At 43.9% G+C, this 72,089-nt stretch overlaps 2 protein-coding genes across 4 annotated transcripts; one reads left to right on the top strand and one right to left on the bottom strand.

Moving 5' to 3' along the window:
- The first annotated feature begins 22,867 nt into the window (after positions 1 to 22,867).
- LOC121586760 (protein NDRG1-like) lies at positions 22,868 to 41,584 on the top strand. 2 transcript variants are annotated; one of them, XM_041903723.1, is made up of 16 exons: positions 22,868 to 23,012; positions 28,868 to 28,943; positions 29,603 to 29,638; positions 32,586 to 32,691; positions 33,007 to 33,127; positions 33,993 to 34,055; positions 34,373 to 34,433; positions 34,859 to 34,945; positions 35,196 to 35,240; positions 35,426 to 35,529; positions 36,820 to 36,882; positions 37,090 to 37,141; positions 37,493 to 37,540; positions 38,930 to 38,965; positions 39,267 to 39,318; positions 40,015 to 41,584. In XM_041903723.1, exons 2-16 carry the CDS (start codon positions 28,887 to 28,889, stop codon positions 40,227 to 40,229), a joined length of 1,146 nt encoding a protein of 381 aa, XP_041759657.1. In that variant the 5' UTR covers positions 22,868 to 23,012; positions 28,868 to 28,886; the 3' UTR covers positions 40,230 to 41,584. The 2 variants fall into 2 exon arrangements, with proteins under 2 accessions (XP_041759657.1, XP_041759658.1); XM_041903724.2 differs by lacking the exons at positions 22,868 to 23,012; positions 28,868 to 28,943; positions 29,603 to 29,638 and adding an exon at positions 31,861 to 32,047.
- Positions 41,585 to 42,436: 852 nt separating this feature from the next.
- LOC121586759 (CCN family member 4-like) lies at positions 42,437 to 68,744 on the bottom strand. Of its 2 annotated transcripts, XM_045226423.1 has the most exons (6): positions 68,556 to 68,744; positions 67,337 to 67,514; positions 45,019 to 45,307; positions 44,365 to 44,619; positions 43,156 to 43,349; positions 42,437 to 42,846 (listed from the first exon to the last, which is right to left on the bottom strand). In XM_045226423.1, the coding sequence occupies exons 1-6, from the start codon at positions 68,657 to 68,659 to the stop codon at positions 42,541 to 42,543; spliced, it is 1,326 nt and encodes a 441-aa protein (XP_045082358.1). In that variant the 5' UTR covers positions 68,660 to 68,744; the 3' UTR covers positions 42,437 to 42,540. The 2 variants fall into 2 exon arrangements, with proteins under 2 accessions (XP_045082358.1, XP_041759656.1); XM_041903722.2 differs by lacking the exons at positions 67,337 to 67,514; positions 68,556 to 68,744 and adding an exon at positions 48,902 to 49,446.
- Positions 68,745 to 72,089: the final 3,345 nt, after the last annotated feature.

Raw genomic sequence — 72,089 nt, 5'->3', positions numbered from 1 at the left:
CGATAGCTAAACAGACTGGTAGCAGACTAGTGGAACGATAGCTAAACAGACTGGTACCAGACTAGTGGAACGATAGCTAAACAGACTGGTAGCAGACTAGCAACTTGCTGGAATATTAGGGCAACCTAATTTCTGAACATTTTACTTTATGAATGTTCTCTTTTGGCTCCAGTTATCAATACTGTTGAAGGATGATATAATTCAAAGTTGACTGACCACCTGACCACCATCAAGGTTAGCAAATATGGAGTGAGTGAAATCTGTGTTTGCGGATCTAGAATTGTCTGTGCAGTGTGTACTCTACATGGTCTGCAACTTGTCGCACTGCACCCGACTGACCTCATATGGACTGTAGGCCAGATGAGTTTGGAGAGGGTAGAAGGGCATTGTGTTTGTGTGTGAGTGTGCCTTCGTGCCTGTGTGTGTGTGTGTGCTTTTATGCCTGCAGTCTGTTTGGCTACTTTTGTGGCCCACTCAACTCACCAAGATGGCCGACCTGATATGCAAACCCTTCCTTAATGGCACCAAACTCTGCTGGGTCAATGCAAGAGTTAATTCAGCCAGAAGATGCAAAGGTCAAAGGTCAATAACTAAAATGTATGACCAAAACAGCCCTAAATCAATCAATCAATCAAATGTATTTATAAAGCCCTTTTTACATCAGCAGATGTCACAAAGTGCTTATACAGAAAGCACTTTGGCTCTCTCCACTAGAGTGTGTGCCAATATGGCATGTAGGCCTACAGTTACTGTATTTGTTGTTCTGACACCCACTGTTCAGATAATACAGTGCTACAGTAGACCTACTCATCCACTGTTCAGATAATAGTGCTACAGTAGACCTACTCATCCACTGTTCAGATAATAGTGCTACAGTAGACCTACTCATCCACTGTTCAGATAATAGTGCTACAGTAGACCTACTCATCCAGAAAAGTAGTTGAGGGTCATCCGCATAGCAATGATAGGAGAAGAGCAGTCCCGGTTGAGAGACCTGTCTTGAAGCCTGACTGGTTAGGGTGAATAAGATCGTTCTGAGAAAGATAGTGAGAGATTTGGTCAGAGACAGCACTCTCAAGTGTTTTGGAAAGAAAAGAAAGAAGGGATACCGGTCTGTAGTTTTTGACATCAGAGGAGTCAAGTGTTGATTTCTTGAGGAGGGGAGCGACTCGGGCCATTTTGAAGTCAGAGTGGACACAGCCAGTGGTCAGGGATGAGTTGATGAGGGAAGTGAGAAATGGGAGGTCTCCAAAGATGGTCTGGAGAAGGGAGGAGGGGATGGGGTTGAGCGGGCAGGTTGTCGGGTGGCCAGACCTCACTAGTCGCAGGATGTCATCTGGAGAGGGAGGGGAGAAAGAGGTCAAGGCGTAGGGTAGTTCTGTGTGAGTGAGACCAGTGGACTCAATAGGCTGAGTGAATGAGGATGTCGTCAACCTTCTTTTTAAAGCGGTTGATAAAGTCGTCCACATAGAGGGAGGAGGGAGGGGAAGGAGGATTAAGGAGGGAGGAGAAGGTGTAAAAGAGTTTCCTAGGGTTAGAGGCAGAAGCTTGACATTTAGAGTGATAGAAAGTGGCTTTAGCAGCGGATACAGAGGAAGAGAAGGTAGAGAGGAGGGAGTGATAGGATGATAGGTCCTCCTGAAGTTTAGTTTTCCTACATTTTTGCTCAGCTGCCCGCAGCCTTGTTCTGTAAACTCGCAATGAGTCACTCAGCCACGGAGCAGGAGGGGAGGGCCGAGCCGTCCGGGAGGAAAGGAGACAGTGTGAGTCATATGATGTGTAAACGGAGGAGAGTAGGGTTTAGCAGAAGGGAGAGATGATAGGATAGAAGAGGAGAGAGTAGTGGGAAAGAGAGAGCTAAGATTGTGACGGCACATGACCATCTGGGTAGGGGTTGAGTGGTTAGGGTCGGAGGAAAGGGAGACAGAAAAGGAAACAAAGTAGTGATCAGCAGGGGTTGTAACCAAAAATATTTTCCAATTGTTTTGTTCTGAACAGAACCACTATACTTTTCATTCTGTTGCACTGTTCCGACCAGCAAAATAAAGTTCTGAACCGGTTTATATCATTCCTTTCTGTTCCTTTTTTAACCCGTGAAATCAACAGTTTTTTTTTAATTTAGCTAATTACTTCACCAATCAGTGCGGATAGAGCAGGCAAACTAGTTGTTTACATTCGTGATGGACAGCCTATGGCACAAGATGTGACTGAAATTTTACGGGCGGGGGGAGAGTGAGAGAGGGTTGAGGAGCAGGCTTGAAGCGCTAGGCATCGTGTTATGACATGCATTATCTGAATTAGGTCCACATGATTATACCTAGGAGGAGCGGCTTCTATGAAGGAACTTTGAATGCCGTTTGAGCTAGCTAGCTAACAAGCTTGTGTGTGCAGAGCGGCACCATCTTACCTTTTTGTAGTTAATAAATCCAACGTGAAATGATATACCTAGGTCTATAGTATCCTTAATTAGCATTGAAAAAGTTAATCCATTCTTCTCTAGATAATAAAACATATCTTTCCCTATCTTCTCACGCTTCTAACGTCAGTACAGTAGCCTATTCCTCCGAGGGGGGAGGGGCAGGTAGCTTAAACACGCACACACACTGGCAAAGATGTTCTTCTTGCAGGCAGATGCTGGAATATACGTTTCTGAGTGAGGGCTTTGCATAGGCGGTTTGTAGCATTTTTTTGTGGGACTAGAAGAAAAAAAATGCTACAACGTAGAATAACGTTATTAACCAGTTTCCATGCTTTTAAAATAACGTTTATTTTCCGGAACAGTATGGATCATTTTCGTTCCTGGTTCAGTTCCTGTTCCTTTAAATATATATGTTCCCTGAACCGGTTCCAACCCCTGGTGATCACAGACCTGGAGGGGGGTTGCAGTGAGATTAGTAGGCGAACAGACTCTAGTAAAGATGAGGTCAGCGTATTGCCTGCCTTGTGAGTGGGAGGGGACTGGGAAAGGGTGAGGTCAAAAGAGGCAAGGAGGGTTGGAAAGAAATGAAGACTACCCACATATCAGTCCCTATAATGAACTGAGATCTGTGGGCATAACATTAGACTATTGATAGTCTTAGCTGCTTCATGTGAATGTGTGACTGTGGAGGGAGCTAGTCACGGGACTGCAGTCTGGAGAGAAAGAGAGGAGGATGGTGCGGTCAGTCAGCACTCTGTGCCCACGGCATACTTCAATTCTATGGGATTACTGATGGCCGACCTTGATTGTGACACCACCAACCTCTTCATCCCCCCCACCCTCTCTCTCTCTCCTAACTGATCAACAGAGATAAACACCCCCCCTCCTCTTGTCACAACACTTTTATTGGGACTGTATTTGTATTACTATATATCCCCTATCTATTCTAAAGCCTGGTTAAAACCATTTGTGCTCCCACCTTGTAATGCGTCCAAGTTGTGTGCTGGCACCCTATTCCCTATAAAGTGCACTACTTTTGACCCAGGGCCCATGGTCTTGCTGATGTGATACTGGACACTGTACCGTATTAATGAGATTTGTTTACGTGTTTCTCTCCAGATAGGGTCTTGCCCTCTGAGCTCTTTGTTTTAGCTAAACAAACATCCAATCCAGATTAATTCAATTGGAAAATAGCCATGGTTATTCCAACAGATTAACTGTAATTGAACAATCACAGTTAATGGAAGCAATTCCCCCTATTGTTCCTTCAGGGATGATCTGTTTCCCTGGCCTGCACTTTATACTGAGCAGTTAATGCCAGCCTCTGAACTGAACTGAGAGAGTGACAGAGAGGTTGAGAGAGTGAGAGATAGACAGATTTACAGAGAGAGGACTGAGAGAGCGAGAGAGAGAGAGAGAGAGAGAGGGAGAGAGGGATGGATGGCTGGCTCTGTGTTGTGTTCCGTTCCTGACGCCTGGGCCTATGGTGATCTGTTATATGACTGGTCAGTTGATTTCCTGGTTGTGACTGGCCAGACCCATGGCTTTAGCTTGTGTCTCTCTGACCCATGTGTGTGTTCCACTCAGGCTTATCTGAAGACAGTGTCACGGAATCAGCCGAGGCTGCTCCTCCTCCTTGCTCGGGCAGGCTTCGGCGTTCGTCGTCCCCGGAGTACTAGCTGCTTCCGATCTATGTTTCTGTGTTTGACTTGTTTTGTCTTGATTGTGTACACCTGTTTCCTATTATGTTGTATTGTATTCCCTATATAACCCTCTGTCGTTCATTGTGTGTTGTGTGTGATTGTTCTCGTCATTTTCGGCAGTTGCTATTGTGCGGGTATTCTCCTCCCTGTTTGGAGGTTGTTTTGTACTCTGGTTACTTTGTTAGTAAAAGTACGTTTCCAGTAGCTCGGTGTCCTGCGTTTGACTTCGCCTACCGCATTCACGTCGCACTCTGACAGAATCACACACCACTCATGGAGTCAGCAGGAGCGGCGGTGCCAGCTGGATCTATGGAGGCACGCGTCGAACACCAAGCAGCCATGATCCAGGCTCTCGGCACCGCCATGGAACGGGTGGTGAACACCATTGAGCGATGGGAAAGAGGGGGTCTACCTATACCCCCTCCAACAATACCACCACCATCGGCGATGCCCATCGCTTCACCTCCGGGGTCCAGTAGGATTTGGCTCTCGCTCCCGAGGGCTTATGATGGCACAGCGGCTGGGTGCCAGGGTTTCCTACTCCAGGTTGAACTCTACCTAGCAACAATTCACCCGGCGCCCTCGGGATACGAGAGCGTGTCCGCCCTCATCTCCTGTCTGTCCGGCAAGGCGCTGGAGTGGGCCAACGCCGCTACGGTCAACTATGCAGAGTTCACCCGCCGCTTCCGGGCAGTATTCGATCATCCACCAGAGGGTAAAGCGGCGGGTGAGCGTCTATTCCACCTTAGACAGGGGAGGAGGAGCGCGCAGGAGTTCACAACATTTTTACGCTGGCTGCCAACGCGGGATGGAATGAGAGCGCCCTCATCGACCACTATAGATGTAGCCTGAGGGAGGACGTGCGTCGGGAATTGGCCTGCAGGGACACCAACCTCAGCTTTGATCAACTGGTGGACATGTCTATTCGCCTGGATACCCTGTTGGCTACCCGCGGACGTCCGGATTCGGGGCCGTCCATTCCATCCCCCAGCACTTCCGAGCCGACCCCTATGGAGCTCGGGGGTGCTGGTGCTAGGGAGACCAGGAGGGAGACCAGGAGGGAGGCCGTCCCCTGCACCAACTGTGGCCGCAGAGGACACACTGCTGGTCGGTGCTGGGGAGGGTCTCCTAGGAATCGAGGCAGTGGGCGACGCACTGATGAGTCATTCCAGGTGAGTAGGCACCCAACTCAGCCAGAGCTCTCTGTTGCTCATATGTGTATTAAAGTGGTGTTTCCCGAGGTTTCTCCTCACTCCCAGCATAAGGCGCTAGTAGATTCAGGCACAGCTGGGAATTTTATCGATTGCCAGTTCACTTATAAGTTAGGGATTCCTATCGTACCTGTTGATGTGCCCTTCCCTATCCATGCCCTAGATAGCCGCCCTTTGGGGTCAGGATTGATTAGGGAGGTCACGGCGCCTCTCCGGATGAAAACGCAGGAGGGCCATGAGGAGATATTACGTTTGTATTTGATTGATTCTCCTGCGTTTCCCTTGGTGTTGGGGCTTCCCTGGTTAACATCTCATGACCCCAACATTTCATGGCAACAGAGAGCTCTCAAGGGATGGTCTGATCAGTGTACTGGGCGGTGTGTAGGCATTTCCGTAGGGGCAACGACGGTGGAAAGCCCGAACCAAGTTCCCACCTTGCACATTCCACCTGAGTATGCCGATTTGGCACTCGCCTTCAGTAAAAAGAAGGCGACTCAATTACCACCTCATCTACAGGGGGATTGTACGATAGACCTCCAAGTAGGCGCTGCGCTTCCACGTAGTCACGTGTATCCTCTGTCTCAGGAGGAGACGGCAGCTATGGAGACCTACGTCACCGAATCTCTGAGACAGGGTTACATACGGCCGTCCACTTCCCCTGCGTCCTCGAGTTTCTTTTTTGTGAAGAAGAAGGATGGTGGATTACGCCCGTGTATTGATTACCGTGGTATCAATCAGATCACAGTCAAATACAGCTATCCTCTCCCTCTGATTGCTAGTATGACGGAGTCATTACACGGGGCGCGATTCTTCACAAAATTGGATCTCAGGAGCGCGTACAACCTGGTGCGCATTAGGGAGGGAGATGAGTGGAAGACAGCATTCAGTACCACCTCGGGTCACTATGAGTACCTCGTCATGCCATATGGTTTAATGAATGCTCCTTCAGTCTTCCAATCATTTGTGGACGAGACTTTCCGGGACTTGCATGGACAGGATGTAGTGGTATATATTGATGACATTCTAATATACTCCGCTACACGAGCCGAGCATGTGTCCCTGGTGCGTCGAGTGCTTGGTAGACTATTGGAGCATGACCTGTATGCGAAGGCGGAGAAATGTCTGTTCTTCCAGGAGTCCATCTCCTTCCTGGGACATCGGTTGTCCACGTCAGGGGTAGAGATGGAGATTGACTACGTTTCTGCCTTGCGTAATTGGCCGACTCCCACCACGGTAAAGGAGGTGCAGCGCTTCTTGGGTTTTGCCACTTACTACCGTAGGTTTATCCGGGGCTTTGGACAGGTAGCAGCTCCCATTACATCTCTGCTAAAGGGGGGTCCGGTGCGCCTGCAGTGGTCGGCTGAGGCGGACAGGGCGTTTAAACGTCTGAAGGACCTGTTTACCTCGGCTCCGGTGCTGGCGCATCCGGATCCCTCTTTGGCATTCCAGGTGGAGGTGGACGCTTCCGAGGCTGGGATCGGCGCTGTGCTGTCTCAGCGCTCGGGTACGCCACCTAAACTCCGCCCCTGTGCTTTCTATTCTAAGAAGCTCAGTCCGGCGGAGCACAATTATGACGTGGGGGACAGGGAGCTGCTAGCTGTGGTTCAAGCCCTGAAGGTGTGGAGACATTGGCTTGAGGGGGCTAAACACCCTTTTCTCATTCTGACTGACCATCGTAACCTGAAGTACATTCGGGCAGCGAGGAGGCTGAACCCTCGCCAGGCAAGGTGGGCTATGTTTTTCTCCCGCTTTGTATTTAAGCTCACTTATAGACCAGGGTCCCAGAATGCTAAGGCAGACGCCCTGTCCCGACTATATGACACAGAGGAGAGGTCCATTGAGCCCACTCCCATACTCCCGGAGTCTTGTCTGGTGGCACCGGTGGTGTGGGAGGTTGATGCGGAAATCGAGCGGGCGTTACGTTCCGATCCTACTCCTCCACAGTGTCCAGAGGGTCGGAAGTACGTGCCGCTCGAGGTTCGCGATCGTTTGATATACTGGGCTCACACGTCACCCTCCTCTGGTCATCCGGGTATTGGTCGGACAGTGCACTGCCTTAGTGAAAAGTACTGGTGGCCTACTTTAGCGAAGGACGTGAGGGTTTATGTTTCCTCCTGCTTGGTGTGCGCCCAGTGTAAGGCGCCTAGACACCTGCCCAGGGGGAAGTTACAACCCCTACCCGTTCCACAACGGCCGTGGTCTCACCTATCGGTGGATTTTGTCACGGACCTTCCCCCCTCCCAGGGGAACACTACGATCTTGGTCGTTGTGGATCGGTTTTCCAAAGCCTGCCGTCTCATTCCCCTGCCAGGTCTCCCTAATGCCCTACAAACTGCTGAGGCCCTGTTTACACATGTCTTCCGGCACTATGGGGTGCCTGAGGATATAGTGTCTGATCGGGGTCCCCAGTTCACCTCTAGAGTCTGGAGGGCATTTATGGAACGTCTGGGGGTCTCGATTAGCCTTACCTCAGGTTTTCACCCCGAGAGTAATGGGCAGGTGGAGAGAGTGAACCAGGATGTGGGTAGGTTTCTGAGGTCGTATTGCCAGGACCGGCAAGAGGAGTGGTCGGGATATATTCCCTGGGCAGAGATAGCCCAAAACTCACTCCGCCATTCGTCCACTAACCTTACGCCTTTCCAGTGTGTGCTAGGTTATCAGCCGGTCCTGGCACCTTGGCATCAGAGCCAGACCGAAGCCCCTGCGGTGGACGAGTGGTTTCGGCGCTCGGAAGAAACTGTCCATCTGCAGCGGGCTATCAGGCGGCAGAAGGCGAGCGCCGATCGCCACCGCAGTGAGGCTCTGGTGTATGCACCGGGAGATCGAGTCTGGCTCTCGACCCGAAACCTGCCCCTTCGCCTGCCCTGCCGGAAGCTGGGTTGGCGGTTTGTGGGGCCATTTAAAGTCCTGAGGAGACTGAACGAGGTATGCTATAGGTTACAACTGCCCATTAATTACCGCATTAACCCCTCGTTCCATGTGTCTCTCCTCAGGCCGGTGGTGGCTGGTCCACTCCAGGAGAGTGAGGTACGAGAGGCTCCTCCGCCCCGTTGGACATCGAGGGGCTCCGGCGTACTCAGTCCGTTCCATCTTGGATTCGAGGCGTCGGACGGGGGGCCTGCAGTATCTCGTGGAGTGGGAGGGGTACGGTCCGGAGGAACGGTGCTGGGTCCCCAGGAGGGACATCCTAGATCCCTCCATGTTGAGGGACTTCCACCGGAGTCATCCGACTCGCCCTGCTCCGCGTCCTCCTGGCCGTCCCCGAGACCGGGGTCGGCGCACGGCTGGAGCCACGCGTCAAGGGGGGGGTACTGTCACGGAATCAGCCGAGGCTGCTCCTCCTCCTTGCTCGGGCAGGCTTCGGCGTTCGTTGTCCCCGGAGTACTAGCTGCTACCGATCTATGTTTCTGTGTTTGACTTGTTTTGTCTTGATTGTGTACACCTGTTTTCTATTATGTTGTATTGTATTCCCTATATAACCCTCTGTCGTTCATTGTGTGTTGTGTGTGATTGTTCTCGTCATTTTCGGCAGTTGCTATTGTGCAGGTATTCTCCTCCCTGTTTGGAGGTTGTTTTGTACTCTGGTTACTTTGTTAGTAAAAGTACGTTTCCAGTAGCTCGGTGTCCTGCGTTTGACTTCGCCTACCGCATTCACGTCGCACTCTGACAGACAGCTGTTGTTGTTCAGTTTGTTAACATCAAGTGGAGAGGCTGCTGTTGTGTAGTAGGGTCTAGTATACTTCTCATTTTGGAAGTAAACCTTTAGTGTTTATTTCAATTTTCACTGCATTTTTTGCTCATGTCCTTTTAGGGAACTGTGGGAAAACTGGGTCAAATTAAGCAACACATAGGCTACAGAAGTAGGCTATGGTAAAATACTGCTGCTTGTTATAACACTGGATGGCCCTGGATTAGGTTTATTACCATACTGGGTAGCCTATAACATTTTCAGATTTTAATTATAAGATTATTGAGATCAATCAATCAAAGGTATTTTATGTAAAAAGGGCTTTATCAAATAAATGTGATTGATTAATTGAACACAATAATCTTATAATTAAACTCTTAAAAGCATGATCATTTTATCATGATGTGATAACACAATAGTTCTCAAGTTCCTGTGAAAGATGTCTGCATAGTATGATCAATTGGCTGCTAAAGGCATGTTCTTAATGGTTGCATTTGATCCACTTCTTATGAATGTTGGAATTACATCTGATACAACACATTACACATAGTAACCAAAAACATTACCTGTGCAAGTACTATTCGATTGCCTCGAGTTGCGCCACGTGGTTGCACACACAGAAGGATTATAAACACCAAACACTCGCTTGCTTTGCGCCCCGCCCAATAATAGTTTTACACAGAAGGCAGTCACGTTGCGCACGTCTTTCACGTCAGGACAACACTTAATTCTGATTCACTCGCAGTTGCTGCCCAGTGAAATAAGAGAGCAAATTACAATATTTGATGTCACGTAACTGTTCCAAGTTCAATTAAAGGTTGTCCCACTGCCGTGCGCATTTGCACGCACCATAAAAGGAAACCCCGTAAAAGGGCTGAAGAGAGTCCAAAAGTGATGATTACAATCTTAGAATTACTGCGCTCTGTCTTCCTTTTAGGCTACCTATACTGTATGTTATAATAAACCAAATGTAGGCCTATGTGTTGCTCACACTTGTCAATGCTCAATACTGCTTAGAGAAGTAGTAATATGCAGGGCTGGAAGATGATGAGACATTGAATGTTGCAGAATTGCAATTCTGTTGATTTGAATTGGCTTTGTGTTTAGGTTTTGGCACAAATTGCTTTCAACAACAGGAACTAGATAACACGGTGTTGCTTTCAACAACAGGAACTAGATAACACGGTGTTGCTTTCAACAACAGGAACTAGATAACACGGTGTTGCTTTCAACAACAGGAACTAGATAACACGGTGTTGCTTTCAACAACAGGAACTAGATAACACGGTGTTGCTTTCAACAACAGGAACTAGATAACACGGTGTTGCTTTCAACAACAGGAACTAGATAACACGGTGTTGCTTTCAACAACAGGAACTAGATAACACGGTGTTGCTTTCAACAACAGGAACTAGATAACACAGTGTTGCTTTCAACAACAGGAACTAGATAACACGGTGTTGCTTTCAACAACAGGAACTAGATAACACAGTGTTGCTTTCAACAACAGGAACTAGATAACACGGTGTTGCTTTCAACAACAGGAACTAGATAACACGGTGTTGCTTTCAACAACAGGAACTAGATAACACGGTGTTGCTTTCAACAACAGGAACTAGATAACACGGTGTTGCTTTCAACAACAGGAACTAGATAACACGGTGTTGCTTTCAACAACAGGAACTAGATAACACAGTGTTGCTTTCAACAACAGGAACTAGATAACACGGTGTTGCTTTCAACAACAGGAACTAGATAACACGGTGTTGCTTTCAACAACAGGAACTAGATAACACGGTGTTGCTTTCAACAACAGGAACTAGATAACACGGTGTTGCTTTCAACAACAGGAACTAGATAACACGGTGTTGCTTTCAACAACAGGAACTAGATAACACAGTGTTGCTTTCAACAACAGGAACTAGATAACACGGTGTTGCTTTCAACAACAGGAACTAGATAACACGGTGTTGCTTTCAACAGCAGGAACTAGATAACACGGTGTTGCTTTCAACAACAGGAACTAGATAACACGGTGTTGCTTTCAACAACAGGAACTAGATAACACGGTGTTGCTTTCAACAACAGGAACTAGATAACACGGTGTTGCTTTCAACAACAGGAACTAGATAACACGGTGTTGCTTTCAACAACAGGAACTAGATAACACGGTGTTGCTTTCAACAACAGGAACTAGATAACACGGTGTTGCTTTCAACAACAGGAAGTAGATAACACGGTGTTGCTTTCAACAACAGGAACTAGATAACACGGTGTTGCTTTCAACAACAGGAACTAGATAACACGGTGTTGCTTTCAACAACAGGAACTAGATAACACAGTGTTGCTTTCAACAACAGGAACTAGATAACACGGTGTTGCTTTCAACAACAGGAAGTAGATAACACGGTGTTGTGTCTGCTGGTCTATAAGAGGTCGCTGGTCACATGTTGAGATGAGAAGCCATTGATAGTCTTGCTTCTATCAATAGTATCTACATGTACAACTTCATTCATTACATTTAATAACCTATTTATAATGCTTTATGAATGGTGATAGAAAATACAGCAACCTTTGGTTTATAACACAGTGATGAATGTGACCTTGTTGTGTGTGTGTGTGTGTGTGTGTGTGTGCAGAGGAGTGGAAAAACACCTCAAAGCATCTCATGACTGCAAGGTTAGGATAGGTTAGGTTAATAAAATCATTAACAGGTCTCTTCTGATATCCAGGCCGAATACCCAAGTGTCCACCGACTCCACCCCAAACTATAATCATTAACACCGTCACAAACAAGTTAGGGCTGTCTGTATCCATATCTACTGAAAAACATGGAGTGTATCAAATATGAAAAAAACGTAGTTCTTTTCAAGGATTCAAGGGCTGCAGTGAAAACCAATAGAGTCTCTTCTCCACGAGGGCTGCAGTAGTGAATCTCCCAGATTAAAATAGGCTACCATTATTTTATGTAAAGTAATGTTATACTGCTCAGTATCAGAATTGACGGCTGTTAATGAGTTGTTATCTCATTCACCTGATTCGACCTTTGACTCTCAGGTTACAACTTCAGTTTACCAAAACATCCTACTGTACTCTCGACCCCCCATGCCTTCATTATAGATGGTATGCATTTTGTCTGACCCTCTCCTCCTTTAGGATCCCCCCTTTTGAGGGAGTTGTGTTCTTTTTTGTTTTTTTGGGGGGCTTGTGTTAAGTCCTCTTGTGACCCCTCTCTCCCTGTCCCTGTTTTGTCACCCCCCCGCTGACCACCAAGGAGCACTCTGCCCAGTTGTGGCCAGTGTTTATATATAAAGTTGTTTTCCCAGAACATATCAACTCATTTTCCAGTTTGAGTGATGAGAAGAAAACAGAATCCCACCCCGTGGCTCAACAGGGACTATTTTCTTAGTGTATCCTCTGTGAGTCACATGGGTCCTGTCCCTTTAATTGGGGATGGCCCTAAACACAGCATAGCATAGCTCTGCCAATCCTAGACTAGCACAGTCCATCACAGCACAGCTCTGCCCAGCCCATCCTAGACTAGCACAGTCCAGCATTGCTCTGTATCTATATTGACACACTATCTTTTTCATAATACTGGAAAAGTGCCAATTTCAGTTGGCATAATATGAACCCCCTCCCTAACCACAAATCCACACCTGCCACTCATTTCTCAGTGTTTTTCAGGGTTCACTCCTTCACAGCTCTGTTCTCTTCCCTGAAGCACATGCCGATTTGGAACCAGGCTAGGTCTGTGAGAGGTTTTGCTGAGAAAGCGACTTCCCACTATCCTGTGGTAACATCCTGTTTAAGCCTCCTACCAGTAATAATAAAGTTGAAAAAAATGAATATATTTGTATTTTTCATACTATTTATCGAATATCGATAACTACAGGGTGATATCGATGTTTTTGTAAAACGTCAATATCATCCAATAATATCGGTGAACCTATATATTGGTCGGCCTCTACTTTAGAGACACCCTCTTATGGCCAGTTTCCCGGACACAGATTAGTCCTGAAAAAAAAAGAAGCTATTTCAGTGGAGATTCTGGTCTGGGAAACCAGTCATAAGAATTCAGGATTTTATTAGATTTTAGGTTAATTCCTTTTTTGACCATGTGTTCTAACTCTCTGTTTCATAACAACATATTGATCTGATTCTGTCGGGTGAAAGGGTAACGAAAGGGCTTGTGTTGTCATCAGTCCTACTTGCTTCAGAATGTCACCAGACTGGCATTTCTAATCTAGAAATGTGATCATGCATCCCAAATGCCACCCTATTGCCTATTCAGTGCACTACTTTTGACAAGGGCCCATTTCAAATCAAATCAAATCAAATTGTATTTGTCACATGCGCCTGAATACAACAGGTGTAGTAGACCTTATAGTGAAAAGCTTACTTACAAGCCCTTAACCAACAATGCAGTTTTAAGGAAAAATAAGTGTTAAAAAAAATTGGGGCGGTATGCAAATTAGAGTGTGGTCTAGGGTTTCTGGGATAATGGTGTTGATGTGAGACAGCCTTTCAAAGCACTTCATGACTACAGACGTGAGTGCTACGGGTCGGTAGTCATTTAGGCAGGTTACCTTAGAGTTCTTGGGCACAGGGACTATGGTGGTCTGTTTGAAGCATGTTGGTATTACAGACTCAATCAGGGACAGGTTGAAAATGTCAGTGAAGATACTTGCCAGTTGGTCAGCGCATGCTCGGAGTACACGTCCTGGTAATCAGTCTGGCCCTGCGGCCTTGTGAATGTTAACCTGTTTAAAGGTCTTACTCACATCGGCTATGGAGAGCGTGATCACACGGTCGTCCGGAACAGCTGATGCTCTCATGCTTGCTTCAGTGTTGCTTGCCTCGATGCGAGCATAGAAGTAATTTAGCTCATCTGGTAGGCTCGTGTCACTGGGCAGCTCGCGGCTGTGCTTCCCTTTGTAGTCTGTAATAGTTTGCAAGCCCTGCCACATCCGACGAGCGTCGGAGCCGGTGTAGTACGATTCAATCTTAGTCCTGTATTGACGCTTTGCCTGTTTGATGGTTTGTCAGAGGGCATAGCGGGATTTCTTATAAGCGTCCGGGTTAGAGTCGCGCTCCTTGAAAGCGGCATCTCTACCCTTTAGCTTAGTGCGGATGTTGCCTGTAATCCATGGCTTCTGGTTGGTGTATGTATGTACGGTCACTGTGGGGACGACGTCATCGATGCACTTATTGATGAAGCCAGTGATTGATGTGGTGTACTCCTCAATGCCATCTGAAAAATCCAGGAACATATTCCAGTCTGTGCTAGCAAAACAGTCCTGTAATTTAGCATTTGCGTCATCTGATCACTTCCTTATTGATGAGTCACTGGTGCTTCCTGCTTTAGTTTTTGCTTGTAAGCAGGAATCAGGAGGATATAGTTATGGTCAGATTTGCCAAATGGAGGGCGAGGGAGAGCTTTGTACGCGTCTCTGTGTGTGGAGTAAAGATGGTCTAGAGTTTTTTTTCCTCTGGTTGCACATTTAACATGCTGGTAGAAATGAGGTAAAATGGATATAAGTTTCCCTGCATTAAAGTCCCCGGCCACTAGGAGCGCCGCCACTGGGTGAGCGTTTTCCTGTTTGCTTATGGCCTTATACAGGTCATTGAGTGCGGTCTTAGTGCCAGCATCGGTTTGTGGTGGTAAATAGACAGCTACGAGAAATATAGATGAAAACTCTCTTGTTAAATAGTGTGGTCTACAGCTTATCATGAGATACTCTACCTCAGGCGAGCAAAACCTAGAGACTTCCTTAATATTAGATTTCGTGCACCAGCTGTTGTTTACAAATATACACAGACCACCACCCCTTGTCTTACTGGAGGCAGCTGTTCTATCCTGCCGATGCAGCGTATATCCCGCCAGCTGTATGTTATCCATGTCGTCGTTCAGCCACGACTCGGTGAAACATAAGATACAGTTGGTAGGATATCGGTGATCGTATATAGGGAATAATAGGTTGCTATTTGGTAAAAGGTTGCAAATTGGGATGCAGCCGATCTCATTGATGAGTGAAAATCAAACCAAATCTCAAATGCGATGTCATCACTCAGACCTCTGCATGTTAACCACAAGAGGTGGCAATACTCAGATAAACAAGACATACATTTCAGCAGGCAGTGTGTGTGTGTGTGTGTGTGTGTTTTAATTTGATATTTGACACACGATACCCCTATCTAGATAAACATTGTCTTTAAAGTTCTATACTGTATACAGTCGTAAATGATTGAAAATAACAAGCAAGGTTAGCCATTCAGTAACACGAGCATAAATCTAAAAGAAAAGAGGGAAGTAGCTTCTAGCCTAGCTAGCGTCATCATTGTAATTTTAGCTAGAGCTTTATTCAAGGAATCAATGTCAAATTCAGGTCAGTCTGGGTCACAGGAAGTTGGTGGCACCTTAATTGGGGAGGATGGACTCATAGTAATGGCTGGAATGATATAAATATAATGGTATCAAACTCATCAAATACATGGTTTTCATGTGTTTGGTACCATTCCATGAACTCCATTCCAGCCATTATTATGAGCTGTCCTCCCCTCACCAGCCTCCTGTGCTCTAGGTATGCGTGTAATAGCCATCTAGACCACCGCTGACAACCGGTGCGCCAGGACGTTGGAGTTCCTGCGTAGGAGGTTCTGGTGGCCATCCTGCGAAGGGGGATATGCGCACCTTCGTGGCTGCTTGCCCGGTGTGCACGCGCACGAAGAGCTCACGTCATCCTGCGGCAGGGCTGCTCCAACCCCTGCCTTTCCCCAAGCGCCCCTGGTCCCACATCTCGCTGGATTTCATTTCCGCCCTACCCCCTTCTGATGGATACACAGTCATCCTGGTCATTGTGGACCGGTTTTCAAAGGCTGCCCACTTCATTCCCCCTCAAACTCCCTTCGGCCCGGGAGACGGCTAAGTTGGTGGTGCAGCACGTATTCCGGGTCCACGGCCTTCCCCAAGATGTGGTGTTGGATCGGGGCCCTCAGTTTGCCTCCAGGTTCTGGAAGGCGTTCGCCACTTGTGTCGGCGCCTCCGTCAGCTTGTCTTCCGGCTTCCATCCCCAGTCGAACGGGCAGACGGATTGTGTCAACCAGGATCTGGAGGGGGTGCTGAGGTGCTACGCCTCCAGCAACCCAGCTACGTGGATTCAGCGACTGGTGTGGGCGGAGTACTATTACAACACCCTTCTCTGCTCGTCCACCGGCCTGTCCCCCTTCCAGTGCCAAAACGGGTACCAACCCCCCCTATTCCCCGAACAAGAGGAGGAGACGGCAGTCCCATCGGTCCAGGCCCACATCAGTCGCTGTTGCCGCACCTGGAGGCAGGTACGGGCGGCACTTAAGCGGGCCTCGTCAGGTCACAAACATCAGGCCAACCGCTGGCGTCGCCCGGCACCGGTTTTTCGCCCGGGACAGGGGGTGTGTCTCTCCACGTGGGATCTTCCCCTCCATGTGGAGTCCAGGAAGCTGTCCCCCCGGTTCGTCGGGCCATTCAGAGTGGTCCGGCGAGTCAACCCAGTGGCCTACCGCCTGCAACTTCCCTCCACCATGCGGGTGTATCCCACGTTCCATGTGTCCCTCCTCAATCCCGTCGCCACCTGTCCCCTGGCTCCCACTCCTCGTCCTGTTCCCCCGCTGCGCCTCATTGGAGGGCAGCCGACTTTTACTGTGGACCGGATCCTGGACTGTCGGCGGGTGGGGAGGGGTCTCCAATTTCTGGTGGACTGGGAGGATTATGGGCCAGAGGAGCGTCCCTGTGTGCCCAGGAGGGACATTCTGGACCCAGGGCTGATAACAACATTCCGTCGCCTCCACCCGGAGGCCCAAGGTGAACGGCTGGTGTCACCTGTGTCTACCTGTTCACCTGTGTATTTATGCCCTCACTTCCCTGTATTCCCTTGCTCAGTTTTCTCTGCTTCTCTATGCTCAGCAGTACTAATCAGTGTCTGATCGGAGAAGTATGTACAGGTACTCGAGAAGTGTTCTCCCTGTTTCTTTATTATTTCAGTCGTAGTTACTATTTCGTATTTTGTCTGTCAGCCTGTTTTTGGAGACTTATTTGCTCCACCTTTCTTTTAACTTGTTAAGTTCGTTGTTATGTATCCTGGCTTCGGGATCACCAGTATAGATCCTTGTTTCACCATCTCTGCCTACTGCCTACTGTCTATCCTGCACCGCACCTGGGTCACACCTCACACCAACCCTTACACTGAGTCACAAGCCCTCGTCATTGTAACACCCCAGTTGCATTACTCTACCTCTGAATGCTGATAGCTGGTTTGATCCAGTCAAAACTGACATCCTGATGACATTGCCACAGGCTTATGCAATAAAAAAAACATCTGCTAAAAGTCTATTATTAATTAATATCCTTCCTTTCTCTGAAGAGCACACTCTTAGAAAAAAGGGTTCCAAAAGGGTACTTCGGCTGTCCTACAGGAAAACCCTTTTTGGTTCCAGCTAAAACCCTTTTTGGTTCCAGGTAAAACCCTTTTTGGTTCCAGGTAAAACCCTTTTTGGTTCCAGGTAAAACTATTTTGGGTTTCATGTAGAACCCCCTGTGGAAAGGGTTCTACATGGAACTCAACAGGGTTCTACCTGGAACCAAAAAGGGTTATTCAAAGGGTTCTCCTATGGAAAACCCAGAAGAACCCTTTTAGGTTCTAGATAGAGTGTACTATAGACTAAAGACCTACATGTTCTCTCTATTCTAACCTGTTTCCCTATCTCCCAGGAGCCTGGGGTGAGGGGAGAAAGGTTCACTCTTACACATCCAATAGATATTTAATCTCACTACAAAGAGAGGTGAGGTGAGGTGGGACAAAAAGGACATGTTATGCATTTGTAGTGAAGGTCAAGGCAGTAGAGGAATGAATGAACAAAGTGTGCTCACAGATCCAACAGACTGACACTCTATGAACCTCAAAGGAGAAAAGGACACAAATTTGCGAGGGGAAGAAAACATATTTGGAAAAATTCCAACAGATCATGATAATATTGTAGCGATTCTCGCTATATGAGTTAATCCTTTTGGCGCAATGCGTAGGGTGTTTGCCTTTCACGCCAGCGACCAGGGTTCGCTTCCCCCCGTACACTACAATATGATGATGAATACAATAATTAATAAATACATAAAATAAATGACCGTTCAGCAAGTTATACACACCACCCCACATAACCCAATGTCCCAGACTCTTGTTAACATAGCACACTGACATTAAACTGTCGGCACATGTCAGACACCGGATAGTTTATGTATGTAGTTCTGTCCTTGAGCTGTTCTTGTCTACTAATGTTCTGTATTATGTCATGTTTCATGTTTTGTGTGGACCCCAGGAAGAGTAGCTTCTGGTTTTGCAACAGCTAATGGGGATCCTAACAAACTACCAAATACCAATACCAACGTGGGTTTCGAGGGCATGTCCATGGCCCTCTTTCAGCTGCATATGCATACATGCAACACACACACACACACACACATACACACACACACATACACACACAGGTGTTTCTGAATGCTCTCACAAATACTGTAATCAGACAGGTAAAAGTCCACCATTCTTATCAAGTGTTGAGACACTTTGACCCAAATACAGAGTCCTTAAACTTCTATTAGCTACTCACTATATCAAACATGAAATATATTGTGAATCATCCTCATTCAACACTGAAGTTATATTTGTAGTATATAATCTATACTTTTGTAAGTATGCAAAATGCAGAAAATCATAACTTCCTGTAGTGAAACTTGATTTGCTGAATTGCAAGAATGTTTTCTGTGTAGTATGACTTGAATGTGCCTGGGGAAACTACAATGTTGTAATGGATCTATCGTCATTTGCTCTTATTCAGTTTGTTGGTCTAGTACTTAGTGATTTAGTGATTAGCATAATGGTTATATTTTCTATCCAATGCTTCCATTGTATTTCACGTGTTCCTATTGAGGGCCTCACATTACAAAACCACAGTGAGGCATTGTATTGCCCCTGAGACTTTACACACAGACACACAGTCATTCCAATTCAACAGTTTATTGACGGAACCACATTTGTGTTATTTGTCAAATAAGTGTGAATGATTGTATACACAGTATCTATCAGGACAAAGAAACTACAAATGTTATCAACCACATACAGTATGAATCAGTCAAGTACAGTACAAATATACAAGTGCACCTCTCACTAGATCATTTTGCATCCCAATCAGCACCCTATTCCCTATGTAGTGGACTACTTTTGACCAGAGCTCAAACTGGGGTTAGTATTGATTCTAGTATTGATTGAACAACACAGAGATAGAATACACTATCTGCAGAGGATCCCCAATATCACATCCAGCAATGCTGATGGAAAGGGAACGGCTACCCTTTGTACAGACTTCTCTCTGGGTAGCTCTGGTCCAGGGCGTGAGTGTGTGATCCTTAGTAAAGGAACGTGCACCATTGACCTGGACCAGAGCTACTCTCCGGAGAATACAAAAACCCAAGGTTGCAGGCATTCTCCTTCTCCTCCGCCTCCTCCTCCTCCAATGCTTAAAAGTTGCAATTTGCAGGTTGACAAAGTCATACAGAGGGAGTGAGAAATACCATGGTCTCATATAAATACGATATGGTTGCCAAGATTCCACTACACACCCAGCCACTGTCTAGTGAAAGTGTACCCTAGTAATATCCCAGTAATTATCACCTAACCACAAAACATGGACTGTTGACAAATTAACAAACATCCCCGAAATAAACCCACATCAAAAAGAGCCCTCTCTGATTCTAAACGCGTTGCAAAATTAGTAAATGCAATAATTGCAATATATAAATGCACAAATGTCCGGAGATATACATGTAGTTAAGAGGCGATAAGTGAATGTACTAATACTTCACTACAAATGTACAATTGACACACTTTAATAAGCAGTCTCTGTCTCATCCCACCGCTGTAAACAGTGTAGCTGTATTACCAAATGCGGTGACATTGCCGAATAGCAAGTGTGTCACACCCTGGCCTTAGTTATCTTTGTTTTCACTAATATTTTAGTTAGGTCAGGGTGTGACATGGTGAAGTATGTGTTTTGGGTTTGTCTAGGGGTTTGTAGGTTTATGGGGTAATGTCTTGTCTAGGTGTTTGTATGTTGATGGCTGCCTGGATTGGTTCTCAATTGGAGACAGCTGTGGTTTATTGTCTCTAATTGGGAGCCATATTTAAGGCAGCCATGGGCATCATGTGTTTGTGGGTAATTGTCTATGTTGAACGTTTGTTGCTTGTCGGTGCACTTACGTTATTTAGCTTCACGGTCGTTTGTTGTTTTGTTAGTTTTGGATAGTGTTCGGTTTCGTGTTTTCTCTCTTCTAAAATAAAGAGATGTATTTTGCACACGCTGCGCCTTGGTCCTCCTCTATGCTTGACGATCGTGACAGAATTACCCACCAATCTAGGACCAAGCGGCGTGTCAAGCGGCAACAGGACCCACCTACACAGGAGTCATGGACATGGGAGGAGATACTGGATGGAAAGGGTCCTTGGGCACAACCGGGAGAAGTTCGCCTCCCTCGTGAAGAGCTGGAGGCAGCTAAAGCCGAGAGGAGGCGATATGAGGAGGCAGCACGGAGGCAAGGCTGGAAGCCCGTGAGCACTACCCAATAAATTTTTAGGGGGCACAGGGCATGGACGACGGGGCTGACGGAGGCAGAGAAGGGGGCGAATTCAAAAGGCCACCAGGTTACGGGGGCCACTGGTCAAAGTAGGGAGAGGAGATGTAGAGGCACGGCGAGTGGTACTGGGGTGTATTACCAGTCCGGTCCGGCCCGTTCCAGTTCCCGGGGTAGAGCCAGTGGTGTGTGTCCCCAGTACGGTCCGGCCTGTTACGACCCCTCGCACCAAATGGACGGTGCGCGTCGCCAGCCCAGCCCGGCCTGTTCCTGCTCCACGCACTAAGTTAATGGTGCGCGTCGCCAGCCCAGCCCGGCCTGTCCCTGCTCTACGCACTAAGCCTACGGGGTGCGTCGCCAGCCCAGCCAGGCCTGTTCCTGCTCCACGCACTATGTTAACGGTGCGCGTCGCCAGCCCGACCCGGCCTGTTCCTGCCACTCGCACCAAACCTACGGTGCGCTGTCGCCAGCCCGGTCCGGCCTGTTCCTGCCACCCGCACCAAGGTTACGGTGCGCGTCGCCAGCCCGACCCGGCCTGTTCCTGCCACTCGCACCAAACCTACGGTGCGCGTCGCCAGCCCGGTCCGGCCTGTTCCTGCTCCCCGCACTAGCCCTGAGATGCGTGTCCTCAGCCCGGGACCACCAGTTCCGGCACCACGCACTAGGCCTTATGTGCGTCCCCAGGGTCCAGCATGCCCTGTTCCTTCTCCCCGCACTAGACCTGAGATGCGTGTCCTCAGCCCGGTACCTCCAGTTCCGGCACCACGCACTAGGCCTTATGTGCGTCTCGGCCGGCCAGAGTCTGCCGTCTGCCTAACGGCGCCTGGACTGCCCGTCTGCCCAACGCCGTCTGAACTGTCCGTCTGCCAAGCGCTGCATGAACTGCCCGTCTGTACTGAGCCTGCTAAGCCGCCCGTCTGCCATGAGCCTTCAGAGCCGTCCGCCAGACAGGAGCCGCTAGAGCCTTCCGCCAGACAGGATCAGCCAGAGCCTTCCGCCAGACAGGATCAGCCAAAGCCTTCCGCCAGACAGGAGCCGCTAGAGCCTTCCGCCAGACAGGATCAGCCAGAGCCTTCCGCCAGACAGGATCAGCCAGAGCCTTCCGCCAGACAGGATCAGCCAGAGCCTTCCGCCAGCCATGAGCAGCCAGATCCGTCAGCCAGCCATGAGCAGCCAGATCCGTCAGCCAATCATGAGCAGCCAGATCCGTCAGCCAGCCATGAGCCGTCCAGCCAGGATCCGCCAGAGCCGTCCAGCCAGGATCCGCCAGAGCCGTCCAGCCGGGATCCGCCAGAGCCGTCCAGCCAGGATCCGCCAGCCAGCCAGGATCCGCCAGAGCCAGCCAGCCAGGATCCGCCATTCAGTCCGGTGCTGCCCCTTAGTCCGGTGCTGCCCCTTAGCCCGGTGCTGCCCCTTATCCTGGTGCTGCCCCTTATCCTGGTGCTGCCCCTTATCCTGGTGCTGCCCCTTATCCTGGTGCTGCCCCTTAGTCCGGTGCTGCCCCTTAGTCCGGTGCTGCCTCTTAGTCCGGTGCTGCCCCTTAATCCAGTGGGGTTAAGTTGGAGGGTGGTCATTTGGAGGAGGCTACGAAAGCGGGTAGTGACTATGGTGGGGTGGGGACCACGACCAGTGCCAGAGCCGCCACCGTGGACAGACGCCCACCCAGACCCTCCCCTAGACTTTAGGCAGGTGCGCCCGGAGTTCGCACCTTAAGGGGGGGGTTATGTCACACCCTGGCCTTAGTTATCTTTGTTTTCACTAATATTTTAGTTAGGTCAGGGTGTGACATGGTGAAGTATGTGTTTTGGGTTTGTCTAGGGGTTTGTAGGTTTATGGGGTAATGTCTTGTCTAGGTGTTTGTATGTTGATGGCTGCCTGGATTGGTTCTCAATTGGAGACAGCTGTGGTTTATTGTCTCTAATTGGGAGCCATATTTAAGGCAGCCATGGGCATCATGTGTTTGTGGGTAATTGTCTATGTTGAACGTTTGTTGCTTGTCGGTGCACTTACGTTATTTAGCTTCACGGTCGTTTGTTGTTTTGTTAGTTTTGGATAGTGTTCGGTTTCGTGTTTTTCTCTCTTCTAAAATAAAGACATGTATTTTGCACACGCTGCGCCTTGGTCCTCCTCTATGCTTGACGATCGTGACAAAGTGGAGATAGGAAAAGGGGCTGGTCCGAGGTCTTTATAAACCTCAGGATACATCCGCCCTTCAGCTGCACGTAGTAAATAACAAAGTCTTTGTTGAAGAAATATTACTGAGGCGAGTTGCAAACAATTTAAAGAGTGTTTAAGGACTTGTTGTGGGTGATCACCAGTGGACAATCAAACTTTACAGGTAAGTGCTTTTGCATACAATATAACTATTAATATTGTTATCATAATTATTATGACGTTGTCATTTCTAGAGTACTTTACACTTTCTTTCTGGTTTGTATAAAATCGTACTTTCATTGACTACAGGGATATCGACATTTTTCACATCTGTATTTCTTTTTATAGTGTTCATTTTGATGGAATAATTTCCACGCCGTCCGATATTTGAAAATCGAAATGTACTTTTTTGTTGTTGTTGATATTGGTGGATCTCAGGATATTACAACGCATTCCACATGAAATGCACGTCCTAAATATACAGGTCCTTTTGAAACGTTCCAGATGTTCGTGCCAGTGTTGCTGCTATTGCGTCTAAACATAATACATGCTGATGTGCACGTGCCACGAGCGCCACTAAGCCACACAGGAAGATTGTTTGTTTACATTTTCAACAATGGAGTGGCTGCGTGACCGGATTCTGTGGACGCCTTTTCCTGATAGCTAAACAACCGTATACCTTCTGCTTTTGTTTGTGTAATAGTGGGTGCACAAGCTTGCGTTTGTGTGTTGTATTAATATGTATAGTCAAAATACCAAGGGGCGGTAGCCTACAGTCAAGCAATTGTGGATGTGACAGCATGGGCAGCAGATGTAGAAGTGGGAAATTAACATGGCATGACAATTATTTTCAGGAGAAAAGTGACAAAATATTATACAGAAGTGAAATATTTGTCAGTTTCATTAGGAAGTAATGTCACAGTGTTCTGACTATTTCAATATATATTTTCCAGTTTCTTATTCATGTGTTTTTTTAAGAGATATAACATGGACAGGGTCTTTCAGGATTGAGAGGATCTTTTTTCAATTATGACACATTATTTTTGTTTTCACAAGTATGCTTGGCAGCTATCCCTAATGAAGGCAGTTGCGTCCAAAGTAAGATGGCCTACACCGTGACCATCTAGTAGTGAAATGCCCATCCTTCAGTTACTGTAGCATCACAAGAGATCCCCTCTCATTTCAATTGGTTCAACCTTTTGCCTTATTAGCTTGTGTTTTTGTGGTACCCACAGACCACCTATATCATGATTTAATGTCACATGCACTTGTACAGTGAAATGCCATTCTTGTTAACTCTAACCCCAACAATGCAGTAATCAATAACAATGTAATACTAAAAATAACAAGGTAGAACAAAAACACACAAGATATAAAATAAGAAGAAAAAGATAAAGTAACTAAGCATACTATATACAGGGTCAGTTCCAACACCATATTTACAATGTGCAGGGATACTGGATCGATAGAGGTAGATATGTATAGGGGTAAGGTGACTAGGCAACAGGATATAGGATTAACAGAGTAGCAGCAGTGTATATGATGATTGTGTGTGCAGTCAGTATAAATGTGTGAGCAAATGGAGTGAGTGTTTATGTGTGTGTGTTGGAGTGTCTGTGTAGGGCCCTGTGACTGTGCATAAAGACACAAATGATAATAAAATACAAGGGTCAACTCAGATGGGTATTAGTCTGTGGATCATCCCCCTACTATGAGCCATGTCTGATAGTGCACATATATTTTGATATCTTTTACCATCTCAAAATGTATGTCTGTAAGAGTTTAGCTAGCAGCAGCCTGCCCTGCTGCTAACATTTCAGAATGAGGGGATTTGACAGATTAAATGAGCGATGAAAGATTAGGGAAGCAATCATTGTTTCTACAGATGCAGCTGGATTTGTTTCTGGATTTAACCTATATAAAGGGAAAGGCAGGGTGGCAGTGGCCTTAATTCTAGCTATCTAAATAAATGGGAGACTTTGCTTCCCAATTCCAATCTGTAGGCCACAAATGGGTTTGGTCAACAAAGTAGTGGAGATTTTGTGTTTTGTAACATATCATTGACGTTATCTGGTTTTAAGCAGTCGATCTCTCAACATTAAGGTATTCTCAGTCAGAAAGTGTTGAGTATTTGTCACACAGACACTTTATCCTTACAATATTTCCTGTTTTGGATGATTGCATAAGGCACTTCTGCAGGCCAATATTATTTTAGTGAATTGTCTGTTGTTGTCCGTGTCTACGCACAAGTTGTAGAAAAACAGAAGTGTGGAAGGAGAACTCAGGAAGCTTAGGATCTGACACATAGTAAACCAGTACACAGCTGTATCTGTGGCAATACTGTCATTGTCATATTCCTACACAATTGGAGAGTAACTAACAAAACACATCCATCGCTTACCACCACTGACTCTGCTGACAAGTCATTTATGTGAGTGATGAATCCATCTTTGTTAATGTTAAAGTTCACAAATTTTTGCTTTCCCCTGAATTTAACAAGAAATGTCACTGAAATATTAGTGTTAGAATACGGTATGTGCAGTATTTCAATTTAGGCCGTTTAGCCTACCTTAGGGTTGTGACGCCAGTCTGTGGCAGAACGTTTTGCATGTGTGAATCATGCTCATGACCATTAGGAGGGTACACATGTTTATTCTAGTTGTTGTGGACGTACTTAATGCGCTCAGAGAGAAAGACAGACAGAGAGAGGGGGAGGAACAGAGAGGGAGAGAGATGAGGTAAGGAGTGTGTGTGTGTGCGTACATTTCCTCAGTGAAAACAATGTACTGAGCAAATGTCAAATTGGCTTTTTGCCAAATGACCGTACGACAGACCACGTATTCACCCTGCACACCCTAATTGACAAACAAACAAAACAAAGGCAAATGCTTTGTTGATTTCAAAAAAGCTTTTGACTCAATTTGGCATGAGGGTCTGCTATACAAATTGATGGAAAGCGGTGTTGGGGGAAAAACATACGACATTATAATATCCATGTACACAACAAACAACAAGTGTGTGGTTAAAATGGAAATAAAACACACACATTTCTTTCCACAGGGCCGTGGGGTGAGACAGGGATGCAGTTTGAGCTCTTCAACATATATATGAATAAATTGGCGAGGGCACTAGAACAGTCTGCAGCACCCGGCCTCACCCTACTAGAATCTGAAGTCAAATGTCTACTGTTTTCTGATGATCTCGTGCTTCTGTCCCCAACCACTGACTGACCGTAGGCAGACCTGGCTCTCAAGAGAAGACCGGCTATGTGCACACTGCCCACAAAATGAGGTAGAAATTGAGCTGCACTTCCTAACCTCCTGCCAAATGTATGACCATATTAGAGACACATATTTTCCTCAGATTACACAGACCCACAAAGAATTCGAAAACAAACCCAATTTTGATAAACTCCCATATCTATTGGGTGAAATACCACAGTGTGCCATCACAGCAGAAATATTTGTGACCTGTTGCCACAAGAAAAGGGATCTCAGTGAGACATTACTGATGTCCTGAGAGGTGTTTGATACCGCCAGGTAAAAGATGAGTTTAGGGGGGTCAGAAGGGATTCCTATCTTGTAAATAGAGGTTGGCCTAGTTGCCTCAAACTGCCTGCTCAGCACCTAGCCTATTTACAGGTCTGGAAACTGGTTTGGGTTTAATGTTACTTGCCAATGTTAATGCTAGTAGGATTAACAGTGTTGCTATAAATACAAATAACTGTTTATTTTCTGACTATTATCAGAATTTCCAGATTATTTATGGTTACGTAACTTCCCTCACATGGTTTCAGTTGAATTGAATGTTGGAATGTCAGTGGGAGCTGGCGGACAGTTTCTTCAACAAAGGATTTGCAGTGGAAGGCGTCCATGTTTTTCTTAAAAACAACAGAATAAATATTTACTCGTTTTTGTAAACTCTTCCTCTCTGTGCTATTGTGAGGCCTGGCTGAAGCCTCTGTTCTAGGGTGCATCCCAAATGACTCCCTATGTAGAGCACTACTGTTGACCAGCACTACATAGGGAATAGGGTGTTATTTGGGACAAAGCCCTAGTCAGGAGGACGTTTTGTTGGAAAGCTGGCCAGATGCCCAAACATTGATCACTTCCTGTAGCCCTTTCATGCAGTCAATGACCAAAAGCGCCCTCTTTGGCCTCATGAGTGGCATGTAGCATGTAGCCTCCTGTAGCTCAGTTGGTAGAGCATGCCGCTTGCAACACCAGGGTTGTGGGTTCGATTCCCATGGGGGGCCCGTATGAAAAATGTATGCACTCACTAACTGTAAGTCGCTCTGGATAAGAGCGTCTGCTAAATGACAAAAATGTAATGTTATTAATAATTTCATAATTAATAAATATTATTGCATTTAAAAAAATCAACACATACAGTATGTCACAGTTTTGTTATATTTCAGTCTTCTGTGATGTATATAAAGTGTAATATTGGGATGCAAATTCAAAATTGAATACGTTTCAACTTTATATCTGACATGGTACAGGTCACTTCTTTTTTTTAAGCCAATAACCATGTGTGTGAGGTGAATACTTTTTGTTTCAAAGTAGATTTTTTAAAGACTACCAATAATTTTTTGCCCACTGATTTTAGCCCCCTGCAGTAAAAGGTTAAAGATTACACTGGAGAGACACATCTGAAACATGTAGAGACACATCTCAAACCTGTAGGTAGATCAGATACAAAATATATTGTTATAGCTGAGAGCAGGAGAGACAGAGAGGGGGAGAGAGACAGCGAAAGAGTGAGGCAGGAAGAGGGAGAGATATTTACTGAGAGGTTATGAGAGAGGATTAGTCACAGAGAGTGTGTATGTGTGTGTGTGTGTGTGTGTGAAGGGAGCTATGGAAGCTGTGCCTTGTCAGTAGCTTCCTGTGTGCCAGCCAAGCCCAGTTAGCACAACACAGCACAGAGGAAGAGCCTGACTCCTGGCCTATACAAGCCTGGCCTGCCTGTCTGTCCTGCCTCGGCCTGACGGACACAAAGCCCCCGTCTGTTTACCATCTGATTTGATTAGCATGCACAGCAGAGCTCCCACTCTCCTAACAAAATGGCATCACGGTCCACAGCAGCATGATCTGCAGACAGCAGCTTGATTTCATTTTCATTTCTCCCTCGCTCTGTCGAAAACGCAAGCAGCCGGAGCGACTCTCATAAGAGTTCATTTGAGTTCATTTGGGTTTAGAATGCATTGGACACTAGCTATAGCTATAGGGCCTGGTGTTCTGCTATACAGTTCCATTTCCTATATCTACATATAACGCAGTGAAAGGCGACTTTGGCTTTCTAACGGCTTTTTAGTAATAACGTGTAATAAACTTGTTTAAAAAAAAAAGGGTAATAAACTTGTTATTAACTTGTATTGGTTGCTACAGGCTACAATACTTGTTGTCTAGAACCTTCAGGACAAATTATATTTGTAAAGTCTGATGTTGGTTGGCTGGTCTGTTGGGGTGTGTACAGATTTAGGATCTTAATTTGATCACTCTTTTGTTGTTGAGTATTTTCCTGCACAGCAGGAAACGCAAACTTATTTTTACAAAAAAGGCTTCTAAAGTTTTCTCTTTTGTTGTTGAGTATTTTCCTGCGTAGCAGGAAATGCAAATGTGTAGTGTATTCAAGGTTTAAAAAGGCTTCTAAAGTTTGTAATTTCCACTTTAAAATGTCAGACTTGATTTGCCCGAATGAAAAATGTCCATTCATTACAATCCACATAATAATTCACATTTCCTGTTGCTGTAGGACTATTTTCCTGCTGTAGAAAACTGGCTCAGATTTAAAATCCTACATCTGTACATATAAAATCCACATTGGAACCTGTTGAACAAAGTGTATCAGTGTTGTTTTCTCAGTGGTAAGTTATTATCCTAAAAACATGATATCAACAAAACATCTACAGGATCAGAAAGGCATGTGTGTAATATGAAACGCTCCACCACTGGTTGAACCAGTCAGCGTGGGTCTAAATAACAGTCTCTCTGTCTCCTTCTCTCTCTCTCTCCCGCCCTCCCTCTCTCCCTCCAGGCTTCCTCAATTGAAAGACATGGATGATATCCCGGTTGCGTCAAAAGCACCCCTGCTTGTTGACAGGGAATTGCCAGTAAGTAGACACATGATTTGATTTGCATGTATAGCCTGCGGTTTATTTGTCTGTGAAAAATGGACTTGTACGTTTTAGTCATTAGCAGACGCTGTTATCCAGAGAGACTTACAGTTAGTGCATTCATCTTAAGGTAGCTAGGCGACATATCACAGTCGTAAGTACACGTTTCCTCAGTAAAGAAATTATCAGTAAAGTCAGAGCTAGTAGGAAAAGACAAGTGCAAGTATTTATTTTGATACCATGTCAACAACAACCCACTGGCCCCTGGCCTTTTCACCCACTGAACTGGCATCCCAGAGCCCCTCCCTACCTGGCACTTGCTGTGGTTGGCACTAACACCACAGCACCTTACACTGTACAGTACACTACAGTCCAGGATACTACATACAGGATGCAGCCACAGAGCTGCTGCAGAAAGGGACATCTGCACTAATCTTAGAGGCTCGACCTGTCGCTTTACCCTATCACCAGGAGTCTCATGTCATTTCAACTTTGTTATTATATGACAGCTGAACTCCATAGATGAATTATGTCTGTTTAGCATGTCAGGAACGGTCTGAAATGTGTACACTGTACAATGAAACTGGTCCTTATGGATACAGAAATTAGTTTTTTACTTTAACTTTATGTAACCGTTCTGTTTCTGTCATTTCTAGGGATTGAGAGAAGCTGTAGCACAACTCGTGATAAAGGTATGTCCCTATGGTCCACACTTAGATATCCATAAAAATCTACACATGTTCACATGATCCACGTGTTTCAGTGTAGCATTTACTCTCAGATTAACGTCCACATGGATTAGGTTATGGTATTTCAGAACTATTTAGCCCCATCTGGTGGGCAATGATTTATAAATCATCTTGCAGTACTTGCTGCCCCTTAGGTGTTTGTGGTGGAAGTTTTGCTCACATTTTGGGCTCTTTGATGCTAAGAGATGACGACACCCTTTCTTTGTGTAATCTGAAGTGGAAAAAGTATGACCTGTCATGTTGTAGTATTAGTTTGTGTGTATGTTGACTTGACGTACAGCACACCAACTACGTACATTCAGGACCTTGGATAGCACCACACGGAAACCACTACCTAACCTAATGCTTTCATGCTTAACTTGTTGAAGTGCCTTATAAATAGCCTATCCACATCCCAATATATCTGATTATACTTTGACCTGAGAGTCAAACAGCTTTTCCTTCTAGAGTGTTATCAATGGTGCCAGTAGAGGGATTCTCCCTCCAGCTAACCATCTCGTGCTAACTGACCCTCACGACGGCTAGGATTAGTCAACTCAGGTTTCCAGGGCGACTTTGTGTCTTGGAGCCTTAGTGACGTAGGTAGAGGAGGGACACCTCATCCATCTGGCCTGTTCATCCATCTGGCCTGTTCATCCATCTGGCCTGTTCCGAGGCTGCCTTCAGACACACTAGGTCCACACGTATCCCTCCTCCTCCTTCCTCCTCTCCCCCGGCCTCGTCTGGGATTAGCTCAGGATGTGTCTGCATCAAACGGCCGCTATTTTAACCCTGGCTACCTAGGTGGCACTGCCGTCAGATGTTTACCTCCAGTCATGTAAACAAGTTATGTGAGTGTTCTTACTAGAGGGAAGCCTTGGTTGAACTGGATTCAGCTATGTAATGAACTGTTATTGCAACCCAAATGGCACCCTATTCCTTATGTATGGGCTCCCGAGTGGCGCAGTGGTCTAAGGCACTGCATCTCAGTGCTTGAGGCGTCACTACAGACCTCCTGGTTCGATTCCAGGCTGTATCACAACCTGCCGTGATTGTGAGTCCCATAGGGCAGCGCACAATTGGCCCAGCGTCGTCTGGGTTTGGCCGGTGTAGGCCGTCATTGTAAATAAGAATTTGTTCTTAACTGACTTGCCTGGTAAAATAAATGTAGTGTATTACTTTTGACCAGGGCCCATAGGAATCTGTTCAAAGTGGTGCCATTTGGGATGCAGTTAGGGTCTTGACTTTGCCCCTGACCTTCTAGACTACACCTAACCTCCCTTCTCAGGGTCTCAAACTGGATCTAACTACCTTTCTTGGAAGAGTTGTTTTGGTCAGTGTATGGGATTTATGACATCAAGTCATTTATCCAGAGCGACTTTCAGGAGCAATTAGGGTTAAGTTCCTTACTCGAGGGCACAGATCTTTCACCTAGTTGGCTCAGGGATTCAAACCAGAGACCTTTCGGTTACTGGCCTAACGTTCTTAACAACTAGGATACCGGTCACCTATGAAGTTGAACGTTTACACAATGCTGCAAACAAAATTCCCCCTAGGGGCCAATAGTCTTTATCTTATCTTTGGAGTAGTAGTATAAAGATAATTATCTCCCACACTGATAATGGGTTGATTGTTATCCAACCCACTATCACAGATTAGTGTGAAATAGACCAATAAGACAAGATATTATGTACTTGTACAGTATCTCATAAGACAAGATATTATGTACTTGTACAGTATCTCATAACGATCATGAGTTAGTCATTTTCAATCTATTGAAACATTACCACATAGACAGACCTAACATACTATGAGTTAATACACTATAAAGGGTTCAGACATGCTTATGAAAAGTAATCATTCATTATATTGCTAGTGTTGCCAGTGCTATTCCAATAAAATATGCTTTGTTATTTTTCTTTCTTGACAGCCTGATATGTTGACAAATTAGGATATTTTGACAAAAGGGGTTAAAGGTTACGTAGGTAGATCTGATGGCTTGTGTACTTTTCACTTTGCACTACTCTTCACTAAATATCCCATGCTGCCCCACTGTCTGACATCGTGCTGATCCAATTTAAGGATCTCTTCAGCTAGAATTAGCTTGTTTTGACCACCGTGCAAAGCACCACGGGAGGCCAGGTCTTATGCAGAGTAGTAAGTACCAGGGGTATAAAACACAACCCTCAGGCAAGTCTCCTCATAAGCACCTTTACAGAAGCTTACCACCAATTCGATCTATAGCTCAGAGCACTACCTCCGTTCACAGTTCACTACTCCCTACTCCCTACGAGTGACCAAAAGGCACTAGGAAACATGGTTCTTGAGGGGGATTCGGACATGGACTGTGTTGTGGCTGAGATTGAAACCTCTGTGAGTACTGTTGGATCTCTCTGTCTATAGTCTTGGCCTTGTTTACCTTCTTTAGCTTTTCGTCTGTTTATACCTTTGTGGGATTGAAATGAAGAGAATCTCAGACTGAGAAATATTGTGGATTAATGGTCCCTTGGAAGTAATATGCATCACAATCAGAAATCATGATGTGGGATTAGAACGATTTAAAGTCAGTGGATGTAATCTGATTACAACGTGTTGAGTATTGGAGAGAAAATGCATGGAGCTCAAAGTAAAAATAAATAAAAAATCTCTACACTCTACACTGCCATCTTCAGGGCTCACCACATGAGCTATAGTCTGTATTGGTGCGCTTGAACGGTGTTCTGGAATACCATTCTCTGCTAAGCATGGATACCTTGGTGCAGTTCAACTCTGTTTCGCTTAGGGTTTACCTTGTCCAGGTCGGGTAGAGTTCTTCAATAATGTTTATTTTTGCTATGGATAATATTTTCTTAGAAAGTTGATGGAGTTCTGTGGTACCCTATTTGCTAACTGTGGTTTATTCCATCTTTAGGAGCACGATGTAGAGACTCCCCATGGAAGAATCCACTGCACCATGAAGGGGGTGCCCAAAGGAGACCGGCCCGTCATCCTCACCTTCCATGACATTGGACTGAACCGTAAGCCCCATACGCTTCATTCATCCCATCATATTTAATGGATTTGATGTCACCCCCTAATGTGAGACTAAAGTCCCCATGCACTTTGGTAATACTGCCTTCAGCGTGAATGAGAACGTCTGTTTGTTGATTGTAACGGCTGGTCAACGACAGTTAATTTACTTAGCTTTATTGGCTAAATAAAGGTAAATGGAATAGATAAAAAATGATAATGAATAGATAACTCTAACGTTGAGAAGAAACACATAATGGTCACCGTGTTAGACATCTGACCTCATCACTAATATCTTGTACCTGCCCTCCATGTTGTTTCAGACAAGACGTGCTTTGACTCCATGTTCCAGCATGAGGACATGCAGGAGATCATGCAGCACTTTGCTGTGTGCCACGTCGATGCCCCTGGGCAGCACGAGGGGGCCAACACCTTCTCTACCGGGTGAGTACAGTCGCCTAGCCTCATCTCGCGTATTTTTTGTTTATTGGATAGTACTGAGGTAGAGAGGAAATACAGAGAGAATGGACCGGAATCGAAGCACACCTTGCCTCAGCACCAAATGTAGGTCAGCCTGCCTGTCTGTCAGCTTGTCCGTCTGCCACCCTTTGACCTCTGACCTTTAGAATCTGCTTCCTTTTGAAGGCCCTCGGATCAATTATATATATATATTTTTTTTTGAGTCGGGATCTCAATTTACTGTTGTGAGTTAGAATAGTAGAATAATCAAGGTAAATTTCTAAATTTGGTTGTACGTCAGCAGTTTTGCTCTTGTTGTGGGCTGGGTGGTAGCCTAGTGGTTAAGAGGTTGGGCCAGTAACTGAAAGGTTGCTGGTTTGAATCTCCGAGGTGACTAGGCGATGTCTGTCGATGTGCTCTTGAGCAAGGCACTTAACCCTAGTCGCTCTGGATAAGAGTGTCTGCTAAATGTTATGTCAGTCAATTAGCCCGTCAGCACATTTTTTTTTTAGATTGCTAAGTTAGTTTAGCGGCCAGCTATCTAAACTTGTTATCATGGTCAAATTTCCGGCCGGGGGGCCCCCGTTTCATCACTTGATAAATCGCTTGGTAGGCGAATATGGTTTGTTTTTACCTGAATGCTTTGACACTTCACTTGCTTCATTTTTATGGCTGTCTTGAGTCCATGCCACCATTGACCTGAATAGGAGAGATATTCAAAGTGAAAAACGGATAGTAGAATCCAGTAGAAGGCTGATGGAATGGAGATATGGAGGGCAGTGATAAGAAGCATTGTAAAGTGTTGATAATTGAAGTACTTTAACCCTGACGGTTGTTGTGTTCTCTCCAGGTACGAGTACCCCTCCATGGATCTGCTGTCTGAGTCCCTCCCCTTGGTCCTCAAGCATTTTGGGTAAGTCCAAAGAAGGGCTTTATACGATTTTCAAATTGATCAGATAATCTCATGATTAAATGTATTTCTCCTCATATGTTTGAACCCAGTCCATAGGGTTTATGCTGCTGAACCGTTCAGGATTCATATTCATAAAGCGTCTCAGATTAGGACTCCTGTTTCGCCTTTTAGATCAAAACGAATAAGACTGATCCTAGATCCACGCTCCTACTCTGAGATGCGTTATGAATACAGACCATGATGTCTTAGACCTGCATCCATTTTGGATCAGAAAAGAGATGATGATGATATTCTCTTTGTTTGTTTGTTAACCGCAGTCTGAAGAGCGTCATTGGAATGGCCGTCGGCGCTGGAGCCTACATCCTCGCAAGATTCGCTGTGAGTTTGACTTCCTCCTCCCTCCTTCCTTCTTTCCCCTTTCTATCGTGCTTAAGTTTGCTTCATTATGAAGAGTTTTAATCAAACCGGGATTAGAACTGAGACCAATGTTTCCAGTGATGCTATGCTGATTTTGGCAGTTCACTCCTGCTTATTGCTTTAGCCTGCTGCTGAGAGTCAGTGGAATGTTCTAGACCGGCTTCGCACCAAAACACCCAGCTCTGTGGGGACTCAGTCTCAATCTGCTGATACCCAGCTGATGGAGGAACACAAAGGATGTTTTAACTCATAACTGACCCATGTCTGACCTCTCTCTGTTATGAATCGTTGAGGTTTCAATGAGTATAGTGAATTAAATGGACCCCTTTGAGGTTTCAATGAGCACTTTAAAAAATATTTGACTGAATGTTTGTTTCTGTTTTTAGCTGGACTACCCCGCGTTGGTGGAAGGCCTGGTTCTGATTAATATCAACCCCTGTGCTGAGGGATGGATGGACTGGGCTGCAAACAAGGTACAATACAGGACCATCTCCTGAAGTCCACACAACCACAGATCCACAACAATCAATCAACTTTGATTTATAAAGCCCTTTTTACACTGTCAACAATTGTCACTAACAGTCACAAAACCACAAAAGTCCCAATCAGCTAGGCACATTCTCTACCCATTTCAACAGAGCATAACATGTATGTGTGTACAGCATATGATTGATCGTTGCTGTGACCCATGGAAAATATATCTGCTTTTGAATCTCTTTTCAGGTCACTCCTTTGCCTGAAATGCTCATCGGCCATCTCTTCGGAAAGGTGAGCAGTGAGCACCCAGATGGAGACAGTGATTGAAACTGCAAATCATGTCAACATAATCCCATTGAATCTAATTCTAATTGTTGGCTACGTAGATATAGAACAATTCACAGCAGGCTTACATGCTGCAGTACTGTGTCACTAGGCCACAGAGTCTGAGTGGGTGTTTATTTCTGTCTCTGTAGGAGGAAATCTCCAACAACCACGACCTTATCGCCACCTTCCGCCATCACATCATGAACGACATGAACCAGTACAACCTCCAACTCTTTGTCAAAGCTTACAACAGGTCAATAACATAGAATACCAGGAGCGTACGTAGAATACCAGGAGCGTACGTAGAATACCAGGAGCGTACGTTGACTGCTCAGCAGCATATATCTAATATACACTGAACTAAAAATATAAACGCAATGTGCAACGATTTCAAAGATTTTACTGAGTTACAGTTCATATAAGGAAATCAGTCAATTGAAATAAATGTAATAGGCCCTAATCTTTGGATTTCACAAAGGGAATATAGATATGTTGGTCACAGATACCTTTAAAAAAAAAAAAGTAGGGGTGTGGATCAGAAAACCAGTCAGTATCTGGTGTGACCACCATTTGCCTCATGCAGCGCGACACATCTCCTTTGCATAGAGTTGATCAGGCTGTTGATTGTGGCCTGTGGAATGTTGTCCCACTCTTCTTCAATGGCTGTGCGAAGTTGCTGGATATTGGCGGGAACTGGAACACGCTGTCTTACACGTCGAACCAGAGCATCCCAAACATGCTCAATGGGTGACATGTCTGGTGGGTATGCAGGCCATGGAAGAACTGGGACGTTTTCATCTCCAAGAATTGTGTGCAGTTTGACAGTTTGTTCAGAAATTATTCGGTTGTGCAAACCCACAGTTTGATCAGCTGTCCGGGTGGCTGGTTTCAGACGATCCCGCAGGTGAAGAAGCCGGATGTGGTGGTCCTGGGGTGGAGGTCCTGGGCGTTTGTGAGGAAGGTTGGACGTACTGCCAAATTCTCTAAAATGACATTGGAAGCGGCTTATGGTAGAGAAATGTATATTAAATTCTCTGGCAACAGCTCTGGTGGACATTCCCAAAACAAAGTGCACCTGTGTAATGATCATGCTGTTTAATCAGTTTCTTGATATGCCACACCTGTCAGGTGGATGGATTATCTTGACAAAGAAATGCTTACTAACAGGGATGTAAACACATGTGTGCACAAAATTTGAGCTAAATAAGCTTTTTGTGCGTATGGAAAATTTCTGGGCTCTTTTATTTCAGCTCGTGAAACATGGGACCAACACTTAACATGTTACGTTTATATTTTTGTTCAGTATATATTTTATATACATACTCAAGTCTTCAAAGTCCTCCAGAGTACACTGAAAACTGCCTATGAACATATATCTTATCTACGTATTTCTAATATATTCAATATATCTGATGTGTTATATATATATATATATATATATATATATATATATATTACATGTTATATATTACATGTTATATATGAAATAGTATATTTATGTTAATTTTGTGCCTCACTGATATCCCACCATTTCCCATCCCAGCCGGCGGGACCTGGAGATTGAGAGGCCCATTCCTGGTGGAAAAGTCACCGTCAGAACCCTGAAGTGAGTTCCAAACCCTCTTGACTTTAACCATACTTCAATCACCTCACATGGCATATTGCTAGAGCCCTGAGTTTTCCCTGACCTGGAAACTCTGGGCCCTAGTTATAGCCTGGTCAGGAGGTCACATGGTCGAGGAAAAACTCTTGGCCCTGTAATCGTCTAATCCAACAGGTTGAAATGTGTTCCAATTCCTGTTATTGTCCTCAGGTGTCCTTCTCTGTTGGTGGTAGGAGACAGCTCTCCGGCCGTTGACGCCGTGGTAAGTTCAAGTACACACTCTGTAATCCTAACTGTCATAAACAAATCATTAACAATAATGCCTCTGGTCCTCATTCCCGGTCCCTAGGTCCCTAGGAACATATGTTTATACGTTGAACATTCACCTAAATTAAAAGGAGATTTTTAAAGATTAACAAGGGAAGGTTAAAAATGTAGTTTATGATTCAAACATGGGACAAAATAGGGAAAGAAATCAAACACAACTAAAATAATTCTAGTAATTAAATATTACTCCCCCAATTCCTTTCATATTATTACCTAATTATTTCTCTACTATGGTAAATTAATGATATTTAGTCACTAAATTAGACTCTGTACTTTGCATCCACAGGTGGAGTGCAATACTAAGCTGGACCCGACAAGGACCACACTGCTGAAGGTGAGTGTTCTCGAACAATCTCCCTCGTGCTGCTCATAATAGATCTGATCATGGAAAGGCGGTCACTGATAAGCTTCCAGGAGCTCAGTAACTACCTGGTGACTGATTTACTAGCCTTGCCTGGGACCCCTCAGACCGTAGGCTGAGGCTACTGCTGCTCTACCCAGCCTCCAGGGTCCTGTTCATTAGGCACGTGATACTGTATAAAACATTTCTCAACAGAAAACGAAAATGTGCATTTCTTATTGCACCAATTCAATCTAGAGTCCTCCCTGTTTGAGGTTGTTTACCTCTGTTTGGTTCCTGATGAACACGACCCATACCACAATCCTTCCTGCCTGACCTACTTAGGCCTACCTGTGATGTGCACGCCTCTGGCTGTGACCAAATGGGCTGTCCAGAGGCTAATGGTAATGGTCACTTGTTGTTAATGTTAAGGGTCACTTATTGTTAATGGTCACTTGTTGTTAATGGACAGGCACCATAGTCCAGCCACCCTAGTCATAGACTGTTCTCTCTGCTACCGCACAGCAAGCGGTATCGGAGCGCCAAGTTGAGGTCCAAAAGGCTTCTTAACAACTTCTACCCCCAAGCCATAAGACTCCTGAATAACTAATCAAATGGCTACCCAGACTATTTACATTAAGTGGTGTCCCCGCACATTTACTCGGTCCCAGTACCCCCTGTATATAGCCTCGTTATTGTTATTTTATTGTTGCTCTTTTATTTTATGTATTTTTTTACATTCATTTATTTAGTAAATATTTTCTTAACTCTATTTCTTGAACTGCATTGTTGGTTAAGGGCTTGTAAGTAACATTTCACAGTAAGGTCTACACCTGTTGAATTCGGCGCATGTGACAAATTCAATTTGATTTTACACTTGTTGTTAATAGAACTTGTTGTTAATGTTAATGGAAAAACTTGTTATTGTTAATATGAACTTCTTGTTAATGTTAATGGTAACTTCTTGTTAATGTTAATAGTAACTTCTTGTTAATGTTAATGGTAACTTCTTGTTAATGTTAATGGTCACTTGTTGTTAATGTTAATGGTCACTTGTTAATGGTCACTTGTTGTTAATGTTAATGGTCGTATTGTTCATGGTCACTTGTTGTTAATGTTAATGGTCACTTGTTGTTAATGATAACTTTTTGTTAATGTTAATAGGAACTTGTTGTTAATGTTAATGGTACCTGTTGTTAATGTTGAGACAGTGTGAAATAAATGGGAGGTTGTTTTGTGTAATGAAGAGTCACGGCGGGTGACTAATGTCATACTGCTGATGACGTGCTGCCTTAACTCTGCCCTGTTGAATGACGCACCCCCATCAGGTGTTAACTGACTCCAATCTCATCGCCTGTTTATTTTCTCTTCTCCTCCATCCAGATGGCTGATTGTGGAGGTCTCCCCATGGTTGACCAGGTGTGTTTAAAGCTTGTTAACACGTTCACGGAGGCCGGGCAGGTTGAGGTGGCCAGGGGATAATAGTTAGGGGGCTAATACAGAGCAGCTTCACTTAAGAGCATTAGTGATAGTAGCAATGAGGCATGAACGTCAGGCTGGAGAGTTAATACCCAGCTCCTTCTGCTACCACAGCTGTTATACATACGCCTCTCATTATCACAGTCTATAGGATAGGCCATGAATCTGTCAGTTGATCTGTCATTATGTGGATAATAACATGGAAACAAGTGGCTAACTTTCTCATTTGCTCTCTCGACAGCCTGCAAAGCTGACAGAGGCCTTCAAGTACTTCATTCAGGGAATGGGCTACAGTAAGTACACACTCCAACACACACTCTCTGTGTAACCAACACTGACCAGTAATTATAGTAACATTAGTTATGTAGAAACATAAAAGCCTGGTACCCTATTAGTGTTGCTGCCTACTAATAATATGGGTGTTCAAAACAAACCTGTAAGAATGACATTGCCTAGACCTAGTGGATGAGATTAGTAACTTCACCTTCAGATTACACATTTAGACAACAGGAAGTCCGTTACCTGTTCTATAATGATTAAAGATAATATATTACATAAAATGCCCTCAGTAGGAATTAAGCTGACCATGGACACAGGAGTGTGAATGGATAGGTAACCTTGTCTCTCCTCCTCCTCCTGTTCCCCCTGCCTCCTCCTCCTATGGCTCCTCCTCCTGTTCCCCCTGCCTCCTCCTCCTATGGCTCCTCCTCCTGTTCCCCCTGCCTCCTCCTCCTATGGCTCCTCCTCCTCTTCTCCCTGCCTCCTCCACCTCCTATGGCTCCTCCTCCTCTTCTCCCTGCCTCCTCCACCTCCTCCTATGGCTCCTCCTCCTGTTCCCCCTGCCGCCTCCTCCTATGGCTCCTCCTCCTGTTCCCCCTGCCTCCTCCACTTCCACCTCCTCCTATGGCTCCTCCTCCTGTTCCCCCTGCCTCCTCCACCTCCTCCTATGGCTCCTCCTCCTCTACTCTTGCTCCTCCTCCTCTCCTCAGTGCCTGCTGCCAGCATGACCAGACTGGTCCGCTCTCGCACGGCGTCCGGATCCAGCATCCACTCAATGGACGGCAACAGGAGCCGGTCTCACACCAACGAGGGCAACCGAAGCCGGTCACACACCAACGAGAAGCGTGGCCGCTCCCACACGGACAGTATGGAAGGCACAGCGAACAGCACCGCGGCTCTCAAGTCCACCGAAGTGTCCTGCTAGACGACCCTTACCCTCGACCTTTAACCTCCGATCCCCTGCCCCCTGGTTCCTGCTGCGCTGCCACTAACTACACACCCACACAGGATTCCATACCATTCAATGCAATTGGGATGCCTCCAATTAGAGAATGTTTTCTCTATGCCAAAGAGTTATGCAAAGAGGTTTTTTAGTAAGGATATGCAAGTACATACTACTGCAAAATAAAGGAAATTCCGTAGAGAAAAAAATAAAAATAAAATAAACTGATCCCTTCCCATCTGCAGAGTCAGGTGGAATATCTAGGTGTTAGGGGCAACGCAGCCGAGCGACACCGCAACGGAGAATGTGGGAGAAAGCTGTGGCTGCAGAGCGACACAGCAACGGAGAATGTGGGAGAAAGCTGTGGCTCCAGAGCGACACCGCAACGGAGAATGTGGGAGAAAGCTGTGGCTCCAGAGCGAGTACCTAGTACACCAGTTTGTACATTTTTCTTTTAAATCTCTCATTAGGAATTTTTTGTTTTGTAGTATTTTATCACATCTGACACAGTTTGCTTAAATGTGTACCTGACTGTAAATGAGTGTTTCTTTCTGTTCTCATTGTAATTGTTCATCATTAACTTTTCAATGTTATAATTGCTGTTCTGTGTGATATAGGAGAGGGTAATGTTAGGCCTAGATGTGGAGTAAGAATAGGGAGGAAAGTGGATAATTGTTTTTGCTCAAATTGCTGTTCGTCTTTGAAACCGTGGGAAGGAGGGAATCGGAAATGTATCATGTACATACAACACATTCCTGTAACCATTCCTCTGTTTAATGATGTTGTCCATTCATTTTGAGTTAACAGTCTCCTGGATGTTCTGTATATGTCAACTGTGGAATCAAACAATTGTAGCCGTTCTATTCTAGAACATTCCAAAATACGCTATCCTTTTCATTAATGAAACACAACAAAAACTAAATCAAACAGCTTTGCATCTTATTGCTTTATTAACAGATCATGGCTTCAGGCAAAAGTTTATATTTTTGATCTTATTTTTGTGTATGTAAATGATGTTTTCTATGCAATCAAGCACGGCAGAACAAAGATGATGTTGCCATGGAAACCTTCTCTGACTTATTAAAACTCCTTTGTTGTGATGGATTTGAGAGAGTCAAGCTGATAGATCCACATAATGTAATATGAGGATAGTTATCCATAGAACGTATCAGAAACCCTTTCCCACTCTTACTTGCACCAGTGCAACACTTTCCGGCTTTGTAGAACACAGGCTTACATCGCTTTGTAAAGACGCACAACTGCCTAATGCTGTAGACGAGAAGCATTAAATGGCATAACAGTTTGTATTTATTTAAAAAAATAAAAACATAACTTTTTGTCCTGGTGTTGTGATTACTTCAATGATCGTAAGTAGAATGTGACCTTGTAAGAATGATACCACAGTTCCACAGACGGATCTTTAACCATATCTACAGTATATGGTACATAGTATATGGTAGCATCTCACGCCATCTCTTACTCATTATTCAATTCAGAGCCACATGATCAAACCAATCTTTACATGAGTATGGACGAGATTTCGTGAAACTTGTTACTGTGAGTATAAAAAATACCTGTATAGCAAACTTTTAAAAATCATTTAGTATTGAATAAATTCAAACTAAAATATTTCACACAGTTGGTTTACTTGTAGCTAAGTCAATACGCTCATTCCCATAGCAACCCTATACAGACCATAAAGACATCCTGAAAAAATCATCTGAAGTTTAAAACACTTAATTTTTTCTATAGGAAAAAAAAGCATAAGAAATATCCCCTTGTAAGAAAAATACTTTGGCCGGGATTCAAATCCAATGGATTCAATCCAATGTGAGATATAGAGCAGCACACAATAACAGACTTTTAAAGGTAATTTACGCTTGAGCTGACAATCGGAGCATTTACCATGAATGCCATCTCCGCGAATGCAGTGAAAGTGCATTCAAATGGCGGACTGTCTGCTGTATGTTCTGCACTATAACGCGCCTTGGATTGAATACCAGCCTTTATGTATACAAACATATATAACAACGTTTCTGAAGTTCTGACAAAACAAAAACGGTTGAGGAAGGGAAAATAAAATAAAAATGTAGGCAGATGGAAGTTTAGGGCTCTAATCCGTAAATTTAAAGGCAATGTTCCCATGTTAGCAGAGACTGCATTCACGGTCAACGCTGCATATGTCGGCTCAATCAGAAATTACCTTTACATTTCTATCGCGGAATCTGTAACGCTTCAGCGATACAGATTGAATAGAGCCCTTAATAAGCTTAAGGCTTATTATTGAAATGTCTCAGTTCACGACCTCAGGGTAGCCATAGTAATTCTCCAGCTCGGCGAATATGTTGTTGGGGTTCCTGCAACTGAGGTTACAGAAGCAGGCGTTGATCCACATGACCTGCCAGGTGAACACGGCCCCGTTGGGACACACAAACTCCACGTAGATGGTCTTGGACTTGTAGGGAATGCAGCAGCGATGGTCCGTGGCCATGCAGACACCACAGTATTTAGGCCGGTAAGGCTGCTTACTGACACAGCCTGAGATGGTGAAGTTTTTTGGCTGCTCTTCTCTGTAGATGTTCAGACACTTCTTCCCTGGCTGAGAGAGATAAGAGAAAGAGGACGAGTTGAATGATTGAATCAATGCTATTGATAGTTTCTTTGTAATGTTCCTATAATCTTGGGAATGTTGTATTTGTCAATGTGAACTCTTCAATATAGATATCATGAACAAACATTTGACCTCTATGCAATGCATGCGTATGCATGTGTCCACGTGTGCGTGCATATTTGGGAGTGTACGTGTGTCTGTGTCCACGTGTGAGTGCATATTTGAGAGCGCATGTGTGTCTGTGTCCACGTGTGCATGCATATTTGAGGGTGCATGTGAGTCTGTGCACGTCAGTACCTTGATGTGCTTGGTGATGTCCACTTCACAGGGCCGTATGTTGCAGAGGCGGGACTCTTTCACCATCTCACACCTCTCGTTGGCGTTGGATACGCGCAGTGACACACCTCGACCACATGTCTTAGAACAGATACTCCATGAAGTGGTCTGGATCACACAGTTCCTGCTCTGGCCCTGAGCCTCAGCAGGAAGAGCTATTTTAACACAGACAGACAGAGAGACAGAGAGAGAGAGAGAGAGAGAGAGAGAGAGAGAGAGAGAGAGAGAGAGAGAGAGAGAGAGAGAGAGAGAGAGAGAGAGAGAGAGAGAGAGAGAGAGAGAGAGAGAGAGAGAGAGAGAGAGAGAAAATGAGAGAGACATAGATAAAATGACAGAGAGAGAGAGAGAGAATAATAACAATTGAATATGGGCAGTGATATAATTATTCATCAAAACTGGACCTAATAGCTTGTTGCCATGAGAAGTGCTTTTACCTTCAAGATTGATAGTTAAGTTGTGCAAGGGTGACAGGTCTCGTTGCTATTTTGTATTTTTAACCAAAACAAACATTCCCTAGTAAATCCAAGTTCTCTTTTGGCTTTGCACACTACTGGCCAGGATCGCTGAGTACTTGAACTACCCAAAAATAACACTGAGACACACAGAGCGGGAGAGAGAGAGAGCGTACAGGAAAAGGGCTTGGTCTTCCCTTACACAGCGCCACCTCTGGTCCTCCCTGGAGTAACAACCTAGTCCACCGCTGATATTGTTCCAAGAGCCCACACAACATACTGCTGCAACAGCAGTACTTCCTGTGAGCTACTCTCAAGTCCTTAAACTATTTTGCTTCACAATTCACAAAGTAATACCCAATATGCACCTGTGTTATTATAGTGTTTTAAGATTCTCAATACATACAATGTCAACTGTATCAGACTGCAGTGGATGCTGGTGACGGGAGGACAGCTCATAGTAATGACTGGAATGGGATGGTATCATACTGTTCCATTCATTCCATTCCAGCTATTAGTAAGAGCATGTCCTCTCATTTAAAGTGACACCAGCCACCATTGATGATTGATTTATTAAATTATTGATTGTTGAGAGCTCTTACAAAACACATCCCTATGTACATATTATGATACTTTCAAAGGGCATAATAAAACATGAACTTAACCTTGATTGATTGATTGATTGATTGATTGATTGATTGATGGATCTGTGTCCTACCCTCCACTGCATGTCTTGGAGCAGTCTTCCTCCCCTTCTTGGGCTCGTCACAGATCCACTGTTCACAGCAGCGTCCGGGGATCTTAACCCTCCTCGGGTTCTGGCACCACACCCGGGGAGGCTGGGAGTCTGTACACAGGGTCACGCACCCGATGGCCCCGTTCACACACAGGCACTGGTATTTACAGCTGGGCTTGAAGCTCTGCCCATTCCGGTAGATCACACCGTCATGCTCACAGCCCGTACCAACCATATCTGTCAAAGAAGGTCAGGACAGCAGTCTTACATCACAGAGAGACACACAGTGAATAAGGTAACGATGACAAGGTAATGTAGCAGCTTTTGTTTTTAGTGATGTCTGAACAAAAACGAACATGTCATGACATCGGGTAATATGATTTCCTTTGATAATTGTTACTTTGTCATTGCATTTCTCATTTTCTTCGAGGATTACACTTTACTAGATGTGCAATTAGTGTGCTGGGATACGATCATAGCAGTGTTACTGTGACTTATAACTGGTGTCTTAAGTCATTGTCTTACGTCAGATAGCGGGTCGATTCCGCCTACACTCGGTTGAGGGACAAGTGTGGCGTAGGAGTGACGCGATCTGATGTAAGACAACAGTCTTCAGTAGGTTAGATTGACACTTACAGGCACACACTCCTTTTTCGTACCTAGGCTTGTCCGAGCTGTAGTCACAGTACAGTCCCTTATGGTAGTCACAGGCGTCTGCCTCGTTGCACCCCTCCCCCGCCTGCCTGGCGCAGGCCTTGCAGCAGTCACAGCCGTCCATGAGCAGGCTCACCCCTGGGGGGCAGGAGGGGAGGACCGGGGGGCACTCACAGGGCCAGTGGCAGTACTGGGTCCGGTTGTACGGCTCTAGGTCTGTGGGTTCTGCTAGGGGCAGCATTGCAGTGGAATTCTGGGTCTGGGAGTAGGCCTAGATGTGAGGGACAGAGAGGAGTTAGTGTCATGCACTTTGATACACTGTACATAATACATATTTTAGTTTGGTACGGTCAAACGCTATGACCTTGGGTAACACAATAAACCATGTAGGTAGAGAACAGACATCCCTAAAGCATCAAATATGTATGTTTTCTGAGTAGGCTACCATAGCTGGGACAATTAAAAACACTTCTTAGCATTCGGTTGAAGCAGCAACAGTTACAGGGGAATAATAGTCTGTTACATAAGCAGTATTAATTCACCCCAAGGAACAAAGTCATAATTAGCTTCATGTCCTTAATATTTTCATTTCCAACCTGTCCTAACTAACTCCCTGACGTAATAGACCCAAATCCCCTACAGGGCTAGATAAGTGTTGCACCTCCTGAATGTGCTAAAAGGTCGGCGCATGTGACAAATAAAGTTTAATTTGATTATTTTTAGGGCTGTCAGATTGTACAATTTAGTCATTTAGCAGACGCTCTTATCCAGAGCAATTAGGGTTAAGTGCCTTGCTCAAGGGCACATCGGCAGATTTTTCACCTAGTCGGCTCGGGGATTAGAACCAGCGACCTTTCAATTACTGGCACAACGCTCTTAACCACCTGCTGCCAATAACAGAAAGGTTGAATTACAGGGTAATGGAGAGACAATTACGTTTGAGTCATTTAGGCAACGCGTTTACCCAGGGCAATTAGGATGAATTGGCTTGCTCAAAGACACACTTAGTCAGCTTGGGGATTCGAACCAGTGACCTCTCAGTCCCTGGCCCAACGCTCTTAACCGCTAGGCTATCTGCCATTCCCCAGGTCTTGAGTTAGTATTCCTGTCCCATGGCCAAGGCTACATTTGAAAAAATTATTTCATCAATATGACGCAGGTTAGTCTAAGTAATGTTTGATCCCTGTCTACATATTATTCTGCCCATTTATCATATTGTTTCATTGAAAATATAAAAGTATATTCTCAGCTGAAGTGACAAAACAATTCCAATAAAATGTGTCCAACATTTCACCTCATGAATATTGCCTGAACAAACTGTATATATTCATGCCAAGATCATAAACAGAACATTTTTAAAGCACTCATAAACAGATGTGCTGTCTGAACAAGCCACCAGGGAGAGTTTTACAACCAAACAAATGACGGTTGGTCTTGGATCCAGACTGTATAAGTCCCTTCAGAGGAAACTGGCCCGTCCGCTGGCTCAGACTGGCTACAAACATGATTCTTAGTCTAGGATCCAGACTGTATGAGCCCCTTCAGAGGAAACTGGCCCGTCCGCTGGCTCAGACTGGCTACGGGTGGAACAACACTGCTTAACAAACTTGTCTTGGAGATTCCCATACCGGTTACTGCAGGGTATAGTTCTCTATTAAACCTCTCTAATTAAATTTCAGCCTCAACATGTTTAATATCATAAAACCAAAGAGCTTCTAATCCAGGTAAATTATACACACACAATTAATCTCCAATTAATTAATTGTTAAAAAAAATACACCTTAATCATGTTATAGGTTGCTCATATTTGTTCTCCTAAGCTTGTTCTTGGCAGCCCATCCGTTTCCTTTAGGGTTTTCTAATAGAAATCTGTTAATAAATAGTAAATTGATGACGTGCATAAGGGGTTTAATACAGATCAATGAGGTTTAATCCTGGGTGTAGCAGAGTGCCAGTATCCAAGTAGTTCTGCTGCTGAAGCCTAGTCAGCTGTCATCAGGCTCAGTCAATTACACAACAACAACCTCAGAGAACACGGATACGTCCCAAATGGCACTCTGTTCCCTATATAGTGCGCTACTTTTGACCAGAGCAGTATGGGCTCTGGTCAAAAGTAGTGCACTATACAGGGAATAGGGTGCCATTTGGGACTCACGACAAAATGTCACTTTACGCCTCACAGTGCGTTCTGTGGGTGTTTCTCAAGGGGATGAAACCAACATGGACCACAACAACAACTGATCATGACATTAACAGTTTGTCTTCTTCATGTAGCTTTCCTTCTTTAATCTAAAAAGGAAGAAAAAGTAGCGAGAGTACTCAATAATGTCATAATATACATATACATATGGCATAACAGGAAGTTAAACTGGGTTTTCTGATGGGATGAGAAGATTTGTGCATGTCGGTTTACATTCCATGTTTAGGGACATTAATGCATAGTTGCATCATTCCTAACCCCCATCATATCTAGGCAGCTGAAATTGGAATTGAGATGAACGTGAATACCATGACATGTTCAGAGTTATAACCTTTTGACCCTTTGTGTGACCTTTGTTTGACCTTGTGACCTTAAACAGACATACAACATAAAATGCTGTAAAGTGCTGAGACTGAAAAAGTGATCAATCAATTGTCAATTATCTTGATTGACTTCTAATGTGACCTTGACATTCCTGTCATATTGGTCAGAACACACTGAGTGTTCTACTGGTTTGACCTCTAACTCCTGCCAAGCCTGGGTGAAATGACCAATGGTGAGTCACACATGCAGCATGCTGTCAGGTTGAGAAAGTGCAAGCTGAATGCATTTTGATGGAGTTTGAGTGATATAACATAAGTTTGAGCCCAGCGAATCAGAGACGGTGTGAGCAGTTTTAACTTTTGAAGTCTATTGAGTTTCTTTTAAATATTTCAGGAGGACAATAAAAAATAAATGTTAATAAACCTTGCTGTTTGTTGAGGCCATGCTAATTACAGTATTTTCCAAGAACTTGTGGAATCTAGAGTAAAATGCAAAACGTGACTCCACATAGCCACAGGGTGGCAGTAAAGTACAACGAAGAATGGGATGAAAAAAAGGAATGCCTGGTGATTTTAGTGGAAACGTTCTACAGAATGATCTTCTCTGATTCTGAAGCCTAAATGGTGACTAAGGAATTGCATATTGGTAGGCCAATCATTATTCAATATAGCTTTTTCATCGTTAGCGACTATGTTTATTTTCTAATTGGAAATTAGCAGTGGTGTAAAGTACTTCAGTAAAAATACTTTAAAGTACTACTTAAGTAGTTTGTTTTGCTGATCTGTACTTTACTATTTATATTTTTGATTACTTTTATTTTTACATCACTACATTCCTGACACTTTCTCTGACACCAAGAATTACTTGTTACATTTTGAGTGCTTAGCAGGACAGGAAAATTGTCCAATTCACAGTTATCAACAGAACATCCCTGGCTGTAAGTAAATAAAAAAACACATGAAATTGTGCCATCTGGTTTGCTTAATATAAGGAATTTGACATGATTTATACTTTTACTTTTGATACTTAAGTATATTTGAGCAATGGCATTTACCGTTTATACTTAAGTATATTTAAAACCAAATACTTTTAGACTTTTACTCAAGTAGTATTTTACCAGGTGACTTTCACTTTTACTTGAGTAATTTTATATCAAGGTATCTTTACTTCTACTCAAGTATGACAATTGAGTAAATTTTCCACCACTGGAAATTAGCACATTCAATGATTTAGGCCTAATAAATCATAAGAGTCGGGTCTGGTACTTCAGAAAGAAATATATTTGCTAAATAAGGTCCAAACCATGTGTTAATAAAACGTTTTATGATGACACTTTCTCACCTTTTGAATCCCAGCTGCTATAAGAATCCACATCAGGAGCCAGCTCATCACTGGTTAGGAATTTTAAATTCATTGAACCCAGAATTATTCCATTTCTAAAAACAAAATATTTTGCACTCCACAAGTCTCAGGCATTCTTCTAGTTGTCATCTCCTCCGCGAGGACCACTGTCTCGGACTGGGACTGGAGACGTTATTAAAGCGCGTGCTGCTGACGTCAGGTTTTAGGACGAGCCCCGCATTTTTCTAGCAGAGCACTCTGATTTTTTCCCCTCTCCTCCACTCTCACCCGCTGCTCCTCAGGCACGCTGCTCCTCAGGCACGAAAGCTTGTCATGAATGAGGTGGCTTGTCTATAAGGGACAGTTCGACATATTGGTGGGGGGGTTCCAAAATAGGGGAGGATTGTCAAACTTTTTTTTCTTTGGGGAGGGTTATGTGTTTTTTTATTGGGCATAGTTTACGTTCCCCTTTTGCAGGTTTTACTATATAATTTATTCCATCCAACCTACATTTCCTGTGCTTGTGCCTCCCTTATATCAAGGTGTCTAGGCACTTCGCTTATACACTATGCTTTTCCTTGTGCTAACTATAACACAGGTCAATGTAGTCTACCAGTCTAACTGCCCTCTATCCACCATTCATAGTGACAATAGTGGTAGGTGGATCGTTTGTCCAGATCTACAATATGCTAACTAGCAATCATACTACACATAAATTCATTCAAAGCCACACCAATTTTCATTATAAACGGAGAGGTCAGGTGCGTCATTGCTCATGAAAGAACAGTGAAGACATGAGACACACAGCTCAAAAAGCTCCCCTATTCATCTTGTTTAGGGACAATACAATTATTGCAATGAATAATTGCATTATTGTTTTCAAGTGAATCCAAAATTCTACTGCAGTGAAAATCTCATTTGATTAACAATAACAGTGATTTGAATATTTCATTCCATTCATTCCATTTGGACCAGCTGTGGGTCTACTCTCGAAGTTTACAGTCTGGCTGTATTTTAAGTTCTGATACTGAGAAGCGCTATTCTGTTGTGGATCATCATTCTCCCAAGTCGTCCTAAAATAATGTTGCCACATACCATAATGTTGAAGTGCCTGAAATTGGTATGCTTTGCTTACTGGTTGTGGTGCATTGGCACAGAAACCAGTTTGTGGAACATTATTTTTGAGTTGATTGTATGAGGGGGGAGGGTGTACAATTGTCTTTACAGAACAGGGACAAGTCGTGTGAAAATATTTTTTACGTTGGAGAGGGGAATGACACTTCAAGTTCGAACAGCCCCCAATTCTGTGACTAGGGAGGGATAGGCCTACATTCTCTAAAGAAGGGAGAAGTAGTTTATTATGTTTTCATTTGACCACCAAGGTGAGTTGAATTTCCCCTCAAAGTTAAGAATCTAACCTATAGGAATTCAATGAAACGTGTCAGGTTGAATACTTGTCTGGTTCACAGATGTTCAGTTCAGGAAGACAATGATGTCATCCACCATGTTCATCATGTCTTTATAACTCCTATTTTTAAATGTCTGGAATTAACGGGTTTTGATGTTAAATGACATTTTTTACATTGCCTTTGGTGTGGAAAATGTGTTAAGGAAACTGATTTATGTGAAAGTTGGTTATTTCTGAGACACAGAGTCACTTTAGGACAGACAGCTCACACTCTCCAACACAGGGAGTTCTCACTCCTGACCAATTGTGACTGTCTGCTGGTCTACACACTATGGAAAAACCTTGTTGTACTGAACCAAAGAAAGGCTTTGATTGGTGTATTATGGACATGTATAAAGCCAGAGAGAGCGAGAGAGCGAGAGAGCGAGAGAGAGCGAGAGAGAGAGAGAGAGAGAGAGAGAGAGAGCGAGAGAGAGAGAGAGAGAGAGAGAGAGAGAGAGAGAGAGAGAGAGAGAGAGAGAGAGAGAGAGAGAGAGAGAGAGAGAGAGAGAGAGAGAGAGCGAGAGAGAGAGAGAGAGAGAGAGAGAGAGAGAGAGAGAGAGAGAGAGAGAGAGAGAGAGAGAGAGAGAGAGAGAGAGAGAGAGAGAGAGAGAGAGAGAGAGAGAGAGAGAGAGAGAGAGAGAGAGAGAGAGAGAGAGAGAGAGAGAGAGAGAGAGAGAGAGAGAGAGAGAGAGAAGTCATGAGAGAGAGAGAGAGAGAGAGAGAGAGAGAGAGAGAGAGAGAGAGAGAGATAATAGTCATGGAGAAAGAGAAAGAGAAAGAGAAAGAGAAAGAATAGACCACAATGTCATGGAGCAATGTGTCACATGCCTGAAGCCCTATTATCATGATTTACCATCAGCATCCTAACCCCAGCACAGGACTGTCAGGCTCTGAGGGGATCTGAGAGGTGTTTCACACTTACCACGTCAACCTTACCCCTCATAGTACATTACCCCTCAGAGCACACACACACACACACACACACACACACACACACACACACACACACACACACACACACACACACACACACACACACACACACACACACACACACACACACACACACACACACACCTTACCCCTCAGAGCACACACACACACACACACACACACACACCTTACCCCTCAGAGCACACACACACACACACACACACACACACCTTACCCCTCAGAGCACACACATGCACACGCACACACATCTTGTCCTCTTCTCCGGCCCAGTAAACATTGTCACTATCCACTGCCAGAGGATAACACCAGGACTGAACACATTTCACCTAGTATACCGGTGATAAACCATTCATCATGCATCTGCTACTCATTTGACTTTTAACACAATAGTGGCATTCAGTGTGAAGCTGTGCATCATAAAAATGTCAATCAAAAACTGCACCTGCGTTATCAAACTGCATGTGGTGAAGAGATTCGGATGACTATGTAAACAATTGTCAGAGGACGGTGCTGGACCGTCTGACAGAAAAAGAAAAGGGGACAGTTAAATGAAAAAGCTTTAAATCAATATTAAAATCCAGGTATATCACATGACTGCGCAAAACACATGGCCCTAGTAATAACAGCCATGTTGACTACCACCTTGCTTTAAGTATAGGATGATGATTGTGCTATGCTTAAGCTCAATGAGTGTTGGCTGACCTATGCTTCAGCCCAATGAGAGTTGGCTGACCTATGCTTCAGCCCAATGAGAGTAGGCTGACCTATGCTTCAGCCCAATGAGAGTTGGCTGACCTATGCTTCAGCCCAATGAGAGTTGGCTGACCTATGCTTCAGCCCAATGAGAGTTGGGTGACCTATGCTTCAGCCCAATGAGAGTTGGCTGACCTATGCTTCAGCCAAATGAGAGTTGGCTGACCTATGCTTCAGCCCAATGAGAGTTGGCTGACCTATCCTTCAGCTCAATGAGAGTTGGCTGACCTATGCTTCAGCCCAATGAGAGTTGGCTGACCTAAGGTCATTTTCTTGTCATATACAGTTCCTAATGGTTAAAGTTATTCACAAAGAGTGCTGATCTAGGATCAGTTCCTCCATGTCCATGTATTCTTATTAAATGTGATCTAAAAGGCTAAACTGACCCTAAATCAGCACTCCAACTCTGAGACATTTGATTAATAAGGGACTGTTCTAAGGGACTAGCCTATCTCTACCATGGACCATTAAAGAAGGGTTTGATCTGATGGGTTGAGTGATGCAGAAACCAGTTTCATAAATGGCCTGACTGTAGAATCAGCCTGGCTGTCCATGTCTTAAAGTCCCTGTACTTTTGGTGTGCATCCCAAATGACACCCTATTCTCTATATAGTGCACTCCTTGTGACCAATGCCCTATGGGCCCTGGTCAAAAGTAGTGCGCTATAAAAAACTGAAAATCCCTTATTAGAGTTTCATAGCTCTTTTGTCCTGAGCTGAGAACGCCTTGAAATTCAACTCTGTTCTGGAAAGACTTTGGTTTCAAAGTCAAGTAGGATACATCATCATCCAGTGAGTGTACAGCAGCAAGACAACTCAAAAGAAAGGAAGAGGTCATATGAAAATTGTTCCTTGATAAAACATACAATACTTTTGTACAGTTGGATCCATGACAAGATCAATTCACCATATATATATATATAAAAAAAAAATTGAAAAGGGGTTATCCCACTGGCTATAAGGTGAGTGCACCAATTTGTAAGTCGCTCTGGATAAGAGCGTCTGCTAAATGACGTAAATGTAAAATGTAAATGTATATATATATACACAGGCCTACAGATGTAGAATATTAATCTGATCGTCCTAATGCAGGAGAGCTTTGCTGCAATGCAGGACATTTTTAACTTGTAGGGGCGGTTTCACGGACAGAGCTTAATTTAAATCAGGACTAAGCTAATTCTACTTAAATTAATCCCGATTAAAAAAATGGCTTTCTTAGACGTTGACTAACTTCAGATTAATTAGTTATAGACTAGGGAGTCCCAGACTAAGGTACAGTGCCTTGCAAAAGTATTCATCCCCCTTGGCGTTTTTCCTATTTTTTTGCATTACAACCTGTAATTTAAATTGATTTTTATTTGGCTTTCATGTAATGGACACACACAAAATAGTCCAAATTGGTGAAGTGAAAAAAATAACTTGTTTAAAAAAATTCTAAAAAATAAATAACGGAAAAGCGATGCGTATGTACAGTCGTGGTCAAAAGTTTTGAGAATGACACAAATACTAATTTTCACAAAGTCTGCTGCCTCAGTTTTGATGATGGCAATTTGCATATACTCCAGAATGTCATGAAGAGTGATCATATGAATTGCAATTAATTGCAAAGTCCCTCTTTGCCATGAAAATGAACTTAATCCCCCCAAAACATTTCCACTGCATTTCAGCTCTGCCACAAAAGGACCAGCTGCCATCATGGCAGTGATTCTCTCGTTAACACAGGTGAGATTGTTGACGAAGACAAGGCTGGAGATCACTCTGTCATGCTGATTGAGTTAGAATAACAGAGTGGAAGCTTTAAAAGGAGGGTGGTGCTTGAAATCATTGTTCTTCCTCTCTTAACCATGGTTACCTGCAAGGAAACACGTGCCGTCATCATTGCTTTGCACAAAAAGGGCTTCACAGGCAAGGATATTGCTGCTAGTAAGATTGCACCTAAATCAACCATTTATCGGATCATCAAGAACTTCAAGGAGAGAGGTTCAATTGTTGTGAAGAAGGCGTCAGGGCGCCCAAGAAAGTCCAGCAAGCGCCAGGACCGTCTCCTAAAGTTGATTCAGCTGCGGGATCGGGGCACCACCAGTGCAGAGCTTGCTCAGGAATGGCAGCAGGCAGGTGTGAGTGCATCTGCACGCACAGTGAGGCGAAGACTTTTGGAGGATGGCCTGGTGTCAAGAAGGGCAGCAAAGAAGCCACTTCTCTCCAGAAAAAACATCAGAGACAGACTGATATTCTGCAAAAGGTACAGGGATTGGACTGCTGGGGACTGGGGTAAAGTCATTTTCTCTGATGAATCCCCTTTCCGATTGTTTGGGGCATCCGGAAAACACCTTGTCCGGAGAAGACAAGGTGAGCGCTACCATCAGTCCTGTGTCATGCCAACAGTAAAGCATCCTGAGACCATTCATGTGTGGGGTTGCTTCTCAGCCAAGGGAGTGGGCTCACTCACAATTTTGCCTAAGAACACAGCCATGAATAAAGAATGGTACCAACACATCCTCCAAGAGCAACTTCTCCCAACCATCCAAGAACAGTTTGGTGACGACCTATGCCTTTTCCAGCATGATGGAGCACCTTGCCATAAGGCAAAAGTGATAACTAAGTGGCTCGGGGAACAAACCATCGACATTTTGGGTCCATGGCCAGGAAACTCCCCAGACCTTAATCCCATTGAGAACATGTGGTCGATCCTCAAGAGGCGGGTGGACAAACAAAAACCCACAAATTCTGACAAACTCCAAGCATTGATTATGCAAGAATGGGCTGCCATCAGTCAGGATGTGGCCCAGAAGTTAATTGACAGCATGCCAGGGCGGATTGCAGAGGTCTTGAAAAAGAAGGGTCAACACTGCAAATATTGACTCTTTGCATAAACTAAATGTAATTGTCAATAAAAGCCTTTGACACTTATGGAATGCTTGTAATTATACTTCAGTATACCATAGTAACAACTGACAAAAATATCTCATAACACTGAAGCAGTGAACTTTGTGAAGACCAATACTTGTGTCATTCTCAAAACGTTTGACCACGCCTGTATTCATCCCCTTTGCTATGAAGCCCCTAAATAAGATCTGGTGCAACCAATTACCTTCAGTCACATAATTAGTTAAATAAAGTCCACCTGTGTGCAATCTAAGTGTCACATGATCTGTCAGATGATCTCAGTATATATACACCTGTTCTGAAAGGCCCCAGAGTCTGCAACAACACTAAGCAAGGGGCACCACCAAGCAAGCGGCACCATGACGACCAAGGAGCTCTCCAAACAGGCCAGGGAGTTGTGGAGAAGTACAGATCAGGGTTGGGTTATAAAAGAATATCCGAAACTTTGAACATCCAACGGAACACCATTAAATCCATTATTTAAAAAAATTGAAAGAATATGGCACCACAACAAACCTGCCAAGAGAGGGCCGCCCACCAAAACTCACGTACCAGGCAAGGAGGGCATTAATCAGAGAGGCAACAACGAGACCAAAGATAACCTTGAAGGAGCTGCAAAGCTCCACAGCGGAGATTGGAGTATCTGTCCATAAGACCACTTTAAGCCGTACACTCCACAGAGCTGGGCTTTACAGAAGAGTAACCAGAAAAAAGCCATTGTTTAAAGAAAAGAATAAGCAAACACGTTTGGTGTTCGCCAAAAGGCATGTGGGAGACTCCCCAAACATATGGAAGAAGGTACTCAGGTCAGATGAGACTAAAATTGAGCTTTTTGGCCATCAAGGAAAACGCTATGTCTGGCGCAAACCCAACACCTCTCATCACCCCGAGAACACCATCCCCACAGTGAAGCATGATGGTGGCAGCATCATGCTGTGGGGATGTTTTTCATCGGCATGGACTGGGAAACTGGTCAGAATTGAAGGAATGATGGATGGCGCTAAATACAGGGAAATTCTTGAGGGAAACCTGTTTCAGTCTTCCAGAGATTTGAGACTGGGACGGAGGTTCACCTTCCAGCAGGACAATGACCCTAAGCATACTGCTAAAGCAACACTCGAGTGATTTAAGAGGAAACATTGAAATGTCTTGGAATGGCCTAGTCAAAGCCCAGACCTCAATCCAATTGAGAATCTGTGGTATGACTTAAAGATTGCTGTACACCAGCGGAAGCCATCCAACTTGAAGGAGCTGGAGCAGTTTTGCCTTGAAGAATGGGCAAAAATCCCAGTGGCTAGATGTGCCAAGCTTATAGAGACATACCCCAAGAGACTTGCAGCTGTAATTGCTGCAAAAGGTGGCTCTACAAAGTATTGACTTTGGGGAGGTGAATAGTTATGCACGCTCAAGTTCTGTTTTTTTGTTTCACAAGAAAAACTATTTTGCATCTTCAAAGTGGTAGGCATGTTGTGTAAATCAAATGATACAAACCCCCCAAAAATCAATTTTAATTCCAGGTTGTAAGGCAACAAAATAGGGAAAATGCCAAGGGGGGTGAATACTTTCGCAAGCCACTGTAAGTAAGGACTAACCAGTAATCTTTGTGAAGCCTGATTAGATTAACGATGTGCACATGGTGCTGACCTGAGGATGCTTAAAAACCAGGGATGGGACACTAATAAATAAGCATTGTGTGGAATTGGAGCAAGTCACCTAAACCAAACAATGGACGGAGGTAAAAAAAAAAAAAACGCTCAAAGAATTTGACTTAAAAAAAACAACCTTGAAGCGAATTGTGTCAAACCACCCAATTATCGAGAACAAACAGCATGATTCATTAACAGAAAACAAGAAAAAGAATGCCTGGAATACCATCTGTAATGAATTCAACTCAAACTAAAAGCTCATCAAAAGGAGGCTACAACAACTTCAGGTAAGATACTGTATTTATTGTTGGCCCACTTCAACAAAATCACTGTCACTTTGAAATGTTAGTTTTCTTGTGTAACACAACACAGTGGGGCATAAACGTAACACAACACAGTGGGGCCTAAATGTATTTGTGTGACAGAAATGTAACACAAACAATATCATACATAATTACTAATATAATTTCTATATTGTCTTGCCTTCCTAAGGTCCTGTGGAAAAACACAACAATCAACTTAAAGAAGACAAAATGCTGTTGCTCGTAGGGAATGTTTCAAGATTTGTGACGGACCCCCAGTAAGACCAGAGATAGATGAATTGTTGACCGGGATCATTGATAGCCAGCAACCCCTGGAAGGTACAGTGGGGAAAAAAAGTATTTAGTCAGCCACCAATTGTGCAAGTTCTCCCACTTAAAAAGATGGGAGAGGCCTGTATTTTCCATCATAGGTACACGTCAACTATGACAGACAAAATGAGATTTTTTTTCTCCAGAAAATCACATTGTAGGATTTTAAATGAATTTATTTGCAAATTATGGTGGAAAATAAGTATTTGGTCAATAACAAAAGTTTCTCAATACTTTGTTATATACCCTTTGTTGGCAATTACACAGGTCAAATGTTTTCTGTAAGTCTTCACAAGGTTTTCACACACTGTTGCTGGTATTTTGGTCCATTCCTCCATGCAGATCTCCTCTAGAGCAGTGATGTTTTGGGGCTGTCGCTACAACACAGACTTTCAACTCCCTCCAAAGATTTTCTATGGGGTTGAGATCTGGAGACTGGCTAGGCCACTCCAGGACCTTGAAATGCTTCTTACGAAGCCACTACTTCGTTGCCGGGCGGTGTGTTTGGGATCATTGTCATGCTGAAAGACCCAGCCACATTTCATCTTCAATGCCCTTGCTGATGGAAGGAGGTTTTCACTCAAAATCTCACGATACATGGCCCCATTCATTCTTTCCTTTACACGGATCAGTCGTCCTGGTCCCTTTGCAGAAAAACAGCCCCAAAGCATGATGTTTCCACCCCCATGCTTCACAGTAGGTATGGTGTTCTTTGGATGCAACTCAGCATTCTTTGTCCTCCAAACACGACGAGTTGAGTTTTTACCAAAAAGTTATATTTTGGTTTCATCTGACCATATGACATTCTCCCAATCCTCTTCTGGATCATCCAAATGCACTCTAGCAAACTTCAGACGGGCCTGGACATGTACTGGCTTAAGCAGGGGGACACGTCTGGCACTTCAGGATTTGAGTCCCTGGCGGCGTAGTCTGTTACTGATGGTAGGCTTTGTTACTTTGGTCCCAGCTCTCTGCAGGTCATTCACTAGGTCCCCCCGTGTGGTTCTGGGATTTTTGCTCACCGTTCTTGTGATCATTTTGACCCCACAGGGTGAGATCTTGCGTGGAGCCCCAGATCGAGGGAGATTATCAGTGGTCTTGTATGTCTTCCATTTCCTAATAATTGCTCCCACAGTTGATTTCTTCAAACCAAGCTGCTTACCTATTGCAGATTCAGTTTTCCCAGCCTGGTGCAGGTCTACAATTTTGTTTCTGGTGTCCTTTGACAGCTCTTTGGTCTTGGCCATAGTGGAGTTTGGAGTGTGACTGTTTGAGGTTGTGAACTTTGTCTTTTATACTGATAACAAGTTCAAACAGGTGCCATTAATACAGGTAATGAGTATAGGACAGAGGAGCCTCTTAAAGAAGAAGTTACAGGTCTGTGAGAGCCAGAAATCTTGCTTGTTTGTAGGTGACCAAATACTTATTTTCCACCATAATTTGCAAATAAATTCATTAAAAATCCTACAATGTGATTTACTGGATTTTTTTTTCTCATTTTGTCTGTCATAGTTGACGTGTACCTATGATGAAAATTACAGGCCTCTCTCATCTTTTTAAGTGGGAGAACTTGCACAATTGGTGGCTGACTAAATACTTTTTTTCCCCACTGTACATGTATTTTTGTCCTTGAAACATGACAATGAAATACTGTAAATTCCCATTCATTCCTATGGAGGAGTATCATAATGGCGGACGGTGAGCTGTATAAGGCCATAAACAAACAGGAAAACGCTCATCCAGAAGTGGCGCTCCTAGTGGCCGGGGACTTTAATGCAGGGAAACTTAAATCCGTTTTACCTCATTTCTACCAGCATGTTAAATCTGCAACCAGAGGGAAAAAAACTCCAGACTACCTTTACTCCACACACAGAGACGTGTACAAAGCTCTCCCTCGCCCTCCATTTGGCAAATCTGACCATAACTCTATCCTCCTGATTCCTGCTTATAAGCAAAAACTAAAGCAGGAAGCACCAGTGACTCGTCAATAAAGAAGTGGTCAGATGACGCAGATGCTAAACTACAGGACTGTTTTGCTAGCACAGACTGGAATATGTTCCTGGATTCTTCCGATGACATTGAGGAGTACACCACATCAGTCACTGGCTTCATGAATAAGTGCATCGATGACGTTGTCCCCACAGTGACCGTACGTACATACCCCAACCAGAAGCCATGGATTACAGGCAACATCCGCACTGAGCTAAAGGGTAGAGCTGCCGCTTTCAATGAGTGGGACTCTAACCCGGACGCTTATAAGAAATCCCGCATTTCCCTCAGACGAACCATCAAACAGGCAAAGCGTCAATACAGGACTAAGATTGAATCGTACTATACTGGCTCCGACACTCGTCAGATGTGGCAGGGCATGCAAACTCTTACAGACTACAAAGGGAAGCACAGCCGCAAGCTGCCAAGTGACACAAGCCTACCAGACGAGCTAAATTACTTCTATGCTTGCTTCGAGGCAAGCAACACTGAAGCATGCATGAGCGCATCAGCTGTTCCGGACGACTGTGTGCTCACGCTCTCCGTAGCCGGTGTGAGTAAGACCTTTAAACAGGTCAACATTCACAAGACCGCAGGGCCAGACGGATTACCAGGACGTGTACTCCGAGCATGCGTTGACCAGCTGGCAAGTGTCTTCACTGACATTTTCAACCTGTCCCTGACTGAGTCTGTAACACCAACATGTTTCAAGCAGACCACCATAGTCCTTGGGCCCAAGAACAATAAGGTAACCTGCCTAAATGACTTCCGACCCGTAGCACTCACGTCTGTAGCCATGAAGTGCTTTGAAAGGCTGGTCATGGCTCACATCAACACCATTATCCCAGAAACCCTAGACCCACTCCAATTTGCATACCACCCCAACAGATCCACAGATGATGCAATCTCTATTGCATTCCACACTGCCCTTTCCCACCTGGACAAAAGGAACACCTACGTGAGAATGCTATTCATTGACTACAGCTCAGCATTCAACATCATAGTGCCCTCAAAGTTGATCACTAAGCTAAGGACCGTGGGACTAAACACCTCCCTCTGCAACTGGATCCTGGACTTCCTGACGGGCCGCCCCCAGGTGGTAAGGGTAGGTAACAACACATCTGCCACGCTGATCCTCAACACGGGGGCCCCTCAGGGGTGTGGGCTCAGTCTCCTCCTGTACTCCCTGTTCACCGATGACTGCATGGCCAGTCATGACTCCAACACCATCATTAAGTTTGCCGATGACACAACAGTGGTAGGCCTGATCACCGAGCAACGATGAGACAGCCTATAGGGATGAGGTCAGAGACCTGCCGTGTGGTGCCAGGATAACACCCTCTCCCTCAACGTGATCAAGACAAAGGAGATGATTGTGGACTACAGGAAAAGAGGACCGAGCACGCCCCCCATTCTCATCGACAGGGCTGTAGTGAAGCAGGTTGAGAGCTTCAAGTTCCTTGGTGTCCACATCACCAACAAACTATCATGGTCCAAACACACTAAGACAGTCGTGAAGAGGGCATGACAAAGCCTATACCCCCTCAGGAGACTGAAAAGATTTGGCATGGGGTACCGGAGCGCCAAGTCTAGGTCCAAAAGGCTTCTTAACAGCTTCTACCCCCATGCCATAAGACTCCTGAACAGCTAATCATGGCTACCTGGACTATTTGCATTGTCCCCCCACACCCCCGCTTTTACACTGCTGCTACTCTCTGTTTATTATCTATGTATAGTCACTTTATCTCTACCTACATGTACATATTACCTCAATTACCTCGACTAACCTGTGCCCTCGCACATTGACTCTGTATCGCTACCCCCTGTATATATAGCCTCCCTACTGTAAATAAAAATAATAATAAATAATAATACTGTTAAATGCATTGTTGGTTATGCTGCATGTCCCAGCTACGCTTCAGCTTCATCTCACAGACGGATGACCTGCCATTCTCCTGTAGAGTTCTCTGATACAGAGCAGAATTCATGGTTCCTTCTATTAAGGCAAGTCGTCCAGGTCCTGAGGCAGCAAAGCATCCCGAAACCATCACACTACCACCACCATGCTTTACCGTTGGTGTGAGGTTCTTACTGTGGAATGCAGTGTTTGGTATTCTCCAGACATAATGGAACCCATCTCATCCAATAAGTAGACTCAAGTTTGTCAAAAAGAACCTGGATGATCATCAAGACTCTTGGAAGAATGTTCTATGGACAGATGAGTCAAAAGTATAACTCTGGATGACATATTCTGTGTGAAAGCCAGGCCAGTAATGTAGCACTTATTGTCTGAGGTTGACCCAGAACATCGGTGAAGAAGGGTCTGACTGCAGACTGTAGAATGTGGACTGCGTAACACACACTGCAGCCATTTAGATAAACAACGTTGATATTGCCATTCATGTCTCAATGTGTTGTTGAATGGAAAGTCCTGACACGTTGCACAAACATTTGCGAGCCACAGTCTTGCCAAAAACAACAGTTGTTTTATTTAAAAGTCTCAGAGTATCGGCTCTGTGCCCTGGCACTGGGACCAAAGCAACCGACTCAGAACCTCTATCTAAACATGTGGAAACACACACACAAATAGGTTGCACGCACACACACACACAAACACACACACACACACACACACACACACACACACACACACACACACACACACACACACACACACACACACACACACACACACACACACACACACACACACACACACACAGCTAAAGATCCAGCAGTCACAGCACTCTGTCTTGATAGGGTAATAAGGGCAGTTGTCATATATTAAAGCTAGCAAATTATTCCTAACTTTTTCATTTCAAACACTTTAAAGAGTTATACTTTTCTCTCTAAATCAGTAGTTTAATATTTCCATTCAATATATAAGTTTTCCTCAGTAGATTACTTCCATTCGGGAGATCACTCACTACTCCCTCTGATAATCCAAAATGGTTCATGAGGAATTCTGTGTCAACAATCTACACAAAGTATTCTGTAATGTCAAAGTGGAAGAAAAGTTCAAAAAAAGATTTGATTAAAGCCCCCATGCAGTCGTTTTATTAAAGCCCCCATGCAGTCGTTTTATTAAAGCCCCCATGCAGTCGTTTTATTAAAGCCCCCATGCAGTCGTTTTATTAAAGCCCCCATGCAGTCGTTTTATTAAAGCCCCCATGCAGTCGTTTTATTAAAGCCCCCATGCAGTCGTTTTATTAAAGCCCCCATGCAGTCGTTTTATTAAAGCCCCCATGCAGTCGTTTTATTAAAGCCCCCATGCAGTCGTTTTAATTCAATGTTTATATCATCACTCTATGTCTAATAAATCATTGTGTGTTTATTTCATGAAAATATCTTTTATTTCCATGAGCCTCCTTTTGCCATCTAATAATAATATGCCATTTAGCAGACACTTTTATCCAAAGCGACTTACAGTCATGCGTGCATCATATTTTTTTTTTGTGTATGGGTGGTCCCGGGGATCGAACCCACTACCTTGGCGTTACAAGCACCGTGCTCTACCAGCTGAGCTACAGAGGACCACACATCTAAACGCTCATATGGGTGCGTTGATACAAATCTAATATATTGACATACACAGCTCTGATTGGCGGATAGGATCGTCTAGACTCTAGAGCCTATCCAGCTTACCCCCTCAAAGTAGGAGGATACATATGCAAATAAAAGATAACTGCTCATTGGTCAGAATAATCAGATCAGATTGTGATGTCATGCTGTGGGCCAAAAACTCCATCCCACCTGAACAGACTGAAATGCCAAATCTTTTTATTTATTTTTTAAGCTCATACACTAAAAGGGCATTATCATAATTTTCACAATTCCAGAGTGTTATTTGAACCTCAAAGTGTGAAAAAAATAAATCATGTTTTTGACTGCACTGCACTTTTAATGAAAAATACAACTCTAATATATCTTGATACGGTAATAATTCACCCCCTTAGTCAATACATGTTAGAATCACCTTTGGCAGCGATTACAGCTGTGAATCTTTTTGGGTATGTCTCTAAGAGCTTTGCACACCTGGATTATGCAATATTTGCACATTATTCTTAAAAAAAAATATTCAAGCTCTGTCAAGATGTTTGTTGATCATTGGTAGACAGCTATTTTCAGGTCTTGCCATAGATCTTCAAACAGATTAAAGTCTAAACTGTAACTAGGCCACTAGGGAACATTCACTGTCATCTTGGTGAGCAGCTCCAGTGTAGATTTAGTCTCCCTGTTTCTGGTGGTTTTCCTATAGGATTTTGCCTGTGCTGAGCTCCATTCTGTTTCTTTTTATCCTGAAAAACTCTCCAGTCCTTGCCGATGACAAGCATACCCATAACATGATGTAGCCACCACCATGCTTGAAAATATGAAGAGTGGTACTCAGTGATGTGTTGTGTTGTGTTGGATTTGCTCCAAACATAACACCTTGTATTCAGGACAAAATTGTTTCGCCACATTTTTCACAGTTTTACTTTAGTGCCTTGTTGCAAACAGGATGCATGCTTCAGAATATTTTTATAATGTACAGGCTTCAATCTTTTCACTCTGTTGTTATGGTTAGTATTATGGAGTAACTACAATGTTGCTGATCCATCCTCAGTTTTCCCCTAAAATCACCTCATGATGAAATCCCTGAGCTGTTTCCTGCAACTGAATTAGGAAGGACGCCTGTATCTTTTTAGTGACTGGGTGTATTGATACATCATCCAAAGCCTAATTAGTAACTTCACCATGATCAAAGGGATATTCAGTGTCTGCTTTTTTTTTTTTTTTACCATTTACCAAATCGGTGCTCTTCTTTGCCAGACATTGGAAAACCTCCCTGGTCCTTTTGGTTGAAATTGTGCTTGAAATTCACTACTCGACTGAGGGACCTTACAGATAATTGTTTTGAGCCTATGCTAAGATGCTTTGAAAAATAAAACCCAATAGGCAAAAAAAAGCCCTATTCACCCTGGTCAAAAGTAGTGCACTACATAGGGAAAAGGGTGCAATTTGGGACACAGACAAATTATCCTGGCTAGATCATGGGATGCTTGCTGCTTGACGTTTTGACACATGATTCGAGAGGATCTAGATTTGGAACGAGGCAAGCTGTGATTTGGAACCGCTTCACTGTTGACATAAAAAGTATGGCTGCCATCATTTCTCTCTGTCCTCTGCAATGCTGAGCTCATTTACTAACCAAAGCTCAGTGTCAGATTTAACCTCTTCATCAGATACATGTATGTCAAATTACACTGGCACTGACAAGTGGATAAATAACGCTCCTTGTCTTGATAACACTTTGTTTGAATTTCAGGGCGCATTTTGGGATCTGACTGACTTTTGGATCAAAAACTGGGCACCAACTTCAGTTTGAGTCCTGTCCAGTTCCTCCCTGCAATATAAACTCCAACCAGCCTTGTTCTTTCTCTGTTGTGTTGAATGCCTGGCTCAGACATGTATCACAGACGCTGGCGCTGAGCCAGAGTGTTTGCAGTGTGGGAAATTCACATGTGCACCACAATGCCTATTCCACCCATGCTCTACCAAGGTTTTCCAGCACACAGATTTGACCTACTACATTAGTTATGTTGGTCTATTGTACTTCAAACAATGTGTATTCAGGTTGCTGAGGATTCAAACTATCTCAAACAGCCTAATTCATACTCTTAGAGGAGGTGCTCCCAAGTATTGGATTCTTCACACACCACATTATCCCATTCCACTACTTTTTCAAGCTCTTTTTAAATGATATGAAAACAAGCTTTGCTTTTATACTTACAATACAGTGGGGGAAAAAAGTATTTAGTCAGCCACCAATTGTGCAAGTTCTCCCACTTAAAAAGATGAGAGAGGCCTGTAATTTTCATCATAGGCACACGTCAACTATGACAGACAAAATGAGAAAATAAAATCCAGAAAATCACATTGTAGGATTTTTAATGAATTTATTTGCAAATTATGGTGGAAAATAAGTATTTGGTCAATAACAAAAGTTTCTCAATACTTTGTTATATACCCTTTGTTGGCAATTACACAGGTCAAACGTTTTCTGTAAGTCTTCACAAGGTTTTCACACACTGTTGCTGGTATTTTGGCCCATTCCTCCATGCAGATCTCCTCTAGAGCAGTGATGTTTTGGGGCTGTCGCTGGGTAACACAGACTTTCAACTCCCTCCAAAGATTTTATATGGGGTTGAGATCTGGAGACTGGCTAGGCCACTCCAGGACCTTGAAATGCTTCTTACGAAGCCACTCCTTTGTTGCCCGGGCGGTGTGTTTTGGATCATTGTCATGCTGAAAGACCCAGCCACGTTTCATCTTCAATGCCCTTGCTGATGGAAGGAGGTTTTCACTCAAAATCTCACGATACATGGCCCCATTCATTCTTTCCTTTACACGGATCAGTCGTCCTGGTCCCTTTGCAGAAAAACAGCCCCAAAGCATGATGTTTCCACCCCCATGCTTCACAGTAGGTATGGTGTTCTTTGGATGCAACTCAGCATTCTTTGTCCTCCAAACACGACAAGTTGAGTTTTTACCAAAAAGTTATATTTTGGTTTCATCTGACCATATGACATTCTCCCAATCCTCTTCTGGATCATCCAAATGCACTCTAGCAAACTTCAGACGGGCCTGGACATGTACTGGCTTAAGCAGGGGGACACGTCTGGCACTGCAGGATTTGAGTCCCTGGCGGCGTAGTGTGTTACTGATGGTAGGCTTTGTTACTTTGGTCCCAGCTCTCTGCAGGTCATTCACTAGGTCCCCCCGTGTGGTTCTTGGATTTTTGCTCACCGTTCTTGTGATCATTTTGACCCCACAGGGTGAGATCTTGCGTGGAGCCCCAGATCGAGGGAGATTATCAGTGGTCTTGTATGTCTTCCATTTCCTAATAATTGCTCCCACAGTTGATTTCTTCAAACCAAGCTGCTTACCTATTGCAGATTCAGTCTTCCCAGCCTGGTGCAGGTCTACAATTTTGTTTCTGGTGTCCTTTGACAGCTCTTTGGTCTTGGCCATAGTGGAGTTTGGAGTGTGACTGTTTGAGGTTGTGGACAGGTGTCTTTTATACTGATAACAAGTTCAAACAGGTGCCATTAATACAGGTAACGAGTGGAGGACAGAGGAGCCTCTTAAAGAAGAAGTTACAGGTCTGTGAGAGCCAGAAATCTTGCTTGTTTGTAGGTGACCAAATACTTATTTTCCACCATAATTTGCAAATAAATTCATTAAAAATCCTACAATGTGATTTTCTGGATTTTTTTCCCTCAATTTGTCTGTCATAGTTGACGTGTACCTATGATGAAAATTACAGGCCTCTCATCTTTTTAAGTGGGAGAACTTGCACAATTGGTGGCTGACTAAATACTTTTTTCCCCCCACTGTACCATCATGCTTGATTGAGCGAGCTGTTCTGTCTTGTAGTAATGTGGTGCCTGCCTGTATTTCATTAAACCTATTTATTTAGCAATACATGTCATTGAGAAAATACATTTTTTATAACATCTTTTTTTGGTCAGTAGGTGCCCAACATAACAACAGGTGGTGGTGTGTTGGACACAGTAAATCATTTATAGAGGTCTATAGACCCTGTCTGCATTCCTGATTTCTGTAACCGTTAGCTTACCTGTGCAATATTGACATAAGCGCAGAAACACTTGTTTTGCAAACATGGTTTTATTATTTGCTGTGCTGATCAATGGACAGTTCATTACCTGTCAAATGAATATGTAGCTTAAAGTTATGTGTGTATTTGTATTTCTTTTAGCAATAAAGATGATGATGCTACAATAATACACATTTACAATAGGCCTATATCTAAAAAGACATACAGCCTAATGAGATATACTGATTATACCAAACATTAAGAACACCTTCCTAATATTGTTGCACCCCTGGTGGAACCAACCTGATCGCCTCGTTCACCTTTCTATTTCACTTCAGATATCATACAATGTGAAGTGAAATAGAATGGTGAACACAGCGGTCAGGCCAGTTCCACAAGGCTAGGTTATGCCCTGGACATTATATGCATCTAAGAAGTAGAAAATAAGCAACAAATAATGTCAGTTTACATAAATTATGTTTCACAATTGGGTTATAAAATGTATCAAAGTAATGAAGTGGGTTACCTTCTGTATTTGTAAAAATGATGAGCCTGTGAAAGCTGTTGCCGCTGACAGGTGAAGGTTGCTGGCCGGATACTTGCCAACATGTGGCTGACTGTTCCATTCATAGGAATGTTCACAGCAAGGACATGTCTGCATGATGCTGATGAGGACCCCCTTGCTGGTCTTCTCTATGTTGCATGTGTAGCCGGCGCGGTCTGCTCGTTGCCGACTACTGCGTTGTGTTCCGGTGCACTGAAGACAACACACTGGCGTACTTGAAGGCACTTTATTGTGTACAACTCTCTCAATCTGTTCAACATCAAAGAGAGAAAATGTTCAAAACTCTACCCTCGACCAGAATCCGCCTTTCCCAGCCGAGTACAATGCAGACTCAGTATAATCACATTCAAAAATACAAGGAATAAAATACAACATCATTGGAAAATAAACATTGCATCTGGTGTATATCTTATGTATGTGTCATATTCATGTTATCTCTGCCAAAAACTCTGAGCTTTTAGCCTTTACATAATACTGTGCAACATGACATAAACCATCTTTCAAATAGGTAGTACATACAGTAATATGCACGAAGCAACATGTAATCCTTCACATTTGAGCTTTTCAGTGCCATTAAACACTAATCAATACATGAAAACATTTTAAATGAACACATATTTTTAACCTGATATAGGGAATACATACCTGTTCAACATCAAAGAGAGAAAATGTTCAAAACTCTACCCCTCGACCAGAATCCGCCTAACATAAAAAGAACAACGTGGGCTTCGTCACAAGAGGATAGAATGATGATTGCTAACTTACAGCTAAACAGAACACGAGGTTAGCTAAGTTAGCAATTTCTCAACTCTCAAAAATGGCTAAATTCACGACACAGCTTGATTAAATGTACGTACACTCATCATATAATATACATACAAGTTACTATGTGCACTGAAACGTTTTAGTTTTAACAGGTATATCAAGTTTATATCACGCCGAAGTGAACACATACCTTTCCCAGCCGAGTACAATGCAGACTGAGAAAAGCATGACATCCCTCCGCATATAACCAAACCAACACTAGAGGGCGCACTTACACAACTAACTCTCCCAATATCTGTAGACTACACGAAATGCTGAACAATACAATATTTTGGTGAAATCAACTCACAAAATAAAATAAAAAATAGAAAATGAACGGTTGCAAAAATCTGTAATTCTTTGACCTGTTACACATGTTTGGCTGAAAACTGGTATACTCACCACCACTGCACTGGGGACCAACGAACTCCAACCACCTATTACGCATGATAGGGTCCTTCGGCAGGGCATGCAAACCATAGTTGGTCAATCCTATAGGGCTTTTCAGTCTCAAACGGCCGTGATCCTTTGAACGCGTTGGGGGCGATGAAACAACGGAGCCCCATTCAATGAAGGGAAGCGAAGTGGGTGGAGAGGCGATTTGCACATGGAGCTTGGCAAAAGGGGGCATGATTTGTTGACATAATTGTAATCCAAACCCAACCTCATTTAGTCGTTGTGACGCATTGAGGTTCTATTTACACTTTGTAGTCAAGTTTGACACTAGAATAAATGTTTCTGACTCATATCGATGCCACATACGCTGTTTTCAAAGGGATTAGGTGGTTTTTAGGGGCAGTCACTCTTTAAAGGTGCATTATACAACATTTCCATATGCAAAGCCTGATTTTAATGTTAGCTAGCTTCTGTGTCGAGGTCAGCTGTTGTCTGGCTCTAGCTAATGGTTGAAATAATAACCAAATATAGCTAGCTACCTTTTTTTCCCTGTTCCTTAGCTAGCTAGCTTTCAACTGACTGGTGTTAGCTAGCTAGAGGCTAGCTGCTGGACTTTGGACAAGCATGCTAACCTTAGCTAATGTTAGCTAGCTAGCTACCTAGCTAATCAAAATATCTGTTTGCGTTTATTGATACACTTCTTATGATTGACAGCCTGGTGCAAGCATCTGTGTTGTTGCTGAACAACCGAGTTGCTCAACCTGTTAGAACTCTGCGCTTCAGCTAACAAAGATGTTAGCATTGTCAGAAATGCTACAAAAAAGGTAGCCTGGATACCAGTCTCTTTAGCTAACATTCCACTCCCTGTACTCCATGTCATGTGCCAAAGAGACTGGCCTTTCTGACATATATGAACATTCTATAATTAATGAGCTAAAGGAGAACAGAGGATTGTTAGCTCACGTCTAAATTCTCACATCTAAATAAAACTAAATACATACTGCATTTCCAAACATGTAATGTCTTAGCTTAGATTTTAAGCCTCAAAATACAACAACTTGCCTAGCTAACAGCTAAATGTATGTTTTTGACTTTCTTCTAAATTCAAATTCTACTTTCGAGGCTCCACATGTTGTCATAAATTGTTTATGCTATTTCGAACAACCAATGAGCAACTCCGCAGTAAATCCAGCTGCATATTAAACGTTGAGATTGCCAAAAGGCCAGTCTCTTTAGCAATGACAAGGAGTGAAATGTTCGCTAAAGAGACTGGTACTCAGACTAACAAAAAGGTAGCACATCGTTGGTTCTTAATGGACAGAAATGAGCATGTGAGAGCAATAAATTATCAATTTAATCAAAACTGTTGCCCCTACAAACTTATTCAGTCCAAAAGGTGGCAAGTCTAATAGTCACTTTATGGACGCTGTAGTCTTGTTCTTATCCGACGCTTAGATGTTGAGCTAGGTCAGGGAAAGAAATTGTAATTCTTTCCTAATGCAAAAATTTCAACCACAGGATAATGTCATCATCCTAACCAAATTTCCACATAGACTAACCTTGTATAAAATATGTTGAATTTGAACCTTTAAAACAACGTCAGATCTTCAACATAATATCCACTATAAGAAACAAATACTAATAGCTGGGCAGCACCTCCTACTGAAGAATGTATCTATCTACAGCTGCCCTTCGGTCTCCCATCCAGGGTTTTAACCAAGCCCAGCTATGGTATTCGTCACTGACTACTACCAATGTGCTATCGTGAGAATTATTGTTGAGAGATCTCCACTTTTAAAAACTAAATAGATTCACTGTTGCTATCGAAGTCATTCAAATGGTAAGTTTATTAACAGAGCAAATGAAATGTGACCATACTTTATCACTCATATATCATCAATGATGCCATTTAGGCCTGCATTGGCAAAGTCATGAACAGCTATTGTTTCAATTCAACCCAGAATTCAACAAATAAATAGACAAGCTCTGGTTGATTTCAAATGTAATGATATTTAGTGATATTGAATTGTCTTTGGTTGTCAACACAACCAAATATCAACATTTGAAGGAGATGTACAGTATCTTCTGCTCGGTTGGTTCCATCTGTACCACTGACTTAGTCTGACTTTAATTCCAGTTTGTCTACAAATAAAAAGTTAAAGAACAGGAATAAATCAAATCAAACTTTATTTAAAGTTTAACGTTCTCTGTCTACTGCAGCAGTCACATTCGGAGCTGTACGGTCGTTCCGGGCAAGTCAATTAAAATTACACAGACCCAAGACCAGTGACAATCATTGAGATCCGACCCAAACCCGTGACATTATTTAGAATTCTGGATCCGCACCCACTCGGGTCCCGGATCGGGTCTCGGGTATTCGGGTACACGTGGATCCGGAAAGACCTCTATCACGGACACAAAATCATCGATTTAGGATGCTGCCAGGTCTACAAAAGCAGAGCTGTGTTCCTACGGCCCAACAGCATACCTTCATTGCCTTTCAGGCCCTCTGTGTGTGAGGTGATCTCTGTGAGGTGCATCTGTTTCAGCTTCTCCAATCTCCTTGGTTGTATAATAGCCTAACGTAGTGGAAGCTCAACATAAGCCAGATATCAACCAAGGGAATACAGAGACACTAATCCTTAAACGTTGTGTAGCCTACTTTAATATGGCCGTGCAAATACTACACCCATATAATGCATCTCAAACAAGAAGGAATAAAAATGAGAAATGAATCCAGTTGAAAGTGTTTGATCACAATCATAACACAGCCTGCTGTGTACATCAAGTCATGCCTAGCCCTCTAATGGTGTGCATTCATTCTCCAGGAGCGTTACCACAGCTGACCCGCTACCTCTATCCTCTATATGGACCTAGCCTAAGAAAACATGTGTGTGTATGTGTGTGTGTGTGTTTCAAGTTTCAAAGTTTGCTAAGTGTACAGGATACAGCAGGTGTAAAAAACTGCATTGTTTATGCACTGTAACGGAAAACTGTAATTTATACTGTAATTTGGGGTTTTATCAACACTAAAATACTCTAAAACGTTTTACTGCAGCATATTGTAAATTATGGTGCATTGAGGGAAAATGTTGTGGGCGGGGAAATAATTGCTGTATTTCAAATGGTACTGTAATTCCACCCCACAGAATACAGTACCGTACCGTATCTTTGGAGCGCCAACAACCTTTTGACCACTATAGTGGGTGCAAGCCTCCCGAGTGGCGCAGTGGTCTAAGGCACTGCATCGCAGTGCTAACTGTGCCACTAGAGATCCTGGTTCGAATCCAGGCTCTGTCGAAGCCGGCCGCGACCGGGAGACCCATGGGGTGGCGCACAATTGGCCCAGCGTCGTCTAGGGTAGGGGAGGGAATGGCCGGCAGGTGATGTAGCTCAGTTGGTAGAGCATGGCGTTTGCAACGCCAGGGTTGTGGGTTCGATTCCCACGGGGGGGTATGATTTTATTTATTTATTTTAATAACAATAATGTATGCACTCACTAACTGTAAGTCGC

Source organism: Coregonus clupeaformis, chromosome 17 (genome assembly GCF_020615455.1).
Source record: "Coregonus clupeaformis isolate EN_2021a chromosome 17, ASM2061545v1, whole genome shotgun sequence".
In the NCBI taxonomy this organism is placed as follows: Eukaryota; Metazoa; Chordata; class Actinopteri; order Salmoniformes; family Salmonidae; genus Coregonus; species Coregonus clupeaformis.
Note: the sequence above shows the minus strand (reverse complement) of the source record. Positions and strands in the feature narration are given on the sequence as shown.

Excerpts from the sequence above, each read along its gene's own strand:
- LOC121586760 (XM_041903723.1), top strand. The coding sequence starts at position 28,887 with ATGGATGATATCCCGGTTGCGTCAAAAGCACCCCTGCTTGTTGACAGG. Across the intron at positions 34,434-34,858 it reads ACATCCTCGCAAGATTCGCT|CTGGACTACCCCGCGTTGGT; the intron begins GTGAGTTTGACT and ends TTCTGTTTTTAG. Across the intron at positions 39,319-40,014 it reads CATTCAGGGAATGGGCTACA|TGCCTGCTGCCAGCATGACC; the intron begins GTAAGTACACAC and ends TCCTCTCCTCAG.
- LOC121586759 (XM_045226423.1), bottom strand. The coding sequence starts at position 68,659 with ATGGTTTGCATGCCCTGCCGAAGGACCCTATCATGCGTAATAGGTGGT. Across the intron at positions 45,308-67,336 it reads CATTTTTACAAATACAGAAG|GCCTACTCCCAGACCCAGAA; the intron begins GTAACCCACTTC and ends CCTCACATCTAG. Across the intron at positions 42,847-43,155 it reads ACATCACCAAGCACATCAAG|CCAGGGAAGAAGTGTCTGAA; the intron begins GTACTGACGTGC and ends TATCTCTCTCAG.